This window comes from Hydra viridissima, unplaced genomic scaffold (assembly GCF_058129835.1).
Source record: "Hydra viridissima isolate aposymbiotic clone 2 unplaced genomic scaffold, HvirCarnegie_v1 scaffold_5, whole genome shotgun sequence".
NCBI lineage: Eukaryota > Metazoa > Cnidaria > Hydrozoa > Anthoathecata > Hydridae > Hydra > Hydra viridissima.
This window is the reverse complement of record NW_028324304.1, coordinates 11,250,011-11,310,958: the sequence shown is the minus strand read 5'-3', so window position 1 is coordinate 11,310,958 and position 60,948 is coordinate 11,250,011. Positions and strand designations below refer to the sequence as shown.

Sequence of the window (60,948 nt, the reverse complement as noted above, 5' to 3'; positions counted from 1 at the left end):
CTTTGTAAACTACCAATCAATTTCACGAACCCATTCCTCAAATAGTGTGCCATCCATCCAACTCTTCTTTTAGCTGCGATAACGGCAGGGTAAGTGCTTTATACCTTTCAAGCATCAGGGCAATTTGGCTTAGCCAATGACAAGCATTGGCAATTTCTCCCCAATTTCATTTGCGGATGCCTATCCTGTCAAATGTTTCCCACTAACGCAATTTTCATTTTTAATATGTAAAGATTTATTTGATTGGATCCGAAAAACAAGATAAATTCGTCAGCATTATAAACCTGGCTCAGGTAATATTTTGTTAAAATGTTTGGTAATGTGGTTTCCTCCCATGATGCTACCATTTTACTTGTGCACGCATTAGTTTCACCAGAAACTGTTTTCAAATGATATATCATATCGTTTCTCCCAAAGGTCTAACCAGCCATTTGAAGCATGAAAATCAATAACATCCATTTTCGCAATTAAAGCAGAGGCAGTGACCTCTCTGCCACAAACAATAAAAAAAGCTATTTGAAGCCATTTTGAAGCCATTTTCCATAAACGCTGATGTTTTGGGTTATTTTCTTTCTTCACAGCATCCAAAGATCATCTCAAAGATCTTTTCCTTTGTTTCTAAACCATGATGATGAACTGTTCTTTGGTATCCCATAATTTAAAGCGATCTTTGTTCGACTTAACTAAGTTCGAGTTATCCGAGGTTTGATTTAACCAGAAATTTTTATTAGAAATCGATTAGACGATTCCAAGAAACCAAGAAAAACAGTTCAAGATAATAAAAGTTCCAGTTAACCGGTGTTCGAGCTTTCGGGATTTAACTTTATTGACAAATATTTTAAAAGAAGGGTCTACAATAATTACTAATTCCAAAAAGATATTGAAAGTAAAAACTTCTAAGATGATAATAATTCTTTTTCTTTTTTTTTTATTTCATTCAAAAAACTTAGTTTTTCTTATTTTTCGTTCATCCAAAGCTTCTTTCTTTTTTATCCAAGAAGTTCTTTCTAACTCTGTTTTTTGTTTACTTATCATTTATTTATATGAATAAGTCTTCGTGTGTCTTTTCATAATCGCTGTTTTTAATTCTCCCTCTTCATAAAAGTTAAAAACCACAGCTTTTTTTTCAGGTTACAGTTTTTGCGATAACATTAAACTACAACAACGCGAATATTTTTGTTGCAATTTTTTTAGAATTATATATCTCTTTCCTCTTAAAGTGTCTTGTATAATTTTTTTCTCAAATGTGATGCTTTTGTTCTATGTGAAGTGATCAACAAAATTGTTTTTCCATCTTTGTTATGTCTTATTGAAACAGTTCCTCTTGCTTTTCACTCACATCACCCAAGTTTTTTAGGAAAAAAGTCAAGATGCTTGTGAAAGAAGTGGACCTAAGGCTCATTTAACAACCAAGAGTTTTGAACTTATCAATCATATTTAACAACCAAGTGTTGATCCCTTGCTCTGCTGTCCCATTCACATATAAAACATAGAAACTTTATAAATCCGTTTCGTTGATCAAGAAGCAAGGAGAAAACTTTTAAATCTCCACATTAAACTAGTTTTTGATGAGTTTGTTAAAAAGTCTCCAATATTCCTTTTGGTACAAAATACCAAATTCATTCACTTGACTGTTAAAATAATTGCAGTAAACCAAATCCTCTTTCTGAAATTGAACTAACTCTTGTTCTATAATGGAAAATATATGTTGCAGATTACAACAAACTTTTTTTTCCCACTCTAGAACCGAACAATTCTGCTTTTTTTCCCATAACCAAAACTTCTCACTTCATCATTCAACTCCGCTTGTGTAAACAACTGATTGTATATTTTCTGGAGAACATTAGAACTCATTAATACTCGATTGACTTTCACTAAATTCAAAACTTGGCTGCAAAACGTCATTAGTAAACTGAGGTGGTTCAGGGACAGGAAATCTTGATCCATGTTTTACCGACTGATTAGCTGAAGTAAGGTTAGGATAGACAACTGCTTTCTTACTTTGGAGTTATATCCAGAAGCATCAATGCTGCAAAAATAACAACCGTTTGAATAATTTTTTGGATTCTTTATACCATGGGTACTGCAAATTTAAAACCTTTCTTCTCTTTTTTACACCATTTCCTGAGTTTCTCGACACAAGCATAACATATTTTGTGAGGAATCCAACATTTGTCTTGATTACCGGATTCTAGACCAAAATAAGCAAGTATACTTTTTTCACAAAGTCATTACTGTTTCTTTGATGTTTTTTAAATACTAAGGTTACCACATATCAAAAATTTTTATGAGAGTTTTTACAACGACAACCATATTTAGAGTGTGAATTACCAGTACATAGATTAAACACTACAATCCAAGGTTATACTAGATAATACAAGGTTTAACTGGAAGAAAACAAACAGTTATGCCATTTATCAGAACAACCAATCTAGCAACAATTGGTTTTTATTACCAAGATATTTTTACGGACCCCCTCCTCTCACTGAACTGTGCAAATGTTTCTTGTAACAATACACCATCACCATATATGGATACTTTGCTACTTGACCACAGGGTACAGTTGTAGTTACTTAGAGTATTCAAGAAGCCGATTAGTTTACTATCGACTGAATATGAAAAATATTCCGAACTTTAAAAAAATGTTACGAAGACACCTGTAAACAACACCTTCAAACCACATTTTTTCCTATCGCATTTTTAAAGTTGATGGAGCCTTTTTTCGTTTTAAACTCAAAAATAACTTCTTCAATTCCATTTCAAAACACTCTAGTATTCAATCACAGAAAATGATTTGTATTTAGAAGTATTAAACAACTTTCGATTACACAGCGTAAAAATATTTTACGAAAGTCATAGTTATGTCCATTTTTCATCAGTTCTATACAAAATGGGAAATGCTGAATACGAATTCAAAGCCCGTTTCTGTGTACTGTCAACCGTTCTCGCGCAATCGTCAGAAAATTACATTATTCACTCGCTAAATAGAATGTTACCATTAATTGTCTAAAAAATGAGCGCAACTTCTAATACTGACTTGAGTCATTACGAACCGAATCCTAAACGTAACTGCCCATCATAGGTTCATCTCATCGCCGTTGATGACACCTCTCTATGATTTGAATATTTTGGTAAAACCTCTAACCAACCTCTAACCATACTCTTCAGACACTGCTCCCATCTTTGGTCTGATGGAAATGCAAAAAGTGTAGCTTGATTGAAGTTCGAACTTCAATAGCGTAATGTGTTGTCACCAAATTTTCCACTAACTCTTTGTAGTCTTCACTTTTGTTATTTCCTAGAAATCCATTTACTACATATCTAAATGTCTATCACGCATCTTTTTCCAAACCAGACGCTGTTTTGAAGTCCCATGCAATAATTGATGTTTTGGTTGTTTTGGTCCAATATGGTAGTCCCAAATAAAACAAAAAGATTCTGCAGATAGTTTAAAAATTCGAGGCGCCAAAATTATGTTAAAAAATACCTAAACAGAAAAGAGCAGAAGTTTGTAAATTTAAAAAACAATTTTATAAAAAAACAATACAGCATTTTAAATAACTGTAACTCTTAGTTTTTCATTTTTTGTAATAAAATAACTGGTTTTGTTAACACTTCTGTGATTTTCTTTTCTACTCTGATCTTTAGTAAGAACAAAGCTGTGCCTTTTTTGAGACCATAAACTAGTTTTGAGGCTTCGGTAACAGACTTTACAGCACGTTCAACTGATTGAGAGTTGTTAGGAAGATAAGTGAGCTGCAAAACCTCTCCAGATTCTTTTGCCTTCATCAGGTCAACAGATGAAAAATATATTGTAGTAGGAGGTTCTACTTCAATTTCAGATACTTGTACTAGATCAGTCCAACTTTTACAACCAAAATCAATCTTCGTAATAGTTTTGGGTTTAATCTTAGGAATAAAGTTTTTAATTTCCTCATTTAGCTTCCTAATTTTGAGTATTTGATCTAAAGATTTATCTCGATTTTTTTTCTCATCATCCATAATCATGCAATAGAGAAAGTTTTCCTGTAAACAGCAAAATGAATTACCAGCTAATTTTCTTAAGACAACTTCTTGTATCTTTTCATCTTGTAGCTTAGTCAGCTCAATCGTTTTGAAAAGAATTTTTGCTGAATCTTTATAGTGACCTTTTTAAAGCAAACCAAATTGGAGAATACACTTGAATTATATACTTTATTATCATAGTTAACTCTGAAGATGGATTTTCCTTTCTAGTGTATTTATACATAATACATAACGCAAGTGTCAGCCATCTTGCATGGTTCACAAGTCCAGGTTTTGTCATTGCATATTTTTGGAGACTTTGCTTTTACTTATGCCAACAGTATATTCATATCGTTTTCTTTGATCATTACTTAAATCAGAAATAACAGTTTCACCTACAAATGATTGAATTTCTGACTTTATTGCAGAAAAACGTATTATAGGGAGTTCATGTATGAACAAATCACACCTTTAAATTTTTTTTGGATCATTTGTTTTTCCATCAAATAAAGTAATTACTTGTCAAAATGGTAATTCATTTTGGTGGAGTTGACATCCTACTAAATGTAATTTTCTACTTATAGTTTTTTCCAGGTAAACAATTAAGCCATTGTCAGCACCAGTATTTGAACTTGTATTATCAAGAACCAAAGCTTCAAGAGTTTCCACACTATTAAATTCTTCTAGAACTTCTTTAGTTAAATTTGCTTTAGTAACTCCAGTTCCATTCATAATAATTTTATGTGTTAAATACCTTCTTGCCTTTTTTCCACTCTCTGCAGTAAATGTAAGATGTTCTTCTTTTTCAATTCCTGGTATTATTATTGGTTCACCTTCCAAATTGTAACTAATTTTGTGAACAAGTGTTTCTTTATCTTTTTTATCATCAACTCCAATAACTTTTAATTGAAAAATCTCTTTTTTATGTTCAATGCCAAGTTGTACTCCCATTCGAATCTTCTCATTAAAAACTTTTTTTTCTGTAATAATATCAGTAACTGCTACTATGCCATAGTCAATGAGTAATCCTGTAGCTAAATGAGCAGCAGCATTGTTACTAATTTCATAACGTATGGCTGCTTTTGTAAAGTTAGGCAAGGGTTTGTAATTGTATGAAATTGGTATTTCTCCATAAAACTCTGGATCATGGCTGTTTTCAACATTTTCACGATCATCATCCCAAACATTGCTATCAGATGATGCATTATCACAATAAACAAAAATGAAATTGATTTAAAAATATTTAAGTTAAAAAATTACTTACACCATTAATTCTGCTGACCTAAAATGGATTGTAAACCCACATTAAGTACCACTAGAGCAGGAGTACTTAAGTACTTGTACAAAATTTTATAAAACCTAAGAATAAGAAGACACACAAAAGCAAAAGTAAGAAAATTAGTATAAAAATAAAATGAAAAAATAATAATGAATTTAAATTTTTCTATTCATACCAACCTCTAAATTCAAGTTGTTAAGACTTTCCCCACAAGATTCTTGTTTTTTAAATGTTCCATTTACTTGGTTTCTATTTATGTTTAATTTTTCTTTTTGATTAACTTTGCCAATCTGAAATGACCTTTTTCACCTTTTTTAGCTCTTTGGTCTTTTAAGTACTCCCTTTCATTCACTGGTACCTAAATTTTTTTTTAAAAAAAAACTATCCATTTTTTACAATCATCAAGTAAATCTTAATATAATTTAAAACTCATGTTGTTAAATACCTTTATTTCTTCATCACAAATGACATGTTTTTCAATCAAAAAAACATGTTTTTTCTTACAGTCTTTAACATCACATTTAACCAGTCTGCAGAAATATTATACTTAAATTTTGAAATATTATTTACATGTAAGAATAAAGTATGCAAGAAATTGTCTCAAAGTAAGTCAAGATGATAATTAATTTTTTAAAAATTCAAAACTTGAGGAATAAGTTTTTAAAATACCTGTCATTACATTTAGCCACAGGCAGTTCACATTTACACGCAGATAAATCAAATAACGAATCAAAATTCTTTTCCAAATAAGCAATTCTATATTTGTTCCATTTTGATTTTTCTATTTCAGTTAAATTTTTGCATTTTATGCCATCAAAAATATTGATAGACAAAAAAATAGTTTTAATATTATTATCAATAAATATGGCAATTTTTACAAAATTTAATAAATAACTTAATATAAAAACACTGACAAAGCATATAATCTATACAAACTGCTGGTATTGATTTATTGTTATCTGTTGAAGCTATTAAAAATAGTTCATTACAACAATTTTGAGTTTCTTTTTGACGTTTATATATATATATATATATATATATATATATATATATATATATATATATATATATATATATATATATATATATATATATATATATATATATATACAATATATTTTATAAAGGTACTACCATTATGTCGGTTTGTTTACTTCATTTATTTGGAAGTTTATTGTTTAAAAGTTCCGTACAGCGCGCTATAAAGGTAATTAGTTCAACTTGAAATCTTACTTTTTTGATAGAAAAAAGCACTGAAAATAACTTGCCCAAATCAGTTTTTATTTTTGATTAAAAGTTAATTATACCATTATTCTTAGTTTTAGTCACAGAATTTTCCTCATCTATACCAATTTTAAATAGAAAAAATGGAATTGCCCTAATGTATAGCCGGCTACTTATTTGTAATTTATATTTAATAATCTAAACACTAAAATAATACAATGACGTTTAATTATACATCTATTCTCGCATAGTTAATTGCAGTTGTTCACTTAACTACTGTAATATGCACTAATTTATTGAAAATTAAAAATTTGAAAGTTCGATGTCAACTGAAATAGATTGTCTTCAATTTTCTTATATACAACTGGTAATTACTTAGTAAATTTTAAAATTAGATATATATTTGAACGCCCACCATATCAATTTAGTTAAAGTACTGTCTGCACAAATATTAAGGAACTATATGCATTTATATTATCTTTCTATTGATATATTTTTACTCATGCAAATAATTTCTATCTAATCTCATAATTAAGTTAAGTTTGATAAAAGTATAAATCAATAGACAAGTTCTGTAAAAATCAGTTATTTGTTGCTATCCTAAATAAAAAACAGGAGCTTTGTAACGACAATTAAACTATATATGTATATTTCGTATTAAATTTTTATAATATATTCATAAAAATTTAACTTATGTTGTGTGTGTACGCATTATGTATGTATGTATGTATGTATGTATGTATGTATGTATGTATGTATGTATGTATGTATGTATGTATGTATGTATGTATGTATGTATGTATGTATGTATGTATGTATGTATATCCTAATATATATTAGTTTTATTATTTAATTTTAGTATTAAGCTTATACTGATCCATGTTGACAAAAAATGTCAGTTTCTACTTACACATCTGCTAAAGGTGATGTTGAATTGCAACATCAGCAAAATGACTATGCACGTTTGCGAAATCAGTGTTTAAGTGCAATGAGTGAATTAGAAATATTGAGATGTCGGCATGCAGAGATAATGAACCAATGTGAGATGGCTGCACAGGAAGCTGAGTATTTTAGGAAGCAACACAAGGGTAATATCTAAAACAATACAAATTTAGAAAATAATTTGATAAAAGCTTTTGTTTTGATATTTTTTAGTATAAATTTCAGCATTGTGGTCAGGAACATAGTATATTACGCATCTAATTTTTACATGAATGAGCACTGTTATCAGTATGGTAACAGTGCTCATTCTTGAAAAATTAGATGCATGATGTACTATGTTCTTCATCACAATCCTGGTTTACATGGTTGCTAAGTTGTAATAAAGGCTGAAGCTTTCAATTAATTACAAATTGAAGGATATATATATATATATATATATATATATATATATATATATATATATATATATATATATATATATATCCTTCAATTGAAGGATATATATATATATATATATATATATATATATATATATTATATATATATATATATATATATATATATATATATATATATATATATATCTGTGTGTGTAAACTTTTGTTTGAGTGCTTTATGTCAAGTTGCCCTTTTTAGGGAACTTGGAGAAATTATAAGTTTGCATCACCACATTTATATAAGGTGTTTTTTAATGCTCTTTTTTATACCTTTAACATTTATATCATAGTTGGGAACTGGTAATTTACTGGTAAAGTGTACTTTTTTCTCCAGTAGAAATTTACCAGTTTTTTACATAATTACCAGTTTTTACTGTCTAAGAAATTAAATAAAAGAAATGTAAATTAAACTATTTTTAAAAAAGATGTTTATTTTTCATCTCTTTATTTATTCATATTGAAATAACCTTTCAGAAAGCAAAGACTACTAAGGAATTTAGCACTCGAACGTGACCTTCTCTTTGTAGCAAAGCAACCTGCAGCACTAAATGCTCTTTTACTTTCAACAGAAGTTGGAGGAATTGTTTCAAGTGGCGACAGTAAAGTCTTTAAATTTTTTGTTCTTTCCCTATTACTTTCATACAGGTTGGAATTTTTTGGACAATTACTTGAATTCTTTATCACTGTAATCCTTTCCTGCAAGAGACTGACTCACAGTCTGTTCTATTTCTTTTTCAAGTGACAGCTTCAGTTGACTTTCAGGATTTGATGAATTGTTGTGAGAAAGCTCTAAGTCAGTGGTACTATTTTTATCTTCTTTAGTGCTGCGAATATGATGTAGTATTTCTTTAGTGATTTTCACCCTAGTAGGCTTTGAAGGAACTGATAGAAATTATCTGTTTTTCCTACTGAGTTGGGTGATTTCAAATATCTTAATAAAGCAAGCAAATTGCTCTGTTGTCTTTCTCTATATCTTTTAATAAAGTTTCTTTCATGCTTCCTGCAAAATAGGAGTTATTATCTTCTAACTTTTTGATAATGAAAGCTCCATGTGCAGTAAGCAAAGTAGCTTCTCTGCTACAAATTTTTTTCAAGGCAATTTTTAATGGCTTAACAAGCAAAACTATATTGTTCAAAAGATCAATTTCATCTCTAGTAAACTCAAAGTCTATTCCAATCTCTTTAAAAACAACCTGAACAATTTCCAAAACCTGGAGAAATCTCCTAATCATGATAATTATTCTGTTCCATCTTGTTTTCACATCTATAAGAAGAGAGAGTTTTTTGCCATATTTCTCTTGAATATTTTCTTGAAGAAAATTGTTTTTTTCAGGTGATTTTCTAAATTTTTTCACAATATATCTGACTTTGGATATAAGAACTTGAATATCTGGAGCCAAATTTTTAGGGTTCAATTCAGTCTTTTCTAGGACAAAAGGTACATTTAAATCCACATCGTATTCTTCTTCTTCCTCTAAATCCATATCCACTTCTACCTCCATGCCCTTGCTCTCTTTTTCTCCTATTTCTACAAGTTTCATGTAAAACACATCAGTAAATGTCAAATGCAATCTATGTGCCAAACACAATTGGTGGGAACAAGGTAACTTCCTCCCAAGTTTGATCCTAACAGATAACCCATCTGTTTTGAAACAAACCACTTGTTTGCAATTTAGACTAAGTTCATCTAGGTTTCATGAAAGTAACTTTTTAGCCTCTTCTGATGGAAGGCTACCATCTACTTTGATCAACCCTAAATTGTAAGATTTCCCTTCATGGGCATTGACATTTAGTACCCTTTGATTATTCACACTCGTATATTCATCAGCAGTAAAGCTGATGTGTTTCTATCTAAGTTGTGAGCTACTTCTTTTTTTTTATTTCCCTTGCAAAATCACCAGCATATTTTAAAATTACTTTGTGATCCTTTAATGGATTAAGATGTAGATTAATGAATGGTTTTCTAATGAAATGAGAGTTAGCCATTGTATGAATGCTGAAGCCATCAACTGAAGCCATCAACTGAATCCTGGCATACATTGATGCCATAGTTTATCTTTCTGCAAATTCTGTCATTTCTCTTTGTCTTTTTACAGGTAGTAATGTATTTTTTTCTTCAATACCTTTCTTTTTGTCATGTTGAGATTTTAAATGAGCCCTGAGCCCAAAAGTTGATCCTCCAGCACATTTAACAACTTTTTTATATAAATTACACATGGCAGATTCTTGATCATATTTTGTAAAGTCATCCCAAACTGAGGACTTTTTGGTCAACATATTTCTTTGTTATTGAATTAAAGATTGTTCAGCCAAAAACATTTTAACATACAAGATTGTTAATAAATGTAGAATACTCATATTTCAAATAAATATAAATGTTGTAAAAGGTTTAAATTTAGTAATTATTTATTCATTAGTTAATGATTTGATAAATTGATCTTTAATTTATTTAATACATTTAACTCAAAATTTTGTAACCAAGAAACACAAAGGTATTTGCACTAGATCATCATTCAGGGAAGACATTTTTTCCATGTAATAAAATTTTTTTTAAATATCAGTAAAAATCAGTTATTACAGGTAATGAGATCAACATTTACCAAAAACCGGTAATCTGAAATTCCAGTAAAATTCCCAACGATAAATCATATATTTGCATTAAGCAATCTGTTTTCTAATGCACTAGTAAGCTCTACCATCAGCCTGCTTTACCAAATTAGTAACTGTCTTCTTAACTACGCAAACTAATGTGATACTATAAAACTAAAGCTAAAGCTAAATTCATAAACGATTCTCTTGGTTTTCTACTTTGTAATTAGTATTATTTCTAGTTTGTTTATTTTTTTGTAGTTATGATCAATAATCTAGAAGTTTCTAGTAAAGAATTCCAAGCTCTTTCAATCAAGTATGAACAAATAAGTGCAGATCGTAATAAATTAAAGCAGGATTATGAGGAGATTGTTTTACTTAGGGAGCAAGAAAAGTTAGAATCAAGTAAACTAAAAAAAGATTCAGTTAATGATAATGCATTAGCTGTATGTGATGGTCTTCAAAAAGAAAATCAGAACTTGAAGTGCAACTTTGACGATCTTCGTGAAAACAATGATTTTTTACTCAATAAATGTAAACAATTAGAGGAAGACAATTTAAAGCAAAAGCAACAATATGAGTTGCTAAAAGCTGACTGTGATTCATTAGTTCTTGAGCGAAATGCATTAAAACAGCAATGTGCTGCTGCAATATGTGGTTATGAGAAGGCTTTACGAGATCGTGATGATGCAATGCATGATGCTTTACAGCATAAACAACAATGGGTTGCAGCAGTTCAAGAACTTGAGCAGGCTATTAGAGTAAAATTACAAATGAGTAAAGATATAATTAAGCTACGTGAAGAACGCAATTCTGCTCTACATGAATACAAACTTGTGATGAGTGAGCGAGACACTGTGCACCAAGAAATTGAGAAGTTGCAACATGATTTAGGAATAACAAAAGAAGAAGCAAAGAAACTCATTGATGATAAAGAAAAAGTATTCCTTGAAAAAGAAGGCCTTCGACATGAAATTATTGCTGTGCTGGCAGATAGAGATCAAGCTTTTAAAGAAGTGCATGATTTGCGTGTGCGCTTACAAACTGCACTTAAGGAAAAAGAGCAGTCAGTAAAGCAACTTGAAGAACAGCAACAAGATTATGAAATGCTTAAGCAAGAGCGAAATGCTGCTCAGAAAGAACGTGGTGAAGCTATTATTCATCGAGATAGAATTCTTAAAGAATGCTTTGAAGTAAAAAATATTCTCACACAAATTGAGCAAGGCAAAGGAGAAACTGAGAGCTTGAAAAAACCGTTTGATGAACTTTCTAGTGAGTTGACTAAAGCGTGGAACATAGCTGAAGTTTCAATGACTCGTCGAGATTGGGCTTTTAGTGTGCGAGATAAAGTTGTGCGTGAGCTAGAAGAATATAAAGAAAGATATAAACAATGTATGCAGGAGAATGAATTACTTCAGGAGGAATTGAAGGAGTGTAAATCTGAATATGAACTAAATAAAAAGCGTTTTGCTTCTGTAATTCAACAACTGCAGCTTAGAACAGCAGTTGCTACTGATCTAAACTCAATTCATTTGCAATCAAGTCAAGATTCTGCTATTGATGCTGACTCATTGGTAAGAAAGTTCTAGTTTATATTCAAAGCCTATTACTTTGCATGGATCCAAGTTTTAGTTTTAAACTTCAATCTATGTACATTGCTTGTAAGTATAAATTTATTGTTGCTAATTCTCATAATTTTTTTTACTTTAGTCATATCATATTGAAACTGTTAATCTTGAAAGGGTAATGTAGTTTATGTCTTAAATACCTTTCTAAAAAATTTGTCTTTAAGAATGATATTTTTAAGAATTAGATTTTTTGTTTTGGCATATATTTATATCTATTAAAATTTATGTTATTGCATATATTTATATCTATTGCATATACTATATCTATTACATATACTATATCTATTGCTTATATCTGTTGCTTAATAAAATTTTAGTTGCATTTCTTGAACTATAAAACTAACCCAGTATTAATAAGTATTAATAGTTATTCATTCTCTAAACCAGCTTCAGTGACACATGCACAAACACACAGGTTCCTGTTGTTACATTTAATTTTTTACTTGTAGAACATGGAAAGTGGAACTTTTGGTTTTAATATTGGAGGAGGGTGTGATGCACCATTAACTCCCCATGATGCTTCCATATTTATTGTTGCAGTTCAACAAGGAACTTCTGCAGCAAAAAAATTGAAGTAAATTTTTTTTCTTTTAAAGTTTCTCACAGTTTTCTAAATAAACACAAGCAATAATTGTAATGATTTTTACAATTATTGTTAATATGTTTGATATTAATTTTTTGTAGTTATGTTTTTTAAGAGTAAATGACTGTATACTCAGCGTCAATAACAAGGACATGACAAATGTTGAATACCAGACAGCTTATGATGCTATTCATGGAAATAACAAGCTTACAATAGTAAGTTATTTTAAGATAAACTTTAGATTTTCTGTTTTAGTAATGATGCACAATTTTTTTTTAATTAATATTATTATTATTGTAGACCATATTGAGGCACACTAGAGTAGGTGTAAGGACACCACTTCATAGGGTGGAACTAAAAAGTAAAGATGAAAGTAAGATTGGAGTCAAACTTAATTAATTTTTTTTAACATTTCATCAAAGGTTTTTAGTTAAATTTTTTAGTATTTTATTAAAAATAGAAGAGTGTAAAACAAATTGTTTAAAAAAAAAAGTTTTTCTTACATACAGATATTGGACTAAGCATTGACAGTGGTCTCCATATAAAGCGAATAGAACCTGGAAGTGCTGCAGCAAAAGAGGAAACACTTTCCATTGGGGACAAAATACTATTTGTAAGATTTTTTTTTTCAGTTTTCTTTTTTAAAAATAAAATAAGGAAATAATAAAGTGATAATAGTGAAAAATAATAGTGAAACAAATTCAGAAACTATTTAAAAAAGCTATTGAAATTTGTTTAAAGATATCTTTTGAATTAAAACTCTACAAAATTCTTCTGAAGTATCTTCTGGAATCAAATCCAAGTGAGGTAACAGATATCTCCTTCATAATTTACCACAGAAAATAGTTGAATTTCAAAAATATATTTGAAATTTATTTATTAAAATTGTAATTGTATATAATTTTTTTTTGTTTTATGTTTAAGGATTTGTTAAATAGCTTTCAAACTCTCAATAAAACAGAAATTTTGTTTTTTCTGTATCAATATTGTACAGCTTAAACTTTTCAATAAATGGCATCAATATATCAGTGTGAAAAAAAAGTTTTTTTTTTTTACAAACCTTTTTTATTCACTAATATATTGATTACAAACTGAATATGTTAATGTGGCCTATTTATAGCAGCAAAATATTCTCATATCAAAACATTTAGTAATTAATTTTTTTTTTTCTAAATTCAAAGACTTTCTAAACATTTACCAACAGGTAACCAACTCAAAACTGTGTAAATCAAAAATTTGTTTTGTTGAATGCTTTAATCATTGCAAGTTTTAAAAGCTGTCTTGTATTGTCATAAATCTTATGTAAATTTTCTATTTTCAAAAAAATCTGAAAAATAACCTAATTTTTTCATTTCAATGCCCATGCATAAAATATTTTAGAAAAAAGTTATGTTGCACAATCTTTTATTTTAATTTGTAGATTTGCACCCCAGAATAGCTGGAGCACTATCTGCAGTGATTCAAACTAAATAATAAAGAATTCTGTTATCTCCAATACATCAGAATCTTTTATTGTAGTTTTGTTTTGTAATTCTTCTTTAAATTCAATTTCATATACAGTAGCATGCAAAAGTTTATAAACAGCTAAATTTTTCAAGTTTTTTTATCATAACTTTTTGACTTTTCAGCGAAAATAAATGAAATTTTCAACAATTGTTCCTATAATGTGATTACATACTATAAATTACTCAAAATAAATGATAGCTTGTAATGGAAAGGAGAAATTCAAATTTTATTGAAAACATAATCGTCCAAAAGTTTATAAACAAATGAAAAAAATTTTTAAAAAAAAGTACTATTTCTAATTCCTCTGCAATATTTCATCATATCATTTTGTTGGATAGCCTCTAGACTTTAATATTGCTTAACAACAACAAAGTACAGAGTCAACTAAGTTGGTAAGAACATCTATGGGGATATTTGTCCAACAATCCCAAAGGACCTGGAATAAATCATTTTTATTGGTTGGTTTTTTGCCTTTCAATTGATGATCGAAATATTCCCAAAGATGTTCTTTTGGATTTAAATCTGGGTTTTAAGAATGTCAGTCTGAAATAAAATTTTTTTTCGAATTGATGAGAGAATTTGCACGGTGTTTTAGATCGTTGTCTTGCTGGAAAATCCAACTATGAGGCATTTTTTCTTTTCCATGTGGCAGCATAACATTCTTGATTATATCTAAATATAATTGATGCATTGATTTGAATATATTTATATATAATCAATGCATCGATTTATATATAATCAATGCATCGATTTACCTTCAGTCTTGATTCTATTGATCCATTTCATCGCATTAATTATATCTAAATGTAATCAATGCAATGAGGTGGACCATTAGAATCACAACTGAAAGATCCCAAACCATTATTTGCCCCACCAGTTTAGTTGTTGGTATTTGATACTTAGGAGCAAGTCTTTCATCTTTCAGACATCTCATGTACTTGATACCATTGCTACCAACCATACAAAACTTTGATTCGTTACTGAATAAGACTTTTGACCATTCTTTTGAAGTCCAATTCATATGATCTTTTGCAAATTTCATTTGAGCTGAGCAATTATTTAATAATAATGATTTCTTGGCAGGACGATGACCAAACAAATTATGCTGGCACAGACAACGTTTTTAACATCTACGCTGTACTTAATAACATATTTATTGCTCAGAATGCTATTTAATTTGACAGCACTTTTGCGGGGATCTTGTCTTGATTTTCTTACCAAAGATCTGTCTTGATGTTCTGTAGTTATCTTTTGGTTTCTATATCTCTTAACTTGCACGCTAATTGTTGATTTAGTCACCAGCTCAGAAATTTGCTCATAAGGAACATTCTTCTCTACAGCATGTATTATTAAGTTTTTCTTTTCTCTTGATGATTACTTTGATTTTCTTATTATTTTTTAAATTCAAGTTAAGTTAAATATATCCAATAAATTAGTTTTAACATAAATACATTTTTCTTAATGAAATTTTAATTTTCTTAATGGGGTATGTAATTGTTTATAAACTTTTGCATGGTTATGTTTTCAGTAAAATTTGAATTTCTTCCTTCCATTACAAGTTATCATTTTTTTCAATAAATCATACTATGTAGTCACGTTATAGGAATAGATATTAAAAATTTTATTCATTTTTAGTATTATTTTACATTATAAACTTTTGCTACTGTATGTAGCAACAGAATACTCAAAGTTGAGATAATTATCACAGTTGTAGTTTCATTTAACTGACTTAAAAATAAGGGTGACAATTTTTTATTTTTATTTATTATTTCTTTATTATTTGAAAGGTTAGATATTCATCTTTTAATTTTATGAAAGTTTGGCAAGTTTTTCTGCTCTTTCTTCTACAATTAATAATTGTTTGTGTGGCATTTTTTGGGTCAAAAATGCATAAATATTTGTAAGAACAATTTTATTATGCGGTGGGTGCAACAACTTTTTAAAGCCTTGATCTTTCTCTAAAAATGAACAATTTTTTTCACAGACAAAAAGTTTTAAGATAAGTTTTCTGACTTTATTTTATAGAATTTTTTAAAAATACCTTGAAGGAGGATCATCTTGCTTATTAAAAAAATCATTTGAAATTTTAAATGTTTCTCTCAGGTTTACTTGCTGAAATATAGTTAAGTATCATGTGGCTTAAAGTTATGACTTTTAAAAAAAAGTTGGTATAAAAAATTTTTTTGAAACAAAAATTTAAGTACTATAATGATTAAGTAAAAAAGCTTTTTTAACTTTTTTTAAAATACATTATTTATCTTTACTATAATTTTTCATATAAAAAAAAAAGGACTTGTGATCCAGTCTAGGTTCTTTAATGGACTTATTGGGTACCAATTGACAATTGTTTGCTCAGGTAAACCTAGGTAAATTACTCAATGACATAATTCTACACTTTTTTTTTAATGTTTTTATTTTAGAGTAGTAAAACTGCTCTTGTATTATTTTATTATCTTGTGTTATTTGTTAGAAATATTTAGAATATTATTTTTTACAAATTTTTACAAAATTATTTGTTACAAGTTTTGCCTGTTTCAAAATAATATATTAAGAGTTTTTTAATTTTTTCAAGAATTTGTTTTGTGTGCCATTTTTTTATGCATTTAAACAATGCATTTGTTTTTAAAAGAGTTACAATATTTTTTCATATAAATTCAACTTAGGTATTTTAATATTCTTTCAGTAAAATATCATTAGCTATTGATTTTTATTTTCAATCAAATTTTTGATAAAGAAAAATATTTTAGGTGAATGGTTGTTCTATGGAAAATGTGCCACATGATGAAGCAATGTCTCTTTTAAAAACCAGTAATTTAAGCTTAACAGTTTTGAAACCAAGTGTAAGTATTAATTCATCACAAAGAAGTCAAATTTTCAATGATGATGATAAGGGTACTACTACTCTTCCATTGGCTTCTGTTTCAGCAAAAAATCCTAGGCTTGCAAATTCAATCCGCCTTCGAAATAATGCTAGTCCATCTCCCTCACTGGAAGAAGAAATAGATAAAATATTATCCATCATGTGCCCAGAAAGCAATCGAGATAAAAATGGATTTGATAAAAAACAAATTGCAAAACCAAATATTGATGTTAAGGTGATATCTAATCAGAGAAATTCATATTTCATGAGTTCAGTATCAAAACATCAAGATGCTGCACCAGCAAATTATCAAGCATCTATACCATCCACAGTTGAAACAACCTATGTTTCGTTACGTAGACCAAAATCTGCACAAGGATCCAAAGTAAGCAGTGCAAGCAGTAGTAGTCGACATTCCTTTGATTTTAGTCGTATGACTCCATCATCTCCTCTTAACATAAATAGAGCTGATCCACTAGCTTTTTCTCCTAGATCAAGTATGAATTCTGAATCATTAACCATACCTACTAAACACTTTAGACCCACCTCAATGATATTGTCCAATACTTCTGGATCTAAGTCATTAAATATTCAGCAGAAGGGCAGGCCACCATTTAGAGGTACATTATGGCCAGCTTACCAAGATAACCCCATGCAAAATCGATCACGAAGAGCAATAAGTGAAGTTTTTGAAGGTCAAAGCAATATTTTAAAAAAAAAAATTAAAAATGTTCAGCCTATTATGAAACCTGACCAACAGTTCGGAACCTTTCCTGGAAAATATGTGCGGTTAGATCTTCTACAAAATAATAGTTTTAAGGCTGGCGGTTATAAATCTGGAAGCTCACATGGATCTTTAAATTCTTCAGACTTTTCTGATAAAGCAGTATCATCTAATTTGGGCAATATTGAATCTGTGCATGAAGAAACACATGAGAATTTGCAAGAATTTTCTCAAATAAACTCATTAGAATCCAAAAATCAAAAAGCCTCACAGTGCATTAAATCTCACAGGTTTGATTAGTATAAACTAATAAATATTATCTTCATTTTATTTTTTTACATCACACTTGTTATTGACATTGCCACCAAACATTTTCTGATTGGTAGGAAAATGATACCTCTCTGATATAAGGTAATCCTTATTTGATAAATGGTTTTAGGCTTAGCAAAGCAGTAGAAACTGTGAAATGTCATTAGTAGTGGTGGCAAATAAGTGGTGGTAAATTGTAATATAAAAAACAACTATTACGTAAATTTGATATCTGTTCTTTCAATGTGTCTAATTGAGAACTTGAATTCAAAAGTTATATTTGATATATTTTAGTGATGATAGCGGAGATGAAGAGCCTCGCCTAATAGTTATAGAAAAAGGTCAATACCCACTTGGCATAACAATTGCACAAGGGAAAGATAATGGAATTTTTGTAACTGGTCTGAATAAAGAGTCTATTGCATCAAGAGTTGGCTTGAAATATGGAGATCAATTATTGGAGGTATGTTAATAATTATTAGAGGCATGTTATTAATTAGTTTTTATGTCTAGATTACTAAATTCTGTTAAGTTTTATATCTCATATCTAAATATTATATCCTTACAATATATATACAGGCTTAAATTTATCAAATGGTTTGTGGAATATTCCATAAGTTAGCCACGTTTTATTTTTGCTCAAAGAACTTAAGAAATGCTTTGCTTTTACAACATTATTAGAAAATGTTGAGTTTCCTAATAGTGTTGTAAAAACAAAGTTTTTAAAGTCAAAATGGATACCCAAAAATCTGGAAAAAAAGTTTACTTGTATACTATTGTTTGTATACATGTTTTATCTCTCTAACACTCATCATGTCTGTTTGTCCAGAAGAAGTTTTTAGTTGGTTCATGGAGATCCATGAATCTGACAATTTGAAGCTATTTCCTGTGTTATCCAAAGTCTTACCAAAATCTATAATAACTGTAATCCAACTAATTTTTTTGGTTTTAGGAATATTTCAGTAAGTGTATCAATTCCAATTTTTTTTTTTTTTTTTTTTTTTTTTTTTTTTTTTTTTTAATGGATTTTTTTTAAACCACTTCCTGTTTTCTCTGACTTCCAGTCTCATGAACTGCTCTTACAAGCAAATATCTATTTAATAATTATGTTTTAGTATGGTGAATTTCCATTTTTGAAAATGACTGAAAATAGATTCCATTTATCTTGGGTGTGTAAAAGGAGTACTTTACGATACTGTTCAAAATCTGTGCAGTAGTTACTTATTTTAGATTTCTTTGAGAGACTAACTATGTAACATTCTCACTAATACCATCACAAAACACCCATTCAGCATTTACATCAAAACCTTTCTTATGATGGCAAATATTAAAGTTTTTTTGAAATTTTTAAATTTGTGCTGCTCAACCATCCAAAAAGTACTTAACACTTAATACATTAAGTAGATTGTCTTTAATATATCTATAGCAATCTTGAATTTTGCAGACAAACTCTGTGTCATGATGAATGTCTTCTGAGAGGTAAAAAAAAGATTTTTTGTTTGATGAATGCTTCCTCATTAAAGCAAAGCACAGTTGGATAAAGAACTTAGACTTTTGCTTCAGTTGTATTTTTGAATCTCATCCTGGACACCATTAAAATTTTTCAGTAAAATCTCCTAAACTTAGGGATTCATTCTGCTTAAGATATTATTTACAGTATTCAGGAAACTTCTTCGTGTTTTAGCTGTACATGTTGTAAGGTGTTATGTGGTATAATTAATCAATAAAGTTTTTATTTTGTAATACTAGTGTTTTGCAGTAAGTACTTTGGTATCAAATTAAAATTTAAAGCTTGTCCTTACATGACATTTTCAGGTATTTTGTCTTAAAATTTAAGTATTAAAAATCACAAAAACAAATGATTTTTGAAAGAATATTATAATCAACCATTATTGAGACAAACCTAGAGCACAGTCTTTTTGAGTAGACCTAAAAAAAGCATTTCTACTAATTGTACAAAAGTATCTAATTGGTCTAAACCATTGGAAAAATATCCTATAAATCTAAATTATTATATAAGTCTCATTGGTCTCAATCTCATAATTGCCAATTGTCTATTGTTATTAAATATCTTACCTTCATTTTCAATTGTCTAGACTTCTTATGGTCTGGTTATTCACATCAGCGGTTCTTGACTAGCTGTAGTAAACTATTTCTGTTTCTCCAGGTCATTAACATTACTAATTAATTTTATCAACATTATATTACAATTAACAGCATTGTTCACAACTTCCAGCAACTTTATCTCACACCCACTTCAAAAGTATATCAAAACTTTGTTGCCACAAAACATCCTCCAACGCAAAGGTTGCTGTTGGAGGATGTTTTGTGGTACTTTGTCATCAAAGAAGGCTGATATGATCATGGTTTCACTGTGATACCACAGATGATGAAAGTCTTCAGTGCTGCTATGGTAACTGCTTCATTAATTGTCATATACTGGACCAGTTGGTGTAATAATTCCAAGTTTTCAAGTTTCACCATCAACCTGGCTCTATGGTTGGCTCCAGCTGCTTGCACAGTGACAAAATATGTTATGAATTAAAAAAACTCTTTAAGGTTGTTTCTCAGGCAGAGTATCATTAGCTGCTTTCTGGGAAATTTCAGCATTTCTTCTATGACTGAATTTAGTTCAGTGAGTTGATCATCACTGATTCAACTTTAAAATAAGTGTTTCTAATTGACTCTTTATTTAAAGTTTACTCACTAAGGTGACAGTTGATAATTTACTGTTTGTTATTTCATTAACTTATTTAATTAATTTATGGTGTATATAATTAGTGCACATTAAAACTGAAATATCAAGGCTTTTAGATTTCTTACAGCTTATCTCAAACAACTCAAAATTCTTACAGCTAATGTTGTTTTACATACTATTTGGTGTATCAAAATTTTCTACAAACAATAAACTTATCTTGATGAGTTCTGTTTTAAAAGTTGGACTTGCACTCAAATTACAAAAATATCACAAGCTTACTTAAATCCAGACAAAATATGCTTGACAAAGTCCAAATGATATTACTGATTCAGATTCACACAAATAAGTAAGCAACCAAACAATTTATCATAGAGGTTGGTCTGCCATTCAAGTAATTACTCTATTAGTTTTTTTATAGTACTTCAAGGAAAAAATACAATCCACATGTCACTAAACTACATCTAATGATGAAGGAATTTAAAAGCGAAAATTCCAGTTGTATGTCAATAAGAACAAAACATTGGTGTAAAACTGCTTTGTTCTTATTGATACCCTAATATAGAGAGGAATAGTTCTTTTTCCAAACAGTTTTTTGAAAAAAAAGTAAAAAAACTTTAATAGCTTTAGGAATTTCCTTTTCCATTACTTTTTTTAAGTAATGAAAATATGGTGTTTTAGAAAATAAAGTATATCTGCTAAAAATTTTATTGCAATTTGTATACTTAATTTATCTAATTACTCATTATAAATGTATATCAAATTCTTAACATAAAAATATTTAGACAGTTAGCTATTGATAAATGAGCCCTTGAGATGCATAGTGGTATAAGTCACTCATATCTAGTTTTGAGATACAGAGGCATTTAGTAGACATATCATAAATCATCAAACTGTTTTAGAGGAAGTTTCTCTGGCTAATTGTTCCAGCATCATTATCGATATCATTAGACTTATACCACTCTGCCATGTAATAGAATAAACAAAATACTAACCATTGGTGGCAATAACTCAAAATATTGAAAAAAGTGACTTATACCACTATGCATCTCATGGGCTCAAATAATGGTCACATCAAGCCAAGTGAGCTAGCTATATCAGTCATTATCATTCATTGCTCCACAAAATCTTTTCATCTTTAAGTTATTTGAAAAACTAACATTCACATGAATGTTTTTGTAAAACTATGATCCAAATTTCTTTATAAAAATGTGCAGCTACATAAATGATGCAAATTTTTTAAAATGTGCAGCAACATAAATGTACTGATAAAGAAGCAATAAATTTCTATCACAAAAAATATATCATCAAAAGTTAATATTCCTTAGTTTCTCAAAGAAACAGTATATATACTATGTTGTTATATTTTTATTTGTTTATCTTTCATGGTTTGTGAAACTTTAAAAGCAGCAAATTAATTTTTTCTGATCTTTCCATTTTTAATCTGTTACTCATTGTAACAGATTAATATATGTTGCTAACAATTGTGTTCACCAATTTCCTTCACCATTCCTCATGTTCTATACACATAAACCCATTATCAGATGCTTGATATGTTTCAAGTGCTAAAAAGGGTCACTTTTTCCTTTTAGGAATACCTTAATAATCTTTATAGTGTCCAAAATTAAGAATCCATTAAAAACATAATGCTTCAGGTTTTGTTGAACCACCATGTGACAGAAATTCAAGATATTGAAATTTAATTGAAACTTAATCATGTCGGGCAGTTAGCTCAGTTAGATTTATCTTTTTTGTGATGTAACCAAATACATTTAATGCAACTTTGTAAGAATTTTATTCAAAGGTCATTTCTGTCAATTATTATTATTTCAGGTTTCAGATTGCTTTTCCAAATATTGATTTGGAATTTAAATAACGATTTCATACAGAATCTTTCCAGAACTTTGAGCTTCATGCGACTAACTAAATCATTATTTGATGATAATTTGACTGAAATGTCTTTCCAATGGATCAGTTTGAAAACATACTTATATCCTTCTGAAAATGAATCTTCTAGCAGACTTGTAGTACCTTTCAGTGATGTAATTAATGCACTAGATGTTTGAACAGACAAAATATATTTACTAGATAACTATATAAAGAACTATAGCTTTTTATCATCTGGAAAAGCTAAATTACCAATCCTATTACTTGTGTTAAATTTTGCCTTTGAATTTGAAATAGTCCACCAAATATTAATAAGCTTTAAAAATCAAGTAGCTACAGTTTCATTTGGAAAATAGCTGATAACTACAGCAGAGGTGGATTCATGGTATAAACCAGATGTCCCATAAAAGTGAAAAATATCCCACTATCTTGTTCACCAAATTTACAATGTACAATCTTGAATACTGAAACATTTGTTGCATGATTCTCAGTAATTATAGCTCTCACATTAAAAGATGCTATTTATAAAGTTTTTAATTTTTTTTTTATATTTGAACTAATCAAAAAACCAGAGATTTTTAATCCTGGACAAACCCTAATAACAATTGGGGGTGATTCTTTTACACTAAACACCATAAACACAACTATACCAGAGTAAAAATTACCGTTATCATTATAACAAATCAAACTTCCTCCTTGATATTGGACAACCTTTTTTAAATTCATTTCATCAATTGAAATAACACAGTAACCACTAACACTACCATTTTCCACCAGTAGTAGTAGATATCAGATTAAAGTATATATCCAGATATCAGATCAATGCCACCTTTTAAAACTGATTTTAAATAAGACAATGAAGGATGAAACTTTTCTAATAGCAAAGTATATGCCTTGTTTGATGTGTATTTGTTCATCAGAGAAAATCTAATTATTTCATTTGAGTAGAATGGATATTCTTGTGATTTACAAAGAAACAATATTTTTGACACCTTCTCTTACCTTTCTACTTCTTGCATATAGGAAAAAAAAAATTAACAAGCATAACTGTAGTGGTCAACTTACAAACACTACCTTTATGAAGCTATTCGGGTAATAGAACAGGTTTGCTTTCATAAGTAGCTTTTCATGCAAGCCTTCATTGGTTGTAATGCTCTCAATGTTAGAAGTGGCATCCCCTTTGTCAACAAATATTCGAAAATAAAATGCATGATTATCAATTCTTTTACTAATCTATCTGTTCTAATCAAAGAATATCTGTCTTGGAGTGGCAATCACAAAGACCAGATCCTAATCTTATTAAACATCTTTAAGATGAAATTAAATTGACAAGTTTAAGGAATAAAACTATCAAACAAAAAATGATTTTTTATATGCTCTAAAAGTCTGTAAATGAGTTACACATACACAATGTCCTCATTAAACTTTTGGACTCCATGTCATTGTCAGGTTGTTCTTAATGCAATTATGTAATGCAGTTATCAATATGTAATTAAATTTGTTATTTGATAGTATATAGACAAGAAAGAAAGAAAAAAGAAATCAAAAATCTTGATTCTTTGAGTCTGCCTAAATATTTTCCTTATGGTAAAGAACACATGCAAAATTGTTTTCCAATTGGGCTTGATTTAAGGAAGTCCCATGAGTTTCAATCTTAACAAATTAAGACATGAATTCTAATTAAAACAGAATGAAATCTTATTTCAGCAGTCAAAATCTCCCATTGTCTCAGCTGTAGGAATAAAGATACCTATTTCCTCTAAAGTTTTGTATAAGTAAGATGCTTTAAAATACGTAGTATACTGGCAGTTTCAATTACGGAAATGTGAATCAAATATTCTTGGAATGTGTTTCAACTACTTTTCAATACTAATTCAAATACTGGTAAGTTCTTAAAAGCTTGTTAATTGCTTGGGAATCAACTGGATAAAACCATGTAGCTTGCTTGTAGACACCATATGCTTGAGGTACTCCTTTCTGATGTATTTGGTTTGGGCCATCAACAGGTCTAGAGATTCTAATATTCATTTGCTAAAAAGGCTGGTCTGAAAATGATGATATGACATTCATGCATTAGTCTTTTCAATCTTTTCAAAAAATGAATAAAACTGTTAATATTTTTTTACATTTATCTGAATATCCCCATGTTCAATCGGCTTTAAATCTATTTGGTGATTTAGTCCAATTACAAAATGTTTGATTAACCAATCATACATTCCTTTTTTAAAAAAAATTATAAGTATAATGAAGTTAAGAGTCTTTTTTGGTAATTTTAGACTCTTAACTTCATTATACTTGTGAATTTTTTTGATGTTCTTGTAACAGTTATTCAATTTTTTGTCACTTAATTATCAAACAAAAGTTCATGAGCATTTTCATAATGGAAGGGACTTTTAAAAACTATTAAAATAAATATTGCAATTCAATTTTTGTTTATTTTTAATTTTAGCATATAAATTACAAAATGTTTATTAATATTTTAGTACAATGGTATAAACCTTCGGATGGCCTCTTATGAGCAGGCAGAGTGGATTTTGAAACAATCTGCTATTGAAAGCACAGTGACTGTCAGAGTACAGTATAATCCTCAAAGTAAGTTGCTTTAAACATTTGAGTATCTTTATTAATATCTAAAGTGAGCTGATATGAAAAATTTTTCTGAATTTATTGTTAACTTAAGTAGAATTTTTTTTTGTTGTTTTAAAAGAAATTTAAATAAAATTTTTTTTTAAGTGAAAATTTCTTTTGTCTTTATTTGATTCTTTTACAGTTAAAACTTATGAATCAAAGAAATTGCCAAATTTTGTGAGTGTTAAAATTGCCATATAGTATTACACATAGTATAGCTAAAGGGCAAATGATTAAGAGAGAAGGGTACATTAAGTGGCAAAAAAAAAGCAAGAAAGCATTTGTAAATACATTAATATTTACAAATATAAGTATAGCTGCCAAATCTGTGTACTGATCATTGTTCAGTTCTTTATGTTAAACAGAATACATTATAGCTTTTAGATAAAAATCTGCCATATTAAACTGAACAGAATAACAAAAGTCAGACATGCAAAAAGTACATAAATACTATTTCTTTTAGGAATGCAAGAAGCAGACAATCTGCAAAGGTATGGAACTTTTTTTAGGTTTTAATAGTGTAAACTAGTAACTCGATCCAAAAAATTCTAATTTTTGTTAATTACGTTAGTTAGTCAATGTCTGATTATTTTATAACTCATAAGTGTAGGGTAGCACTCAACCAGCCTTCTGAAATATTTTGAAATAAAAAAAATTTCTATTTCTAAAAATTACTCCAACCTAGGGATGAAATTACCCATTAGGGGTGGTGACTACATCCAAGCATATTTTCATTAGCTTACATTTTTAGCCACATTCTCAGCTCCCTGTTTGTAAATGGTTAGCCCCAGTTGGGGCATATCAGTAGTTGAGCTAATGATTCTTTCTCATGCTTCTTCATAATTTTTATGCTACCTTACCTACCTGGTATTTTATATGATCCATCTGGGTCAATTTTTTAATACCAAATGTTTCTACTGCCTTCCATTGAACCATTTTTGATGGATAACTTAGCCTTTCTTATGTTTTCCAAATTTAGATACACTGCCTTGATGAACCATCTGTAAACTGTACCTTTCTCATAATGTCCTCTCATGTTTAATATTAAAATATGAATGTAAGGAAATGAACCTTTGTGGTATACCAAGTTATTTAAGCTAAATTTCATCTTTTAAATTTCATATAGTTTTTGTAAAAAAGAGAAAATTGATACTTATTAAGTTATGATTGTATCTATCTTAGCTCAGAGGAAACTGCATGTAATATGGCTATAGCACACACATTAAAGTCTTACCACTTACAAAAATATCACTTATACAAATTTGAAATAGGAATAAGTTTTAACAAGTTTGTTTTCCAACTAATACAATAATGTAAAGTAGTTGAGTTGACTCCACCCATGGATGTAGTTACCTTTACTTTTTTTATAACCAATTTTTCCTTTTTGGAAAAAAATCTACTAGAAAAATTGTTTTTCAACATTTTCTAATATAAAAGTAACAAACTTGTGGACCTTTTAGTTTAATTAGTTGAAGATAAATACTTTTCATGTCATCAAAAAAAATATATATCTTTATCAAACTTAGACATGTTAGCTGTACACAAAAAAACATCTTTATTACTTTTTATGATGCTTTGAAAAAAAAAAAATTCTAAATGTTCCTATTGTTTTAAAAACTGCTGTGTACTTACAATCTGAATTATGTGATGGACTTATTTACATTTAATGAATTAGATTTATCATTTGATATATTTAATTTTTGTAAAATCTGTTGTTTGTTGTTATTATTAATTTCTTTTTTTAATAAGTTATTTTTATGTTTCTTTTATCACTGTTTAACTTCTGCATCTAGCACACCCTCTATACATAGCAACTCTTCCTCACCACTTATGTCACCTGCCTTATTATGGCATGGATATTCAACCAGTTCAGCTGCACCTCATTTTTTGCGCAAAAGCCAGCATTTAGATTCGAGTTCTTACAGACACAAAACACCAAACACAAGTTCAAACACAAGTTCACCTTCTGAACACTCTAAAATTCCTGAAGCTAACCTTAAATTGTAAGTGAAAGAATTTTTTTCATCTTTTTAAATCTTAAAAAAATTAAAGTTTTTTATGAATGAAATATAAAATTAATTTCTGTTTAATTTAGTTAAATCAATGAACTACAATGATAAATAAAAAATTTTTAAAAATGTTATTAAATTTCTGTTAAGAAAATTTTAACAATTTTTCAGATAAGTTTTTTGCTTAAATTTTATCAGTAAATTCATCAATAAAATTATATTTTTAAATGTTTTAAGAAAAAATATTTTTCCTTATTTTTTGTTATAAGTTAGTTTTCTTATTTTTCTGTCAGCTCCACAATTGCAGAAGATGTTGTGGAAGATTCTCATCTTATTCACATTGTACGAGAGCCTGCTACTGCATCCCTGGGTATAGTAGTTATTGGTGGAAATACTATTGGAATTTTTGTTTCAGAAATTAAAGCTGACAGTTTAGCATTTTTGCAGCCTGGTTTGAAATGTGGTGATCAGATCTTGGAGGTTAATTTTTTAACTTATTCTTGTGATAAGGATTATGTAAGAATTTTTTTCATCATCAAATTATTTGAATAATACATTTAAAAAAAAGAGTCGTTCACTTAAAATAAATTCAAGTTGTGAAGTAAAAAGTTTAACATTTTTAAATGTTCTTGTGTTGTAAAAAATTGTGAAGAATTCTCATGTTTTTTTTTATTTTTTATTTGTCTGTTGATATTTTGAAAACAATATTTTTTTTGTTGCAAAATAAGATAAAAACAACTATTTTTTACCTATTTCTAACTAATTATAAATACAAAATAATACTTTACAAACAGTAGCGTGCAAAAGTTTATAAAATGCTAAAATTTTCGACTCTTTTTGTCATAACCTTTTGCCTTTTCACTAAAAATGAATGGAATTTTTAACAACTGTTCTTCTACAGTAATTACATAATATAATTTACTCAAAAAAATGAAAATTTGTTACGGAAGGAAGAAATTCAAATTTTATTGAAAACATAATTGTGCAAAAGTTTATAAACAAATGAAAAAAACTCAAAAAAGAGATATTATTTCTAATTCCTCCATATTTTTTCATTACAGCACAGTATGTTGTTGGATAGCCTCTAGATTTTAATATTGCTTGGCATCGATGATGCATAGAGTCAACTAAGTTGATAAGCACATCTTTGGGGATATTTGCCTAACAATTCAAAAGCATCTTGAATAAATCATTTTTATTGGTCAGTTTTTCGCTCTTCAATTGACAATCAAGATGTAACTAAAAGATCCCTAAACCATTACATTGCTACCTCCATATTTAATTGTTGGTATTTGATACTTAGGAGCAAATCTTTTACATATCAGGCGTCTCACGTACTTGATACCATTACTACCAAATATGCAAAACATTGATTCACCACTGAATAAGACTTTTGACCTTTCTTTTGAATTCCAATGCAAATGATCTTTTGCAAATTTCATTTGTGTTAAGCGATTATTTAATAATATAAATGGTTTCTTGGCAGGATGACAACCAAGCAAATTATGTTGACACAGGCGATGTTTTGTAGTATCTACGCTGCACTCAACACCATAATTCTTGCTCAAAATACCATTTAATTTGATAGCACTTTTGCGGGGATCTTGTTTTGATTGTCTTACCAAAATTCTGTCTTGATGTTCTATAGTTATCTTTGGCCTTTCTAGACCATGCTTTCAAGTGTCTTACGGTCTCTACATCTCTTAACTAGTATGCTTATTGTTGATTTAGCCACATCATAAAAGTCAGAAATTTGCTTATAAGGAATCTTCTTCTCTACAGCACCTATTACTAAACTTTTCTTTTCTAGTGAAAATTCCTTAGACTTTCTAATTATTTTTTTAATTCAATTTAAGTTAAATATTATCTCTAGTAAATTAGTTTTGATAATAAAATGTTTTTCTTACTGAAATTTTGATTTTCTTAATGGGGCATGGAACTGTTTATAAACTTTTGCACAATTATGTTTTCAATAAAATTTGAATTTCTTCCTTCCGTAACAAATTTTCATTTTTTACGGAATTACATTATGTAAATACTTTAAAAGAACAATTGTTAAATCATTCATTTTTAGTGAAAGATAAAAAGTTATGAAGAAAAAACTTGAAAGTTTTATCTGCTTATAAACTTTTGCATGTTACTGTATATATATATATATATATATATATATATATATATATATATATATATATATATATATATATATATATATATATACACACACATAATTTATCTGAAAAACTGTTAAAATTTTCTTTATAGAAATATAAAAACATTATAAAAATGTTTTTTTTTAACATTACAGTTATAGACTTTTTATATTATATTTGTTTATACAGTATAATGGGAAATCAATGTTGGCAATCACACTAGAGGAAGCAACATTGGAATTATTAAAACCAACTGAAGTTGCTGATTTTTATGTGCAGTCAAACTCAGCAGGTGTTAATTCATCTTCTATTCATCATATTATATTTATAACATTTTTCTTTTATTAAGCTGCATATTTCAATATTAGTACATAAAAAATATTTATGGATTGATAATTTCCTTTTAATGCAGGCTATTTGAAAGCACAAACTGAACCAGGAGATCATTTCTATATTCAGTAAGTTTCAAGGTTGGCCATTATGAGCAAGTTTAAAAGTTTTTTTAAGATATAGTTATAAATTAAATCACTGAATGTATAAATGTACTAATATACTGATTAATACATAACAATAGATATTGATAATGACAATTATAAATGCATTATGATAAAATAAAATAGATATTAACATTATGAATTGTTTGTATAAACGTATTCTTGGTTTATTTATATATATAAAAATGAAATACTTTTAGGGCTTTATTTGATCATGTTGCAACACAAAAAGGAGAGCTTTCATTTAAGAAAGGAAACACTATGTTAGTGACTTCAACCCTGTACAAAGGACAACTTGGTGTTTGGCATGCAACATTGATTCTTGACCAATGTGAAGGCAATAAAGAAATTAAAGGAAAAATACCAAGTGCAGAAAAGTATCTTCTTTTTATTATCTTGTTAATTTCTTTTTAAATGTTTTGATTGTTTTTATTTCATTATAGACAGTGAAAATATAAATGTTATTTATACTTTAATGTAGTGCTGAACAAGAATTGTTATTGCATCGCACATCATCATATAGTGATGATAAGATAAAAAATCGCAAAAGTTTGTTTCGTCGAAGTAAGAAAAGTTCACATGGACAGTCCGTGAACCACTCTAGGGAAAGTAGTGATTCCAAACCTGAAAGTGATTATGCTGCTGCCAGCTTGTCATTTCCTATTTTTCCAAGTAAAATTTATAATAAAATTGTTACATTTTTTAGTAACATTTTTTATTCTTAAAAAGAAAAAACTTGCAGTATACTAGTTACAAGTATTTAACCATTCATAATTTTTTTCCATTTTTTTTTTTAGTTATTTTTTTACTCTTTATCACTTTATTTTGTTATTAGAAAAATTTTATCTCTTGCATTGTTTGAGATAATAGGCATGACTGCTGAGGGGGGTGGTTGGGTGGGGTGAACAGGGAAGTTTAGGTGAAATGTTTATTGTGTTTGAGAGGTGAAATATTTCAGCAGTGAAATATTTCAGCAGTGAAAAAACGGAACAAAAAATGAGGTTGATAACTTTAAAGTTTATTAATAAAATTTTTTAATAAGAATAAAAGTTTGAAATTTTCTAAAGGGTATATAAAGACTACTGGACCTATGTACAACATAGTTTCAATTATATATTTCCATTCAATATTTACACTAAACATATAGAATTAAACATAAATAATAATTGCTTCTTTATTCAGTTCTTCTTTCACTGTTCATAATATATGTTTATTTGAAATCATTTATAATATTTGTGCATATTATTGAAAATTGCTTTTATTTTAATGTTCAAGTAAAAGTTTGTGATTATTTGTATTTAATTAGGTTACTTTTTCAGGTCTTGATTTGGGTGCTTATAAGAATGTGAAACGCTATGATTCTGCTTTTCCACGTCCTGTTGTTGTTATTGGTGCAATGGCAGAACCAATTTGTGATAAACTTGTTATGGAATCTGCCTCATTATTTTCCCGTTGTTTACCTGGTTTGTTTTTTTTTTACTTTTATTGTTATCTTTGTAGAGACTTGAGAAATTTTGAAAATCATTTTTAAAATTTCTTTTAGAAATTTGCAGTTCTTCAAAACATACAATTGACAGATGTGTTGGTGATGGTAGATACATTGATTATAAGATGTCTCGAAAAAATGACCGGTATGAATGTATCACTCCACAATCAATCAAAGATGTTGTTTTTGGAAAGGTAGGCACCATTAATACGTTTATTATTATTATGTTATTACCAGTTAGATTATTATGCTAATGAACTTTTTTTTGTTGTTTATTTTATGTATTGTTTAATTTATGTTGAGTATTGTAATTATTCTAATTTCAGTAGTTTTCAATTAGGCTTTTTATTTTTAAGTCAAAGCATTGTTTACTTGATATAAATCCTTCAAGTATTGATAAACTGGCACCATTAAAGCTTTATCCTATTATTATCTATGTAAAGTATAAGTCTACCAAACAAATCAAGTAAGTTTTGAAATCTTTTGTTAAATAACTGAACAACTAGCTATTATGAGCAAAAGTTTGATTTTCTGAAAGATACTTTCATTATGTGAAGTTTATATGAATATAAGAAAATATTTTAAAACTCACCGTTATAAAGCAAGAATTTGTATTTGATAAATTTTTAATTAAAGTATATTTTTTGTAGAAAGCTAAAAATTTCTTGCTATTTATTAATTTAAAATGATGTAGGTCTTACTTTTATCAATCTTTTTATACTGGAAAAACCTAAAATATAATATTCCAAAAGTATTTTAAAAATATGATTTAAAATTTATTGAAGGTTTATTGGTTTTTTTAAATTTGATTATTTACTATTATTTACTTGTTTTAACTGTTTGCTTCAAGGACTATTTTTAAATTAATTTAAGTAAATTAGTCACAGCATACTCAAATGCATTTTCATCTAGAGAATTGAAGGATGGCCATTACATCAAAGATAAAATACCAAGCAAAACTGTGAAGGATATGTTTGAATATTTTGCCAACATTGAGAGAGATTACAGCAAGTTCTTTACTGGTAAGTTCTTACATTATTATATTTTTTTAGAGTTTTTTGACTTTTCCTCAAAAAGTTTTTATTTAAAGTTAAAAAAAAAAATTTTTATCTGAAGTTTGTTTGAATTGTAAATTTCCTTATATTTTTGTTATGACTTTTTTTCTCCCAGCAATCATAAACTGTAATTCTGGCTTAACAAATATTTGCAAAGATATTAAAGAGTGCATTGAGCAACAGCAGCAAAGAGTGTTATGGATTGATGTTGAAAACTCTTAATATTTTCTTTTGTGGGTGCTGCATTTCTATAATTGGATCTATGTTAAAACTAAATCCGTTCCAATTGTTCTATCTATTCCAATTGTTCTATCTATTCCAATTGTTCTATCTATTCCAATTGTTCTGGTGTTAGTCATCAAACAACAGATAATACAGAATTTGTGTTTATTCAATTTAAAATGAAGTGATTTCTATCACAGGTCTTTTTTCTTATGCTGGCTGGCATTTATTTATTTGCTTTTGGAAATTTATATTGTAATTTATTATATTTATTGATTTAATTTTATGCATATCTTTTATTGATTTATTTTTATGATACTATTTACTTTTTATATTTTATCAATTTTTATATTTATTTTTTAAGATTTTTTAAGATTTTTTTTTTTTTTTTTTTTTTTTTTTTTTTTCAGAAAAGGAAAGTATTAAGGAAAAAAAAATTTTTTTCACTTGCATATTATTTCTCTTTTTGAATGAAAATGAATGATTTTTATTTAAAAAGTTGATAAAATATTTTCATAAATTTTTTTGCTGGAAAAGATGTAAATAAATTTTTTAAACCTATTATAATTTAAGTATTGTTGATATTTTTTAAGAATCTTTTAAACTTTTATTTTTGTTGCTTATTTGTTTTTTATTAAATGGTTGATTATAAAATAAGAAAAGAAATGATGATCTTGAATGATGACAAATTGTGATGACAAAAATGCATTAATTTACTTATTTTAGTTTAATTTTATAATAAAGAGTTAATTTATATAATGGCTTCATCAGTGACTACAAGAAATGTTGCACTTATTACTGGAATAACTGGACAGGTATTCTTTTTTGGTTTTTCATCAAACAAAATGATTGTGATTACAATTGTTACAATGGTTACAGGTACACAATCAATTGTACAGTGTTTGCAATTCCTGCACCTAAAAACACCATTGTAGCAATTGACCTTTGCAAGTTCTCTGCCATTTCTTTATATCTGTAAATGAATAGTACATTGAAACTGTTTTTGAAATTTCTGCTTGTTTTTCAACTTTATCTTATATTGGTCATTTAAAAAAAATATGTTCTCCCCCATATGGCACATAAATATAAATTTTCATTAAGATAATACAATAAATGGTATACAAAGATGTAATTTGCTTTTTTCATAATTTGAGGTATTATGGTTTAAAGAATGAGATTAAATTCTTTTAATTTATTTAATAATTAATAACTGCAAAAGATTGCAGCTTTTTTATGAAGTGGTATATATTGTAATACTTTGTAGCAATATTATTGATATTCTGCAGCAATATTATTAGCTATATTCTGTAGTAATATAAACAAATGTGCAGTTAAAAAGTTTAACAAGTAAGTTTAGGATTATGTTTTATTTTATAGGATGGGTCTTACTTGTGCGAGTTTTTACTTGAAAAAGGGTATGAAGTTCATGGACTAATACGTCGATCAAGTTCTTTTAATACTGGCCGTATTCAACATTTGTATAAAGATAAAGCAGGGCACTTTGGAGGAAGTGAGATTTCCCTATGTTCAAGATCGACATTAAAAAAACACACATAGCTTATTGTAGTAGAAAGCTATGAGACAAATATCAATAACAAAAAAATAAGGAGAGTTTTTTTATGTACCAGTAAAAAAAAGTTCGATATATAAATACATTTAACCATTCACATTAAAGAATCCATAAAATAAGAATAACATTGTGTTTTTGAATACTTCTTTTTTCTATTTTCCTTATCATTAATTATTTCTTTCTAACTTTGGACCAGAAAAAAAATAGGTAAAATTTGCTTTTAATTGATCCTGAGGTGGCAGGGCAGGTATGAAGTTTTGAAATAAATTTGAAAAACCCTTGAAGCAACTTTTTTGAGGTTTGATTTCTCTTACCATTAATTATGGTTTAGTTATGCTTAATTTTGTTTTTATATGTGGTTGATGTGCACTACAAAAGTACTTCTGCACCTCAAATTCATGTTTGATGACATCTGGGTATTCTTTTTCCAAAAGATTTAGATAATGTACTGCAAAACACCCATATTTTAAAAAAACTTAATAGTTTCCTTTGGTTAACTCCTTGATTTTTTCATCTTGTTTGGATTGTCTGTTTAACTGCAAATACGTCTTTGTTTTATATTTCCTTAAGATCTTTTATTACATTACAATGGAGTTCAGTACAATACATTGCTGTTTTATTATTTGATGTTTGAATCATTTAAGTATTAAAGTTTAAACTTATGTCCATCATGTGCGCTGTAAGCATTAATTGGATCATTTGTAATCCCACCCCATCGATCTTGTATATTGTTGTCTTTTCTTGGCAGAGTTGATGCAACCTTTTGTTACTTACTTCATTATAAACTTTATCTTAGGAGCTCTCCTTGTAACATTTTATAGTTTCAAGGATAATACAATGATCTCAATAGACCAATAAACTTTATCTATAAATTCCTTTCAGCAGTTTTCAATAATACATTTGCACTGAAGATAGATTATCCATATTATATCATTTAAAACAATACTTTATATCTATGTTTGCCTTCTGACCCATCTTTGTTGATACTTTATATAATAACTAAGGTGGTCCAAAAAAATAACCTGAAGCTAGAAGTCAGGGCACCTTCCCAGATTGTTAGAGCTACTTATAGTTTTACTCAGATAACATTTAAGCTCTTTATTTCAATTTTGATTCTAGACATAAACTAAAAAAAGTAAAGATCTTTGAGCATCTTTTGGTTGGAACAGTGAGCTGAGATTTAGCCGAAATAATACTATTGATAGGCTTAACAAACCAAGAGGGTGCCCAGATCTCTAGGTTCAATCAGTTTTTTTTTTTCCATGTGAGTTCAAATTGTTTAAAGAGTCTTTTTCATTTTGTTTTTGATTTTCTTTCAAAAATCCAAACACCTTACTAGTTTTGTTAATTAATATTTCTGTTAAATTCATGTAAATTATATTTTGAAAGAATTTTAAAAAATATATATAATATGATAAAGTAATACTAAAAGATAATAAAACCCTAAATTATACACAAAAACTGGTTTTTACCAACCCTGTCCATGTTAGACATTGTTATTTGTTTTACAAATCAATAGAGTATGATTTTGGACTAATAGAATTGAATATTTATTTTTAGTAAGACATTTTTGGTAAAACATTTGTTTTATGTATGAATACAAAATTTAGATATGCATCTGCACTATGGTGATTTGACAGATTCATCCTGTTTATTGAATATTGTCAGTCAGGTAAATTTTATTAGTTAATTTGTTCATATGTAAGGTGATTATTCAGCAAATAATTTTGCTTCATCTTTTCCCAGATTTTTCCAATAATTAAATATTAGCAAAAGTTTTTTAAAGCTCTATAAACTTTTCATATTTTTACCATGAAAACAAGAAAAACTTGTTTTTGCTGTGAGATCTTAGAGATTTAAAATCAGAATTTCTCTGCTGCAATAGCAAAAGATTTTTTTTGTGAGAGTTTTAAATAAACATTTTTTTAAAACAATATTAAATTCCTTTCTTTTTCTTTTCTTTGTAAACTTTCTGTTTTTAGAATATTCTTTATATTTAAGGATTAAACAAAATAAATTAGCTTCATTTTTTTCAGTCATTTGAAAATTTATCTTTGTTTTTGTGATTCAGACAAGACCCACTGAGATTTACAATTTAGCTGCTCAAAGTCATGTGAAGGTAGATAATTGGAAAATCAAAGTTTTTTCATTAAAAATTTTTATTATTGTAGCTTATTTAGCAATATTTGATAATAATAATTCTCCTCTTATACTTATGCTATGCAACTGGTGTTGCAAAAGAATAGCGCATTTTTATTTTATATGTATTTCACTCGATTTTATTGTTGTGGTCTACTTTTTTTTTTCTACAAAAGACTTCACTTTGTTGAATGCAAATAGTTTCTGTTCTTAGACATGAAACCATCATCAAATACACACAATTTTTTAACTCTTTTTATCTTATTTCACTACATGATTCATATTCGCTAAAACTTCCAATTGTCATTAAACACTTGGTTTTAGAGCTACTGGCAAAATTTTTTTCATAGAAACTTTTTTATTGACTGTTCCTTTTTATTGACTTTATCCAAGATGATAAATGGCACTATTTCTTCTGAACACACACCTAACCATAACCATAACTTTATGCAAAATTTTTTGTTTTTGATTTACACCAACATTTCTATTGGGTTTGCTCAGATTCTTTTGTTTTGAGAATTGTTCAGGCAATTAATATTAAACAACTTTTCATCAAAAAAACAAGATGTAGTAATTCTTCTTTTTAGAAATTGTTAACGCCCAATTTGCAAATTTATTTCTTTTGGCTTTTCGATCATTAGAAAACAATTGGCTTATTGATCATTGAAAAATTGTCCTTTTCTTGTATGCCTGACAATGTAGACTACTTTTAAGTATTCAATTAAATCCTCTGAAGTTAAAATCCTTCTAGGTAATGTTCTGAGGTAATGTTCTGAGGGACACCTTTTTCTTCAAATTTAAATGGATATTCACTTTGTGAAAATTTGTTTTTGTATGTGCAGTCCTTGGTCAACCAGATGAGTTACATAAGTCAATACCACCTTTCTTCTTGATCATTTTGCACCATGGTTGGAAAGTCTTTGATGTTGTGTCACCTTTTTTTGGTACTTAGAAAGTGCTTTACTTTCTAAGCAATGCTTTTTATTCATCTAAAATTAAACAAGAAAAAAATTAATGTTTAAATTGAAGATAAACCTTATAGAGAAAAAAAATTGAATTTTTTTTTTTTAAAAAAAAAAATTGACCAGCAACACAAAAATTGAGTGAGATAAAAATAAAAATCCTCCATTCTTTTTGCAACACCTGTTACATCTTATATGATGGAAAAAAATTTAAATTTTTAGATTTATTTTGTAGGTCTCTTTTGACTTGGCAGAATATACAGCTGATGCTGATGCAATGGGAACCTTAAGATTGTTAGAAGCTGTAAAGATATGTAATTTAATTGGAAAAGTCAGGTTTTATCAAGTAATAATTTCTTTACTAATTGAAGCTCAAAATGTAATAAAGCTGGGAATTATGCATTATTGTTTTTGCAGCTTTTTTAAAGCTATTTTATGAAATAATTTATCACATTCTCTAATTACTTTCAAGATATCCAAATAGATTAGAGAAGGGGAATAATAAAAAATTCAGGGGGTCTTTTTTCAAGGAATGTGTTTTACTAAAGAGAATCTAGAATGATGTATCAACTATAAAACCAAATTTTTTTGGAACAAAGGGTATTTTCTAAGTACATTAGGCATAAAGAAGTAAGAAAATACACTTTAAGCCAAAGAAATATTTTAATTCTGTTAAATGCTATAATCGTTAAAGGAACCTTGTCTTTGTTATAAATTATTGCTAATTTACACAATATGGATTTGTTTTCCAAATCTAAAATTTACTTCAAAAAGAGTTTATGAATACAGGTTATTTTGAGATGCTTAATGAAAAAAGTGGATTGTGGGAAAATTGTGTTCAATGATACATTTCTTCAAAAGATTAAGTGATGAAGTAAAAGGCTACAGTTAAATTATTTTTCAAGAAAACTAGTTTTGATTCTTTAAGTACTTCCAGTGGAACTAAAGGAAATAAAAACAAGGTTATAATAGATAATTTAAAAAGAGCAAGAAAGCAAGATGATACTAACTCAACACCAAATCAGCCTGGAATATGCTAGGCATAAAAGGATAGCTGAGAGTTTAAAACAAAATTCAAAGGTATGCTAGTTACTTAACTAAATGGGTGATTTTGATTTTAATGAGAAAAAAGCAATAGAAAAAGCAAAAGAAATGCAAGATGCATCAGTCTTTAATAGTGGCAAAGCATTACTTATATCTCAAGGGAAGAAATATTTCAGAGGAAAGAATGTTCGCAATAAAAAAAGAAAGAATAATGGGGAAAGTGTTGGATAAATATGTCTTCCTGTGTTTAATCTACTGAAAGAAAAGTTTTCATTTAAATTGCATTTCAAAGATAAATTCAAACAAGCAGATATGGTGTTTTTATACTTAAAAAGCTTATTAAACATGCTATGAATGCTATGAATGAAATTCTTGTCTTGAAAAACATGTTTCAAAAAGAAAAAATTTTTTTAAGGCATCAACAAGTGAGTTGTATGGTAAAGTTCATGAAATACCCCAAAAAGAAACTACTCCATTTCACCCGAGGTCACCTTATGGTAAGTTGAACATAAAGAGAAGTTTTTATTGCTAATTTAATCTTCGTCCTATTTTTGTTGTAGGGGTTCCTAAATGTTATGGTTAATTTTGTTTTTAGGTGTTGCTAAGCTTTATGGATATTGGATTGTAACTAATTACCGTGAAGCTTATGGCCTACATGCTAGTAATGGTATATTGTTTAATCATGAAAGTCCAAGAAGAGGTAAAATTATGAAAAGAATTGTTTATTTGTTTACACTTTTAAACTATTCTTCTGATGTTTAACATAAAATAAAATTAATCATTAAAAGTTATAAATTAACTTTGTCTTTTTCTGGTAGGAGAGACATTTGTAACTCGAAAAATAACCCGAGCAGTTGCAAAGATACATCTAGGTTTACAAGAAGAAGTAGAAGCTTTTTCTTTTTCTTTAATTTTTAACTACTTTGGTGTTTTTTTTTTTTATGTAGTGTTCATATCATTTTTCTGTTGTTTTTCTAGTACATAAGTAGGTTGTCCTAATTCACAAGCTTATCTATAAAAAAATCATTATTCAAATTTAAATTAATTTTTAGAAATCTTAATTTATTTCAGCTAGTTCTTGGAAATATTGACTCAGTTCGTGATTGGGGCCATGCAAAAGATTATGTTGAGGTAGCATCTAGTTAATTTAATCTAATAAAGTTAATATTAATGTCAAAAATTGGCATAAACAAGATTAATACTTATGATTCAAAATCATCTGTCAATTACATATTTAATGTTGTTTGTAAGTGCTTTTGTTGGAAGGTATTGCGCATGCTCAACTTTCATTTTATATATTTCATTTTACATATACATACTATAAAATTTGTAGGCAATGTGGTTAATTTTGCAACAAGAAACACCAGATGATTTTGTAATTGCTACTAATGAAACCCATACAGTTCGAGAGTTCGTTGAAAAAGCATTCAATCTTGTTAATGTAGAAATCAGGTAATAAATTTTTTTTATTTGTGTTTACACATGCAAATGTATTCTTATAAGTTTTTGATTTTCACTTTTGATTTAAGATGGGAGGGTAAAGGAGTGGATGAGATTGGTTATGATAATTTATCAAACAAAGTTCGCGTTAGGATCAGTTCAAAGTATTACCGTCCTGCTGAAGTTGTAAGTTTTAAAATTTGTTTCACTTTTTTACTAAAGTTTTTGTCTTAAAGTTTGAAGTTTGAGCACAAATAATTCTGTTAGATTTATTTGATATTCACAAGATGTTTAAAAAATTGTTGTGCCTTTTAACCACAAATAGATTTTAAGCAAAACCCTTGACTTTTGATGTTATGCAAATTTAGATGTTATTTTTTTACCATTAGGAATTTATTTACTTAGGAATATTTTTTTTTTTTTTAATTAAGATGTTTTTTTTTTGTTTTTTTTTTTAAGATATTATTTTTTTACCATTAGGAATATTTGCAAGGAGATCCTTCCAAAGCTGAGAAAGTTCTTGGCTGGAAAAGAAAGGTTTCTTTTGATGTAAGTGAATTTAAGAAGTTTTATTTGATGAATAATTTGAGATTTACTGAAGAAGAGATTTATTGTCTGCAAAATGATTTATTTAGGAACTTGTTAAAGAAATGGTGGAGGCAGATATCCAACTGATGAAAGGCAACCCTGAAGCTTAGTCTATTGCTAAGTTTTAGCAAAAAATCTTTATAAAGCATATGGAGAATTTTTTGAAATATGGATAAAATTCTTGAAATAACATTTCTAAAAATAATTTATGGTTTTAATTGTTTGATTATTTAGTTTTTTTGCAATGTTCTTACTGAAATAAAGTTTTTTGTATTCATCCTGATTCAACTGATTTTATATTCATCCTGATTCAACTGATTTTAGGATCTCTTTTAACCTGTTTAGGGTGTTTAAAAGATACTGCTTTTCTTAAATTGAGAAAAAATAGCATCAAATTTTCATTTTATCTTCTTATTTATATATTAAGTATTAGTTATTTTTTACAAGTTTTTCTGTTTTCATTTAATTACAAAGCTTTTTAATTTACCCTGGATTCTTCTGATTAACAAATTAAACAGACTAAAAAAGATAATTTTGACACAAGTTTTTGCAATTCTTGCACGGATAAAAATAATAGAATTCATATATAAAAAGATAAAATAATAGTAGGCTTTGAAAGTTTATCATGGTCAGAAAAAATTTTTCTAGCAACAAATATCAATTTTGATTTTAAAAATTTAATTAAGTGCGTAATTTTTACTTTTAAGTAATGTAAATTCTTGAAGTCTAGCTAAAACATTTCTGCAACTGGTTCTCAATTAAATGCTTAAGTTCAATTTGAGAATTGGGTTAAAATTCTACCATTGTCTTCTCCTCCTGAATCTGATTATAAATCTACTATTATGATTATTGATCTTTTTTCATGATTATTGCATTTGAGTCTAAATAATAATATTTTTCTTTGTTTACTTTACATAAATTTACTTATTTACTTTTTTTTTATTATACTTGAGCTAATATAAAATATAAAATGGCAGCTAAAGTTGTACTTCAACATATCCCTAAACTTGAAAGACTCTCATCAAGAGTTTTTAGAGTACTTGGTTGCAATCCGTCGGAAATGACTTTACAGGGAACTAATACATATCTTATTGGTACTGGAAAAGCGTATGTGATATTTCTGTTGTTATTATTAATATCGTCATTAACTTTATTATTAAGATTATTATAATTAACATTAATGTTTTTGTCTTTATCAGGTGTAAATGTTTTTATGTTTTATTTTCTTTAGTAAGATATTAATAGACACAGGAAACGAAAATGTGCCAGAGTATATATCAATACTGAAAGAAGCTTTAGATGGTGGTACAATTCAGGAAATCATTCTTACACATTGTCATTATGATCATGTTGGTGGAATTCCTGGTGTACTGCAGTTGATACAAAGTAAGTAAAGACAATTTTTTTGGTGTTATTTGAAAAAATAATTGTTCATTTAGAAAATACCCATTTTATTGTCAGTAGTAATCATTGATAGCATTTTTTTTTTTTTTTTTTTTTTTTTTTTCATACTTTTTAGTGTTAAATCAGTTCAAAAAAATATTAAGTTCTGAATTTTCTCATCAACACATTAGTTATATCATAAAAACAAGTGAGTACTTAATGGAAAAAATAAATACAGTAAAATGTTAATTTAATGGAAAAAATAAATACAGTAAAATGATAATTTAATGGAAAAAATAAATACAGTAAAATGTTAATTTAATGGAAAAAATAAATACAGTAAAATGTTAATTTAATTTTATACAGAGAAAGTTCATTGTTTATATTTAAAAATAGTTTACACATTAGATATGCAAAAAAAAAAAAATTTTAACTGATGCACTTTGCCCTGCATTTTGAGTAAGTTGTTGACCGAAATTCATCATGTTCTTGTAAAGCATACTGGAATAGCATATCATGCTGTTTTTACAGCCTCCCATCTATATTGTTGTAAGGGTTTTGTTTTGCTACCTCATCTTTCACAAATTTCCATAAATTTTCTGTTGGATTTAAATCTTAGGATTGTGCTGGTTAATCATGTCTCATCATTATATTGAAACTATTTCTTAGCTTTAGAAGCTGTATGCTTTGAATTGTTATCCTGTAATACAAAGAAGCATTATTTCTTCGAATATGTTGGTAATATTATTAGTTGTCATACAGACATTATTAAGTGATTAGGACCAGCACCAGATGATAAGAAACATTCTGAAAACAAAATGCCTCACCACTAGTTACTAGTTTAATATTAGGAGAGGGGGGGAGGTCAAATTTTTTTATTTGATAGTTTGCATACATGCTGTTTACTATGTAATCCAAAAATATTAAATTTAGATTCATTTGCCCATAAAAGAAGTTCTTTTTTTCTTCTTTTTTTCTTCATTTTACCATGTAGAATATTCACAGCAAAATTCTTTTTTGGCTTTGTTACTTTTTCATAAAGACATATTTCTGGGTGCTCTTATAAGTAAATGAGCTTCTGATAAATGCCCTCTTATCATAACTGGTGTTACATTTAGTTTTAACTTGTGTTTATAAGTGGTGCTGATGATAAATATATTTATTTTAACTTCATGAACAATCATTTTATCTTCTAGATAAGCTGTTTTTTCTTTTCCATTTTTGATGATTCATGATTTTATTTGTTATAAGTAGTTTATTCATTTTCAGTTTTGAACTTTTTTCTTTTGTGGATTAAGAGCATTTTTGAGTTGTTAAGTTACTAAGAGCTCAGTCGAGGTGCAGTGTGCTTTTCTGCAGAATCATCATATGAAATATGTTTTTATATATTAACATTACCACATTAGTTATTTTAAACTAGTGTTTCTCCTTATGCACAACAGTTAAAGAATTTGGTTTTAATTGAATTTTTATTGAACTGTTTTTTTTTTCTTGCCAACTTTAAAAACAGCTGTTTTTACTTGTAAGAAATTATTTGAACATGCTTAGAATATTTTTATCAAACAACATGTTTGAGAAGCAACAACAATTTAAAATTTCAAAAAGCAGGAATATCTCTATGGTGTATTTATTACTATTTACATCACTGTAATAAAAGTAAATAAAAATTATTACAACTAATAAAAATATGTGTATTTAATAGAACTAATAAATATGTAGATACCTACTACAACTGATTAAGGTATATATACTTCATATAACTAACAAAAACATATATTTTTAGTACTTCTTTGGTAACTATGTTTTTAGCACTTTTTTGTAAAAGATTTTTAAATTGAAATGCGGAGAGAGACTTAAAAGACTTAAAACTTAATATTTGTAGGTTAAAATAAGCAGAAGTAGTTGTACTCATTGATATGACCTCTTGTTTTTTTAATAACATTCTTTCAATAAAATTTTAATGCCTTGTTATTTTAACATCATTTGAAAAAGTTTTGATGCATTATAATTTACTTTTGTATAATCAAAATCATCTAGTGATCCACAAAATTTACATTATTTCTAGTGACTGCAATTATTGGAGCAAAGTGATGTGTGTTTACTTTAATAAAACTAAACTTCTTGTTTCTTGATATTATTGTTACTTTTTTTTTAAGACTACAACTTGCCTTTGTGGAAATTCTTTCATAAATCAGATGAAGATTTTCAAAGAGCAAATCCAGTTGTAAAATATAAAAATATTGAGGATGGACACACATTTTATACAGAAGGAGCAACTTTAGAAGCAATTTCAACACCTGGCCATTCTTCAGATCACATGGCACTGTTTTTAAAAGAGGAAAAATCATTGTTTTCTGGAGATTGTATTTTAGGACAAGGAACAGCAGTAAAATTGAATATTTTATCACTAGTTATAGCAATTTATTTAAGTAAACATCAAGTAAATAAACACCATAGATAAATCCCATAAAAATGCTTACTTATGTAACACATACCATATAAATTTACACAGTGTATGTTTGATACACTTTTTATCAATTTAGATAAAACCCAGTTTATATATAATGATATGGCTTACTGTATAAATTAATAATACATTTGTTAATCCAATAATTTTTATTTCATAAGTATCAAGTATGAAGTAAAGATTTATTTTGTTTTATTGCATATCTATTAAATACACATTGTTTTCATTTTAAGATTCATTTTAAGAAAGCTCTTCGTGTTATCAATAACATGAAGAGCTATTTTAAAATAAAAACAATCTGCATGTAATAAATATGCAAAAAAATTAAATATAAATTTTTTTATGCAATTTCGTTAAGGTCTTCAATGATTTGTATGATTATATGAGGTCACTTGAAAAACTCTTAACATTTAAAGCAGAAGTTATTTATCCAGGCCATGGTCCAGTGATAAGTAACCCTGAGATAAAAATCAAAGAATACATTGATCATCGAAATATGCGAGAATCTCAGGTATTTATAATAGTTTTACTGATAACAGGAATAAAAACAATATCTTACACAGAGATATGGTTCTAAAGTTATTTAGATGGATAGGAGCCAAGTTTTTAAGTTTCTTTAGGAAATTTTGTTTAGAGATGTCTATGCAAAATGTTTTTAAGTCCTAAAATTATTAATAGAAATATTTTCTTAATTTAAATATTTAAAAATTTTTTCAACTATTTGCTGTTTTTTATTTCCATTTCGAGTTTTCTTCCTACATACCAGTTTTCTTCACTGCATTCAAAAATTAATTTGGTCTTTAGCAGTTATTTTGATGAATAATGCATTTCTTGAAGTATCTCTAGCATTTCTGAAGTTGTTGATTAGTTGCAACATTTACATTTACTTTTAGATACTGTCAGTCACAAAGAGTGTTAAAAATGGTGAGTCTATTTCAACAGCACTAATTGTCAAAGAAGTTTATCCGGTAAATAAAGTTTATATTATTACTATTGATTAAATGTCATTGATGGTTTTTACTGAAGTTGATTATTTTATTTTTCCAACTTCAGGTCAAGTGTTGGAAGTTTTTTTTCATGCAACTCTTTTTTTTAAATAACCCCATAAATAAGTCTGCAGCTGTGAAGTGATGTAATATGCTGCTACATTTGATTTTTTCAACAAAAATTGTCACAGTTTTTTAACATTGTTGTGCTGTGTATCTCAACCTTAAAGGTGACCTTATATTATATTTCATGAAAGTTTTTTAGTTTTAAAAGCAGTTTACACATTCCAAAACTATCAAAACTTTAATCATTTGTTGGTAGCTTTTTGTGAAAACTTAGCTACAAAGGTTGTTTTAACAAGAGATTAGTGCCCCTCTGACCTACCTAAGATCCCTGCGAGTGGATTAAATGGCCATATATCATTTGTTTGGTTGTTTGACCCATTGGATGACACTTTATGGATCAGATTTAACAATAATTTTTGATAAAAATATGGGTTTTTTTTTGTTAAAGTGTTGATTTATTTATCATGTTTCAAAAGTCAACTAACTTTTTTTTTTATTATAGGGAAATAAGGTATTTTTACAGGAATACAGTGCCTTAATAGAATCACCTTTTGCATTTAGGATAAAAAAGTTCAAAATAAAAAAGTATTTTATCTACAAAGGAATTAAATACTATAATATAAACACAACATTTAACTAAAGTTATAAAGTATATGCTTTTTGTTTACATGTAACTCTTTAATTATAAGTCCCTTGTGTTGTACACATAGACAGCTCTTTACAAGATTTCATTGAGATCAGCGTTGTGTTGTCCTAACTTACATATTTCTCAAAATTGTTTGAAGTCTTGATAAACTGATTCCAATGATTGCTCAGTCCAATACCCTAAACCTTAATTCAAATGCTTAAGATTAATATTTTTTTAAGTATAAATTTATCTATTGTTTTTCTAAATACACATATACCAAACTTTCCTCTTTTCATTACAATAAACTCTTTTACATGATGCTCCACAATATGACCTTTAAGAGTGATGTTTGAACCAAGATTTCTGAAACTTGATCTTTGAAAACCTTTTAACATGATCATAGTTGGTTTGGATTTAATGTTTTTACAAAACATCCACCAATAACATTACTAAAGTCTCTTAAAGCTTTCATATATTTTTTACCAATAATATTGTGTTCATCCAGATAAATTTGAAAATGATCAAGTTTTCTTAGAAATTCGTTGGATCCATTTCCATCTAATCTGTGTTTACCTTGATACGGCATTCTGGTAAGGTTAATTGTAGATAGATAGCTATTTACAAACTGAAATTCTTGATTAGTGTTCCAAACAAATTTTTTTCAAATATATAACCCTGGCATTATGACAATTTCTAAGATCTTCAATACATTTCCAGTCAATAAAGGAGTTACATTAATAAAATGTTTTAGCTTTTGCAATGTTTTCCCCAGCAGCAATCCATTTGTTATACCACTCACATAGAGAAGTTATTGAATATGAGTCAGCTCTCAGCACATTTGGTGATTCTGTTTCACAAAAATGACAAGGATACTTTGAAGCTGCTAACTGCTTTCCAACCCTTAGCAAAAGAACCTTTAGATCTGAAACAGAGTAATCCAGAGAATTAAGTTTTAATTTATCCAATAACATTTTTATGCTTGTATAACTTTCATCAATAGAGCCAAAACTAAAGTTTTATAAACACTAGCAAACTTGAAATCTTTATATGCATATTCATCAGAATATTTCACTCTTTTCTTTACACTTGAATGTGCATCTAGCTCTAGCTTCAATGTTATTGATAAGGTAGCTTTTAGATAGCTCTGCCCTCTACCTACCCCAATCTTAACATCAATATTCTCTGGTTCAAGAGATCTATGTTGTAAAACTGTTGCAACAAACTCATCAACATTTTTGCATATTGCATCAGTTCTTTCAATTCACTAATCAATAACAAAACAAATTCAAGTTAAAAGATGATTATTTATCTTATATTATCAAAATTAATCAAAATATAAAATTATTATGAATTCTGTATTATACAGTCTACACATTTTATGAAATTTGGTAAGTAGTTGTTTTATTTTTAAGTGAGAAAAGTTGGTGTTTTTGGTTCAACTACTCCAATAGAAGCAACATGCTTTTTAGACCAAAAGTATTCAATTTTGTTTCTGTGTCATCAATTACTAAATTGTTGATTGGTTGATAAAACCTTCCCTTTAGTCACAGGTGAGGTGGATTGTACAGTGTATCAATATGTATGAATGTCAAATTCCTTTGCTTGGCTAACTTTGTGCAAGGATGCTGACTTCCTTTTGCTATAAGTTGAAAATATTTTCTACAAGGAAAAAAATTTTTTTTGGTTGTGAAAAGTTTTAAATTACTGTAGATCTGTATCTGTATTAGTTTTACATGATACTATTGGTAGAAGAGTAGCAATTTTAGTACCATTTTTACACTCATTAGCACAAATAAAACATTCACATTTACTACCTCGAATAACTCAAAGTACTAAGATCTAAATGTAATAAGAAATACGTTTTTTAATGCAAATACATTATTTAGGGGCAGAAGAAAATCACGGTAAAAAAAGAAAAGGAAAAAAATTTGGCATTTGTGCCACAAAAGGCATAGCAACAAAATGCCAAATTCTTGTTAAAAACAGAAACCAAGTGTTAAAATAAGAACTGTGGCAAACATAAAAACTGCTGATTTTTACAATCAGGGAGTTATTTTTACCCAACTCAATATTTCCACAGTAACAGTTTATGAGTTCGAAATTTTTATATTTTTAAGACTTTTGTGTTTTAATGGCTATCAAAATTCAGATCCAAAATTAAAATTCTTCATTTTGCGCATGTGATTATTGAGATGTTTTCGCTTATGTTTTAGGGATTATCAACTTTACTTGAAATGATGGCCATCGAAAATGTAACTCATCATTTAAAAAAGCTTGAAAAAGAAAATAAAATTGGTAAGGAAGATTCCAGAACTTTTTATTTTGTGTCGCCATCTTTTCAACTCTTAAATTTAATACGAATTATTTATTAGTATAAAAGTTTTTTTCCAACTTTTTACGCCGTTCAAACAAACATTTTTAAGTATAAACTCCATGAAAGTTAACAAATGGAAATTTTATGTAGTATAAATGCAGTAGGTATGCCATTAAAGCCAAAAGTTTATATTATAAAAATAGCTTTATATGAATGCAAAAGGATTTTTTTTATTTTATACTAGCTGCCACTGATATGGGATGGATGGCCATAAATTTGTCTGCTTCTCTCTGAATCTTTTTGCAAATTATTTTGAATATTCCAAATTTGAAGATTTCTGCCATTCATCAAAGAGATTGAGACGATGATACACCTATAAACTGTAATGATAGCTACGGTGTAACAAGTGTCTTACTTTGTGTCTGCAAAAGATTTTCAACTTTTAGTATGAAGAAATCTGTTCACGAACTCTCTTTGATAGTATTTTTAGTTGCATGCATTTTAAAAGAAGCTTTAAGATAGAGAATTGCAGCGAACAAAATAATTAGTAAAAATAAAAAGATGTTGATCATTTGGCAGGTTTTGTCTTCGTTATTTAGTTCGGCAAATTCCAGCCACATTGGTTTTTTATTAAAAGTTTTTTTGTCTTAAAGTTTAGTTTTTGCGACCAGTTGTTAACAATCTGTTGTGATTTTTTTTTTAATATTTTTGATTTTTCATCTGAACAGAACTATCAGTGATTCGAAAGACATAAATATGAATATATGATATGGATTTCCTTAACTTTCGTTAAAGAAATTAATATATTGAATTTTATATCGGTATACATCATATCGGTTTTTGTAATTTTTTTTTTTTTTGAAGGACAATCGAAAAATTTCCCTTATATAAATGCCGTTTAGTTCTGTAAAATTTGTCCGATACATGTGACTGAAAATGTATAGAGTTTTTAGTTTTGTATAAAAATTTATGAAGAAATGTGTAAAATATTTTTCACAGAAGAACATTTGTAGCAATAACCAAAATAACTTATTTATAAGATTCCACAAATGTCCATAAACCAAAACATTTAATCAATTTTAAGTGTTCAAAAAATTATTCCACAAAAAAATTTGTTTTTAAAACGCGATAAGCTTGAAAAAATTTATATGTCGCGCCTATTTTGTAATGCATCTAAGTAACATCATGGGTAATGTCATGGGCGTATAAGAGATGGACGTGCAACCTATTGTTTAACATCAAAGAGGCCGCAGAAATCAGCGAGCCATGCCAGTTTCCGACAAACTCTAAATTTTCAACAGTGAACTAAAAAATCTACTAAAATGGCTGCCCAAATTTTTAAAACAGAAACTCTGATCACGTGGTATTAGTTTAAACTTTTATAGCATTTATTTAAAAAGACATTAGGGTAAAGTAACTACTTCACGCGTTGACAAATTACTAAACAAATTACACCAAGGTAAAGGAAATTAGTTGTAGGCACGATAAGATTTTATCATTTTTTCAAGATAAACATTTGTAAATTTGGGAACTTTTTAAGTGTAAACAAAGTCTGTCAATTATAAAATAGACCTGTAAGAATAATTTTAAAATGACTAAAAAAAGTATAGCGAAATATAAAAAAGCTTAAATAAAATTTCTTGACAATATCTGGTTTTATTCAATTCCTTGGTCCTTCATTTACCAGCCTTAAATTTGTGTATTTTTTTAGTATTTTTTCCGATGTCGCCATTTTTTGCCTCGACTACTCTATAAGCTCCATATTGTATATTCCACTATGCATTGTTTATTTTATAAATGTATCTTCTAATGGGCTTTTTTACAATTCATTTGATAAAGCAAAACCTTTAAAGACTTATTCCAAGTTATAATTATCTTGCAAAATGCGGCCAGGTATTTCATGTTTTCGTTTTTCATATTTCATTTGTCATAAAAAGCACATAATAACCCATATGTTTTTGTCAAATAAAAATTAGTTTATATACAGCTGGTAAATCATATTATGTTAATATTAAATACTTAGTTATTCTTGCAGTTTGCCATAAATTTTTTTTTTCTAAATTCATTAAAACTGTGACAAATTATTTTTTTCTTTATTGTATTTACATTCATTTTATGTATAAGTCATATATCCTTAACTGCATATTTTTCTGTTGTTAAACATAAAAATAGAAAACTCTATAATATTCATAAACTGGAAGTCTGCAGCAATATAGTAGATGGAGCAGTTCCCTGGACATGAAATCATTGTGCTTTAGGTAGCTACAAAACTAGTTGATATTTTGTATCATTTATTACATCTCTAGTTATTTTGTATCATTTATTACATCTCTAGTTATACATGAACTAAAGTAGTAAATGTTCTCAATTTCTATATCATCAGCGTTATTTCTTAAAGTATTAAGCACGTCTAGCTATATAAAATGAAGCTTAAAACTTGGTTCTATTCTTTTTATCTTTAATAAGTAAAAGGAAGTTGATGTGACTGGTTAGATGAGACTAAATATTTTCGACGAATCCGACAGACTTTAAATATTTTCGACGAATCCGACAGACTTTAATATAATTTAATTTCTATTGTTTAAAACAAAAGATTTGTAACAAAGCGCAACGAGCATGGTTCGCAAAAAAAACAATATCGTTGCACGTCCATCTCTTACACGTCCATGGTTATAATTATAAGTAAAATGCGGTATTAATTTAAACCAATCCGTACTTATATCAAGGTTTTTCTGTGCAAGCACATTAAGCTTCTCTAAGCGATGCATTCAAAATGGTGGATTACGACTGTCTTAATGAAAACGTAACTTTCTCTTTGAAGTTAGAGAAAAAGAAAATTTTTCGCCATTCTAGTGGACGAAAGATTCCATCTACAAGATAAGTTTTTTTACTTCTCTATCAACGCGGCAGCTTTGCCTTAGCCTTCTTTAGCCGACTTATCCAGGCTAAAGAATCAGACTTAGCCAACATATTTAGACTAGAGACTTTTGCTTAACCGAAATATCTTGGCTATTGACTCTTACTTGGCTTATGATTAGAATTAGGCGAGACAAACCTTTTTTCATTCTTCATAAAAGGAAAGAAAGAACATTTTACAGTGTTCTCAATGATGCGAAACAAATTGAGATAACCATCTGCTTCGACATGATGGAGAACCTTGTTCTACCAAAACTGTCTGCAGGAGAAGCCTTTTGGGCAGCATATTTCTATGTTTTAGGTATGATTGTGTACACTAGTAATAAATCCCAGTCTGTGAACGATATTTTCTTTACTTGACTTAAATATGAGAATGGTAAAGACACAAACTTTGTAAAAAAATTTTTTGAATTGCAGCACTGCAGTACTAAAAAATACGTAATGGAAGGTTGTGCATGGTTTCAGTACTTTGGCTCTTTTCGAATTCATGTTATGGGCGGAATTTTAAAAAAATAGCATCCATGCTCCTTGCCTCGCGCAAAAATACTTCAAATAGCCGCACATGGCTTACACATTTTCTGAGCGAGGACACTTGTACCTGCCAGGACATTAGCCGGGTTTCGGTGGATGTCAAAAAGAAAGAATAAATTCTTGAGCCCAGCGAATACAGGGGCATTCTTAGCTGGCTAGGTAAGGTGTTAGTTTACCGCCAGGAGTGGGCAGCTCTCGATTTTAGAAGTCAAATAGTTTGTCAAGAGTCCGAAAGCTGAAGTGAAGAAACTCATCATTAACACAAATAAACTAGAAGTAGCTCCAAATAGTTTGTTTCCTTGGTTTCCTTGGTGTTGTGAGATTGAATGACAGAATAAGCCTTAATTATGAGCCACTTCTCAATAATACTATTAACGATGCTGCTCCCTCAGACGGAGTGCATAATTATTTTTACAATAACATTTTTTTTTTTATCTTCTCAAATTGCAGTTAAATATATTTTTTTTTGTTTGTTTCTTTTGTAAGCCATTTTAATTTGAAAATTTTTTTCTAATTTTTTACAATTAGTTTTATGAAATAAGTTCATAAATACAAAGTCATAGGCACTAACTCTATACTTCACATAACAATCACACATATATGAGATTCTAGAATTACAATTTTACAGTTCAAGCACATTAAATATACAGAAATAGAAAATTTATTTGTTTTTCAATAACTATCATAGTCTTATTTTTAATGCTTATATGCCTAAATTGATACTAAGTTTTTAATGTTTATAAATTGATAATAAGTTTTTTAAAGTTTTTTCCGAAACGTGAGTCATGTTACAGAAGAAAAGTTTGAATTTCTCAAAATTTTAAAATTGGATTTTTGAAGTGCAGCATTTTGAAAATAAACTTTTTATATTGATTCTTTTTGATAGTTAAAAATTATAATGAAAATGTACTATGGTATAACTAATATTTTTTAATTTTCATGTGACAACTGTAAAAAATACTTTAAATTTACTTTTTAAATGAGTCGTGAAAATCATTGCACCGAGGAAAACGTTTATTGATCAGAAACCTCGTGAACAAGGTAGGACCTATAAAAGAAATTCAAGGTTTGTCGAATTTTCCCCAACTATCGATGCCAATGCATTAAAGCCGGTTCAAGCTTTAAACGTGAAACAAGAAATAGTCACTAAATTTTTTCTTAAATAATAAAAATTTGGTATATTCTGTATAACATACGACCTTTTAGATAGTGGGATTTTTTTTAATACTGCTTTTTAAGCAGTGCATTGATTTTCTATTGGATTCAAGTTTTGTGATTCGACCGGTGAACGGTGTTAAGCACGATAATTGATCTTGGTAGGCTCTCCTGTTAAATTATATCTTTCCTACAGAATATTAGCAAAAGATTGGGAAGTTAGTATCCGCTCAATTTTTAGGTCACACTAGAGTAATACAACTGATTTGTTTGACTACTCATCCAACTGAACTCTTCCACTAAAACAGCCAATTAAATATTGGTTCAGTGTATCGATTTTTAGAAGACCCTCCCAAACATCCTAAAAACAGATTGTATCCTTAAATGCACTCATTTCTACCTAAATTGTTATAGTTATGCTTTCTTACTAACTTCATTTACTCAGAATGTACTAAAAACATCCGGCTAAGTTATATTTAGATATTTCATACGAAAATATTTTCTGTAAACTATATCTAAAAAGAACGACGAAAAAAATGTCCGGAGCAACAACCGCGAAGAATCTCTGTAACCATAAGCAACAAAATATGTTAAACGGAGATGGCTACTAAATGTGGTAAGTTTTTATTATAAACAATTTATTTTGCATGCAAAGTTAAAAATGAAGTTATCTTTCAGCTATAAACTGAATAGTTTCTAGTAATCAAGATTCATTTTTTGTATTAGACTAAATAGCTTTAAAATTTTTTGATAAACATAACGTTTATTACACTAAAAATGCACATTCTGTTGCTATGAGACATTGGCATGGATTGGTCCATCACTTATTATGAAACTAAGAAGCATTTACATATATTCATAACCCATTTTATATTAGAAATAGGATAACGTGTGGATATAACCTAAGAATCAAGTAGTCAATCACAGAATTAATTCCATTCCATACCAATATACTTGTTTAGAACACCCTACGGAATATCCCTAAAACAAATTTGTTTTTCTTAGGTCCAAAAATCTTTGTTTAAAGTGATTTCTAATTAAATATTTACGCTTAACTTCAGTTGGATTTATGGGCATTATTGTATAAGTTTTGTGAAGTTCAACTTGAATAATGTAATTAATTTATTTCTAATTTTTCTTTTGAATTTTCTTTATCATATTTTGGTAATATACTTTATTAGTGAATCACTATTTGTGATGATCAGTTTTTTGTGATATTCTTATTACTAACATAAAATATATTGATATTGATACACGTTTTTTTGTTTGTAAGAAATTAAGTAAATGAGCTAGTACTAGAAAGTTTCTTACATTAAGGGTACTTTTTTACAACTCTTGTACTAAAACTTTCTTCAGAGTTTCTTAAGTATCAAAAGAAAGAAAAATTACATAATTTGCTATTTGGGACATGTTGACAGGTAAGATAAATTGTTTTACTGTCAACTAAAATTCATTTGAATCCAATTAATATGATTCCATGTAATACAATCCTCAGGTGCCCCTGAACAGAAAACAAATTAAGAAATATTCCTTGAATAAAATAAGTTTCATATTGAAAAAGTAACTTAATGCTAATAGTTTCTTAAGATTTTGGGGCTTCTAGTATTAGTTTCTTATGAAAAAGTTTGTTATAAAAAAAACATGTATTGATTACTTGATATTGATAATTTGTTTGATTAGCAATTTTTAAAAATTACCCCATGCAGTCTATACAATAACAATAACTTTCCTTATCTTGTTGAGTAATTGATAAGAAAATTATTTTTATTTCTGGAGGTAGAAAATTTGACAGTACACATTCAGTACCTATTTAATAAGTATCAGTTTCATCAAGCAAAGAAATCTCTTTCATTAAAGTTAAAAAAGGAGACACCATCTTCATTTATCTGTCTTCATAAAGATAAACAGCAATAATTGTATTTGAAAAAGTAGTATTTGGAATATTTTACTGATGGTGCAACAACCCTATTCAGCATACATCTGTTTTGATCTTACTATTATGCAAATTATAGTAGCTTTTGTTTTAATTTTATTTTATATTAGTTAAGTGTATAAGCATATATAAGCTTGTCTTTTTGAAATAGTTGATTGTGTTACCAATTGGTTTAGGTCTAGATTTTTTTCAGTATTCAGTTTAGTTTTATATTAGTTTTACAGGTGATGGTTGTACTAGAGCATCAGCAGAACTATAAGGAAACTGACTTAATGCTATTTTACTGTGAATGACATAATTCCTGTAGGGCTAAAAGATATCATAATTGCCTTTACTGTACAGACATGTTAGGACATTATTGTTACTACAAATATCTAACATTAAGATATTATGTTTTTAATTGTTAGTTTTTCTCAAATTGAAATGTTTAAACTACTTACACCAATAATGGTCTTCTTTTTTGATTGAACAACCTATTCAGTTGACTCTTAGATTTGGTTTATTTTCTTTTTTAAAAACCTTAATTTTGGAGAATTTACTCAACCATGAAAATATATCTAAGCATTTTTATTACCTGTTTATTACTTATCTTATATTTTAGATGATAATGTAAAGAGGATAGATGTTTTGGCTAGGCCAAAACCTTTACCAACTGGTTTTATTGATGATAGGCAAGTTTTTTTAAAAAATTTGCAATGCACATACAATATATACAGATTTCTGTAAAAAGCTGCTTTATATTTTAACTCCATTATGATATTGAGGTATGTACTGAATATTACAATGTATGTTATATTTTAGACAGTCTGTGTACTGGGACAATAAATGCACAAAAGATTGGAGTAAAAGTGATCTAAGTACTAAATTTGGTAAGCAATTTGTAATTTAAGAACATTTCAATTGATTTTATGTAAAAAAAAAACAAATTTTTGATAAGCAGTTTCCAATAACTGAAAAAAAACAAACAAACAAAGAAACACACTTAGGCCTTCTCTGTCAAAAAAGTGTTGAAATCCTAAAGTTAGAAATAAACCTAAGGTACAAGTTGTTATATCTTACAATAGTTAATAGATTTGTTAAAAAATACTTTATAATTATAATTTAAAACACTTTTTTATTATCTTTTAAACATTTTAGTTATTTAGTTGAAATCTTTTCACCTTAGACATTATTTATCAGCATTTTTAAGCATTATATGATTTTGAGTTTTTGAGTCTATTGGTAAAGCATTCAAATATAAGAGTATTTCACCTAACAAGTGATAAAAGTTTCTCATCTGTTAAGACACTTTTATCATTTGTTTTGTCTTTTAAATGCTGCGACATTAAATCAAAAAATTGACACTTCACAGAAAGTAAGTTTAATGCAATTGCATTGTGTAAACCTTATAAAACATTTTTTAGTTTTTTTAGATTCCCAAAATGTTCTGCAAGAAATATTTGCAATCAGTTTTTTAATATTTTTTTGGTTTTTTATGTTGGTTTAGCATTATCAGAAAGGTTAACTCAGCTGACAAACCCCAAACTCATCCATCGTGAGTGGAAAGGTGACAGGTTTGTCACTTTTTATTAGTTTTTGAAAAATCTTTTTGTTTGATTATTTTGTATTAAAGTTTACAGAAATTTTAATTCTTATTTGTTAATTAACAAATAAATTATTTGTTAATTAATAAATAACGTTTTCAATCAAATCTTGCTGCCATAAATGAGTACTAAAAGAAAAATAAAATAGATAATGTATTGAATTAGAAATTAAGGTATTAAAAAATAAACATTGAGTTAATAAAAAAAGCTCTCAACTACATTAAAGTTTTTTTTTACAACTTTTTGAATTTTTAAAATTTTGAGACTTTTACAGTTAGTTCATAACTTTGATATTTTTCTAGTTAAAACTTTTAAGCAAGGATTTTTATCTTTAAATGTTTTTGGGGTTTTTATCCTTATATAATCATTCAATAAAACAATTTAGCAGCATCTATTAATATTACTTGCTCTGAACATATAAATAAGTTGTTGATTACACATTTAGAGAGTCACCAATCTGGGTTATTAGTAAAGGTGCGTTAAATTGTAATGCAACCAATAGGTTAATCTCTATGGCTGAGCCAAAAATGCACCACAAAGATTTTCAAATACCAAAATCTGTATACACAGAAATAAGTTCTTCAGCAAAAAATGCTACACCCAGTGACCGTATTCAAGCTCTTGCAAAACCCAAGCCTACCACTGAGCTGGCAATTAAACCTGGTAAATTATTTATTCTTTTGAAGGAAAAACATTCTTAATCTTTATTATTTCTGTCTTCATTTTTTAATCTTTTGTTAAAATTGAAAAAGTATTGGGAAGATGAGGTTACAGATATTTATAGCTATAAGTTGGTTTCTGTACCAGATTTATTTTCAACTACAATAATTGTTGTTTTAAAATAGTCTACAACCATTAAGCACCAACTCATTAACTCTTCAGAGGCTTTTTTTCTGTATTGGAGGTGAGCACAAAATGAATCAATGAGTGGGATTAAAAATGGCTTTAGGATTGAACTTTTTCTGTTAGGAGGCTATTGTCAACATGAAACTTTTTTCACTTAAAAAAGTGAGAAAAGTTTATCAACATATTTAGATTTCATTATTTTACTTACTTTTTAGGCAAATATTTTTTTTATTGTTAAAGTTAAAAATTTGCTTTAGATAGCTGTTGGGATTATTCAGAGTGGAATTCAGATGTTTCAGCAGCTGCTTTAAAATGCGAACCTTCTGCTCGCTTAGTGCAACTGGCTGAGCCGAAAAAGCTGTCTGGCTCATATAAAGAATGTCGTCCTGTAATCTGGACTGTGCCTAGTGGCGCAAAAAACACTTTACCAACCATTCGGGTTCAGCAACTTGCACTTCCTAAAAATAGAAGTCAATATAAAGAAGATTATAATAGCGAATGGGACAAAGTAAGTCACGCCGCTATAGTTGCAAAGTCTTCTTCGAGAGTAGAAGAATTAGCTCAACCTCTGCCTAGGAAAGTTAAGCAAAAACGTCAAAGCTCTTTGAAAAAAAAAAATTCTGTGTAGTTTTTTCAGATATTTGTAATTACAAATTAATTTTATTACTAAGTGCTTTTAAAGAAGGAATTTTTATTTTGACTAAATATTACTTTTTATTGTTTTGTAGTTTATTTTTCTTCGAAACTTTTTATTTTTCTTCGAAACTTTTTATTTTTCTTATTTTCAGAAAAATGCGAGCATTTTTTAGAATTATGAATTTTGGAAACTCTTAAACTTTTTCTTTGTCTAATCAGTTTTCCATTTTGGTATTTCAGTTCTTTCTAGAGAACTTATTTATTGGTACGTGAAAATTGTGGCAACGAATCTTAACCAACAATCTTAATAAATGAACATAGTTCTAAGATATGAGGCCGGGTAAATAAAAATGAGCAATTGCTTTTACTCAGTAATTGGTCAGCTTTACGTAAATAAAAGCTTCAACAACTTTTCTAAAGTTTTTATTCACGTAAAATTGAGCAATTACTGAGTAAATTGCTTACCTTTACGTGAATAAAAATATGAGACAAACTGCTGAAGTTTTTGTTCACGTAAAGCTGACCAATTACTGAGTAAAAGCAATTGCTCATTTTTATTCACCCGGCCTAATATGAGAGAATTTTTATTTGTTAACAAATGAACACAGTTCACTGTGAGCCAGAGAGACCGCCAGGTTTTATGTCGTGTCACTCAACCAAAACCTTTTTTTATTAGTTTAGTATTAGTTTATATTGATCATTAAAAATATTTTTAAAATCTGGTTTACGTGCTAAGGTTGGAAAAATCAATTTTTAAGTTTCTACATATATTTATCACGTATAATTATCATAACCAAATTAAACACTTCTTCCATTAAAATCATTTGTTGATTTCTAAACTATTTTAAGATTCTATTGTAGGTAATACTATTAGCAACCTTTTCAATTGGATTTAAAAAAGCTTTTCAAACATGTAATTGGAGCAAATTGATTTTTTTCCCGCCCCCCTAACTTTTCGCTGAATCTTGTAGCACACTATAAAAACATACATGTCTAAAATGAAAGTTGTTCTTGTGAATTAGAGCTCTTGAGATATTACAAAACAAGCCATTTGTAATGTTTTTAAACAAATTTTGTGGCTATGAAAATAGCCGTTTTGACGGGATTATAGTCACTGTCCTGGACTTGTTGACTTCCTTTTGTTTCTAGGGCTGCATATCAAAGTTAATGTTAAATTCTTCTTCCATTAAAATCAACTACAGAGGATAGTAGTTGCTCTCCATGTCGAGTATGCTCTTCTTTACGTTTAAATCTACTCCATAATTATATAAAGAAAAATGCTTCATTATAATGAATGATTAAATATAAAAAGTGGTATGGTTTTTTAAGTAAAACATGAAACTTTTTAGAGATTAATAGGCTTACTTTATAATAACACTTTAAAAAAATTAATGTGTTAAAAAATATTTTTATTTTTTAAATATGAGAATTACCTTTGATACTCTCTCTCCCCAACTGTAGTTTGCTCTAGTTGTAGAAGAAATCTTTACTTGATGAAGTCGGGTGTATTTCCCGACTTCATCAAGTAAAGGTTTCTTCTACAACTAGAGCAATCTACAGTTGGGTAGTTACAAATTTCATAGGAATACCCAGGATATATATACAGCTTCATCAGATCTTCTATTGTTGAATTTACAGGGTGTAAAGACTTGGACCTCGATCCAAAAAATTCCCAGCAGCAGCAGCAAAAGTCATTTCGTTCAAAGACAGCAGTCGATGAGCTAGCAACAGCCATTTTCGTTTTTTAAATAAAATTTAATAAATGAAAATGGCTGCTGCTAGCTAATGATTAAAAACATTAATTAAATCCAAAAAATAACACGGGTGTCTTGTTTCAAATAACATAATTTTATAAAAAATATGTAACTTAAAATGCAATCTTTGAAAAAAGTTATTGTAAACTTTTTTTTGATTTTTTTTTTTAAATTGATTTCACAGTATCTGATTCTTAAATGAGTATATGTAAAAGCTATTTGTATCACTTGATGAAAGACATCCGTTTTTTTTTTTATTCTTGCATAAGACTTACGCTTTTCATTACCCACAATTTATGTCTTCATTACGACGACTTTTTTTTACCGATTTTTAGTAATTTTTTAAGCATTTTTAAGGCTTTTAATTATCATTTTTAACATGTTAACACGCGATTTTGATTTAAAAAACATTTTTAATGATCAACATAAACTAATACTAAACTAATAAAAAAGGTTTTGGTTTAGTGACACGACATAAAACCTGGCGGTCTCTCTGGCTCACAGTGAGTTCTGAGGTGAAGAAACTTTTTATGAAAGAACATTTATTTGTTAAGGTAATTTTTTAAGTAATTGTTGATTTGTTAATTCAGTTTATTATGCAAATGGTAAACAGTTTTCACAAAACTGATATTAGCTGTGATAGATAAAGAATAGAATTATTAAAATTACCTCTTTTTTTTTATTATAAACACTTGTAATTATGATTTTTAAATTCACGTTAGTGTTTACGAAGAATTATGTTAGTATTTAATTATATTAGTATAAAAATTTTAACTCCTTTAAGAATCAAAATTGCAGTTTTTTTAACTCCTTAAAAAGAGTTAAAATTGCGCTGTAAAATTGCAAAACATTTAGGGCTTTTAACACAACGTCTATTTTCACAATTTTAACACAAGCTTAAATTACCTATTGAAAAGGCTTAATTGGTTAAAATTCTTCAATACCCAGTGCGTCAAACGATTTTTTTCTTATAACGAGAGTGGGTAAGTGAATATTTTGCCAACGTGGTAGAATTGGCCCTTACGTTTTCCAGATCGGATGGAAATTTCGTTAAAAATAACAATCAGTGAAAAACGTAAGCCTTAATTATTATTCGCTACGATGCAACAAAGAGTCAAAAAACTTCTATTTGGCTGTGCCTAACTTTACACCTAAAGTTCGTGTAGTCTTCCATCTAACCACAGAATTTGTAAATAGTTAACAGAAACTTTCGGTATAGGTTTTGGTCGAAACCGTAATTTCTATTTCGACAACCTTTTACTTATTCGGTTTCGATTGAAATTTCGGGTTAAACT

At 28.0% G+C, this 60,948-nt stretch overlaps 4 protein-coding genes and 2 pseudogenes across 6 annotated transcripts; 4 read left to right on the top strand and 2 right to left on the bottom strand.

Annotated features, from left to right (window-relative positions):
* Positions 1–3,570: 3,570 nt before the first annotated feature.
* LOC149888659 (uncharacterized) lies at positions 3,571–6,421 on the bottom strand (annotated as a pseudogene). The gene is made up of 5 exons (XR_016452966.1): positions 6,416–6,421; positions 5,954–6,210; positions 5,730–5,814; positions 5,467–5,642; positions 3,571–5,220 (listed from the first exon to the last, which is right to left on the bottom strand). The product of XR_016452966.1 is annotated as an uncharacterized LOC149888659 (transcript).
* Positions 6,422–6,752: 331 nt separating this feature from the next.
* On the top strand, positions 6,753–32,904 carry LOC149888658 (disks large homolog 5-like). The gene is made up of 23 exons (XM_090087199.1): positions 6,753–6,875; positions 7,368–7,596; positions 10,738–12,050; positions 12,187–12,219; positions 12,554–12,678; positions 12,803–12,902; positions 12,988–13,060; positions 13,197–13,300; positions 16,941–18,067; positions 18,381–18,549; positions 25,152–25,260; positions 25,760–25,787; positions 27,090–27,299; positions 27,599–27,785; positions 29,645–29,747; positions 29,868–29,913; positions 30,150–30,326; positions 30,431–30,621; positions 31,269–31,412; positions 31,493–31,629; positions 31,792–31,901; positions 32,348–32,457; positions 32,606–32,904. The coding sequence occupies exons 2-23, from the start codon at positions 7,401–7,403 to the stop codon at positions 32,710–32,712; spliced, it is 4,899 nt and encodes a 1,632-aa protein (XP_089943325.1). The 5' UTR covers positions 6,753–6,875; positions 7,368–7,400; the 3' UTR covers positions 32,713–32,904.
* A 496-nt stretch (positions 32,905–33,400) lies between these two features.
* LOC149888657 (GDP-mannose 4,6 dehydratase-like) lies at positions 33,401–40,732 on the top strand. Its single transcript, XM_090087216.1, has 13 exons — positions 33,401–33,527; positions 34,090–34,222; positions 35,893–35,954; positions 36,354–36,401; positions 37,619–37,729; positions 38,843–38,924; positions 39,023–39,127; positions 39,246–39,313; positions 39,499–39,558; positions 39,761–39,879; positions 39,957–40,053; positions 40,348–40,416; positions 40,503–40,732. Exons 1-13 carry the CDS (start codon positions 33,471–33,473, stop codon positions 40,563–40,565), a joined length of 1,074 nt encoding a protein of 357 aa, XP_089943342.1. The 5' UTR covers positions 33,401–33,470; the 3' UTR covers positions 40,566–40,732.
* A 259-nt stretch (positions 40,733–40,991) lies between these two features.
* On the top strand, positions 40,992–49,318 carry LOC149888655 (endoribonuclease LACTB2-like). Its single transcript, XM_090087218.1, has 7 exons — positions 40,992–41,562; positions 41,687–41,841; positions 43,995–44,224; positions 44,664–44,816; positions 45,199–45,273; positions 48,199–48,280; positions 48,544–49,318. Exons 1-7 carry the CDS (start codon positions 41,426–41,428, stop codon positions 48,591–48,593), a joined length of 882 nt encoding a protein of 293 aa, XP_089943344.1. The 5' UTR covers positions 40,992–41,425; the 3' UTR covers positions 48,594–49,318.
* Positions 46,040–46,956, bottom strand: LOC149888656 (uncharacterized; annotated as a pseudogene).
* Positions 49,319–53,395: 4,077 nt separating the features above from the next.
* Positions 53,396–58,090, top strand: LOC149888654 (sperm microtubule associated protein 2-like). Of its 2 annotated transcripts, none has more exons than XM_090087221.1 (6): positions 53,396–53,517; positions 55,436–55,505; positions 55,636–55,703; positions 56,321–56,387; positions 56,863–57,080; positions 57,525–58,090. In XM_090087221.1, the coding sequence occupies exons 1-6, from the start codon at positions 53,502–53,504 to the stop codon at positions 57,572–57,574; spliced, it is 489 nt and encodes a 162-aa protein (XP_089943347.1). In that variant the 5' UTR covers positions 53,396–53,501; the 3' UTR covers positions 57,575–58,090. The 2 variants fall into 2 exon arrangements, with proteins under 2 accessions (XP_089943347.1, XP_089943346.1); XM_090087220.1 differs by having other exon boundaries at positions 57,521–58,090.
* Positions 58,091–60,948: the final 2,858 nt, after the last annotated feature.

Excerpts from the sequence above, each read along its gene's own strand:
- LOC149888655 (XM_090087218.1), top strand. The coding sequence starts at position 41,426 with ATGGCAGCTAAAGTTGTACTTCAACATATCCCTAAACTTGAAAGACTC. Across the intron at positions 41,563-41,686 it reads CTTATTGGTACTGGAAAAGC|TAAGATATTAATAGACACAG; the intron begins GTATGTGATATT and ends TATTTTCTTTAG. Across the intron at positions 41,842-43,994 it reads TGTACTGCAGTTGATACAAA|ACTACAACTTGCCTTTGTGG; the intron begins GTAAGTAAAGAC and ends TTTTTTTTTAAG.
- LOC149888658 (XM_090087199.1), top strand. The coding sequence starts at position 7,401 with ATGTCAGTTTCTACTTACACATCTGCTAAAGGTGATGTTGAATTGCAA. Across the intron at positions 12,051-12,186 it reads CTATTGATGCTGACTCATTG|TCATATCATATTGAAACTGT; the intron begins GTAAGAAAGTTC and ends TTTTTACTTTAG. Across the intron at positions 31,630-31,791 it reads AAGATGTTGTTTTTGGAAAG|TCAAAGCATTGTTTACTTGA; the intron begins GTAGGCACCATT and ends TTTATTTTTAAG.
- LOC149888657 (XM_090087216.1), top strand. The coding sequence starts at position 33,471 with ATGGCTTCATCAGTGACTACAAGAAATGTTGCACTTATTACTGGAATA. Across the intron at positions 34,223-35,892 it reads AGCAGGGCACTTTGGAGGAA|ATATGCATCTGCACTATGGT; the intron begins GTGAGATTTCCC and ends TACAAAATTTAG. Across the intron at positions 39,128-39,245 it reads TCATGAAAGTCCAAGAAGAG|GAGAGACATTTGTAACTCGA; the intron begins GTAAAATTATGA and ends TTTTTCTGGTAG.
- LOC149888654 (XM_090087220.1), top strand. Across the intron at positions 55,704-56,320 it reads TGATCTAAGTACTAAATTTG|CATTATCAGAAAGGTTAACT; the intron begins GTAAGCAATTTG and ends ATGTTGGTTTAG. Across the intron at positions 56,388-56,862 it reads CGTGAGTGGAAAGGTGACAG|AGAGTCACCAATCTGGGTTA; the intron begins GTTTGTCACTTT and ends TTACACATTTAG.